Source organism: Pleurodeles waltl, chromosome 2_1 (genome assembly GCF_031143425.1).
Source record: "Pleurodeles waltl isolate 20211129_DDA chromosome 2_1, aPleWal1.hap1.20221129, whole genome shotgun sequence".
Classification (NCBI taxonomy): domain Eukaryota; kingdom Metazoa; phylum Chordata; class Amphibia; order Caudata; family Salamandridae; genus Pleurodeles; species Pleurodeles waltl.
The window spans coordinates 751,674,361-751,746,449 of record NC_090438.1 but is presented as its reverse complement, the minus strand read 5'-3'; positions in this window follow the sequence as shown (position 1 = coordinate 751,746,449).

Genomic DNA, 72,089 nt, shown 5'->3' with positions numbered 1-72,089 from the left:
TAACCACTGTGATATGTTCTGAATCCTGAGTTTATGCTTCTCCCTACCAAGTACTCTTGAAATAATACCTATCAGTATGGATGACATAAATCCTACACTTGTAGCCCCGTTGTCTTATGTAACCTTTTTTGATGTACTGATTTACACACATATTATTAATTTAATCTGTATTTGTGTGTGGCGTAAAGTGCTCTGACACCTTCACCTGTATGAGAGGCACTATAAAACAAATGAAATACATGTGGGAGAGGGGCTGTGGAGAGATTAGGGACATTACTGGATAGTGATAGTGAGGGAATCATTAAAGAGCCCCAATGAAGATTGTTGAATCCTGGTGCACTGTAAGGTCATCATTTACTATGCTTTAAAAGCTAATGCATTTAAATACATAATTAAGAATGTGTTGCAAAATCCACAATTTTTGCCCAACTTTTATTGGGGGGAGAATCCTACCAAACCCACCTTGCAGTGGTCAGGCACACTCGCTGCACTCACTATGCACCATATGGGGGCTGGTCTGACAAAATTTGCCAGGGCTGCTTTGGATTCCTAGTCCGGCCCTGGTGAGGATGGTTGGAGGGACACGTGTCTTTTTGTGAGGAAAGAATGATATTTTCATAAATTAACTTCTTTGCCTCCAGAGGTTCCTCAAGGTGCTCTGTCCTTTTGGTTGATATTTGGAACAGTTCACGGTTAGACATTCACAATTTAATTTATACAAAATACATCAATGCCAAATTTGGGACCTTTTTTCCTACATGTTGGGGGTTGTAAAGGTACAAGCGGTTGTGAATTAAAAGGTATGAAGAAAATAGACAAACTTTTTTTTACAGGAAATGTGAAAAGAGTGCCATGAAAGAAAGTGTGTTTACTTCTAAAAGTGGCATTTATAAAAGGTTTGCTGTGCTTAGATCACTTGCTTCTTTGCTTCAGAAACAGGTAAACATTTTGTTTCACAATCTTTTTTGAAATTTTTTAAGTGGTGGTAGTATTTTCTATTTTTGCTCTTTTTTTATATATTCAAATATTAAAATAATGGAGAAAAGAGGTATGAAACCCATGGTTGAACCCAGAAATGTTTACATTTCTGAAAACTAGACACAATTCTAGACTCTACACAGGATTATTTGTGTAAATCACTCAAGGTTTTCTCAAAGGAGCTAATTGTGGAGATACAAAAATAGTGAAAGTAAGTAGGAAAAAATAGTAACAGGTGACTTAGGGCCAGATGTATGATGGTCAGCTTGTGCAACTTGGAAATTGCAATTTTTAGCAACTCACAATTTGTGGGTCACAAAGCTGATGTACAACAGTGTCTCAGACACTTTTTGCACTTCACAAATGGGTCGCAATATTCATGAGGCAGGTTGCAATTTTTGTACCCTTTTAGGAATGGCCAGCACCCACAGGAATGGTGGCCTGCTGGGGTCAGCAGCCCACCATGTCTGTAACTGCTTTTTAAATAAAGCTGTTTTTTTAAAATGCACCCCATTTTCCTTAAAGGAAAAGAAGTTGCATTACAAAAAAAAAAATTCATTTGCAAATGAGTTACCACCATTTTGAAATTGGTAGTAACTGCAATTGTTTTGGGACCGCATTCCCGGTCGCAAAACAATCATACATCTCCCTGCGACTTGCTATAAGGAAGGGAAGCCCTTGGCATTCCCCTTCCTAATAGCAAGTCGCAACCCCTATTTTGCGAGTCGGTAATAGATTACCGACTCGCAAAATAGGGTTGGTACATGGTACCATTTAGAAGTCACAAATGGCAAATTTTGAATATTGTGACCCTAACCATCTTAGCTTAAAAGGCATGCTTATCTAAGATAAAAAAAAAAATTGCATGCGTAGCTGATATTTTTAACAGCTTTTGATAAGGTGGAGATAAGTTGACTTTGGCTAAATTAGCCTTGTGAGGTCTAGACCCCGGTTTGTTACACCTAATCATCAAATTATGTAGTAACACCTCGGCCACCGTAAGCTGTCAGATGGAAGGTGAATGATCCCAAAATGAGCATAAACATCTGATAGAAAGAAAGTGTTATTCCAGTACCATTACTATTTTCTCTTTACCTATCTGATCTTTCTGAAGTATTACAACAGAGTACTAGAGATGCACCTAAAGTAGCTAGTGTTCAGGTTCCTTGTCTAACCTATGCAGATGATCTTTTAATCCTGATTCCTTACCACCACCCAAACTCGCACACAACCGCAACTAACTTGATTACATGCCTTTAACACAGAAAAAATCCCCAGACTAAATATAACTAGAGCGAGGTAAGGTCGTTCAGCTGTGAGAGGTCAAAATTCAACTGCTCATCTGGGCAATGGATTCGGTTAAGTTGAGTACCTATAACACTAGACTTGTTGCGCGGTTAAAGTGGATAAAAAAGTAAATTGAAATCTGCATATTGAATATGCAGAATATCAACTTCTCATATAACAAGAGCCATAAAAAGATTTTCAGCGAAATATGATGGGGCTGGGCAATTGGGTTTACCTTAACTGTTACCAAATGAAAGTTAGTCCAGGCTCTATTGTACGATTCACTAAACTGAAATTCTAACACAACTGAAAAATTATAAGGAGTGTTTCTCAACTGCATCAGGAAACTATTAAATATAAGAAGTTCGACCTTGCAATGCCACCAAAGACTTCAGTTAGGTCTCACATCTCTGAAGGCATTGGCCTGTGCTAACTAAATTAATTAATATATTGATTGTGAATTTGCAGGGACAAATGTGTTAAAATCATAGGTCAAAGAAGATCTGGAAAAAGAATACCCAGAGGCATTACTTGTGGTACTTGGCATTACCACACTCATGTCAGATCACAATCTACTGCCCCTGAATCAACTAACAATGATGACTACAGCACATCACAAGTTGTTATTAATACAAGATATAAAACCAAACTTTTATTGTAATGGACATAGAGGAGTCGTGAAGCTAAAGCAATAACAAATACATCATAGGATCATCCGCTGCAGAGATGATCACACTACATAAATGGTCTGGTAAATAAACTCTACTTATGTTTCAGAGTTTTATACTTTCCTTTCAGCCAGTTTGACGGCTCTTGGAAATGCCATGCGAAAGAACTAACCTTTGCCAGCTCTGTAACATAGGTCAGGAATCTATCCAACATATATTTAGTTTGTGTCCAGGTTTACTCTACATACACTGAAAACAGCTGAAATGTATCTTCCGAGCAGAAGGCTTTACGACAACCTCTGAGGCAATTCTTTTCTGCTTTCAGGGGAGATCACCAAAAAAGTTGGTCATATTACAAAATATGCAGATTTGGTTATTACGACTTGTGAGGGCAAAAACACAGCATGTAGTGTTCTCTGTGATTTCCATTTATGAAAAACGTTTTTTATGAAAATAATATTTATTGTGTAATGATTTCTTGTAACAGCTAATACTTATGTGAAGTGATACATACTGTGTGGTTTTCAAAACATCTTAAGCAATAAAGAATGTCTCAGTCATTCATTCAAACAAACCACACCACTCTGAATTTCCCTGGGTCATTACTTACTTATAGGCTAGCAGCCAGGATGTTTCAGCAATCTCTGTCCTTGGCTTTTCTTTCAATATGACTCCAGGTGAAACCTATCTCCTTGCAGTAAGCCTTGAGGACTCAGTGCCAGGTATTTCTTGGCCTTCATCTTTTCCTTTGAAGGTTCTAGGTCAGGGTTTGCCTGGTGGTGTTTATTGAGGACTTGTGAAGGGTGTGGCCTATTCAGCCCAGCATATTTTCCTGATTTCTTCATGAGCAGGGAGCCCTGGGTCATTAGTTTTCAGAAATGATCAAGGTTAGTAGGGCTTCTTAGGTTCCAGGTTACATAGGGCCTGAGTACTGAAGCCATTTCCTTTGGACAGTGAGAGGAAATTGGGAGTTGTAGGCCTAGTGTTGATGTCAGTAGGGCATTATTGGTACAAACACATACTGGGATCCATGCAAGCAACATTACACTCGATTACTATGGGTCTCCAGTTGTCAGCAATGCCCAGGTTTGGTAGGGTCTCCTTGATGTCCTACGACCCTGAGCCACTATCTTCTGGCTATCACTTATGGAAAATGAGAGAAAACTGAAATTGCTTTGATCATGGTTGAGACATTCTCCCCATTAGGGCAGAATGACAGAAACCAGGGGTCAGGGTGTGGCCTGATGTCAGAATAGGCCAGACACCCACCACATAGTTTTTTATACCATTTCCTGGTGTTTAGTGGGCTTTCTATGCCAGATAATTTAGAGGTAAACCACCAATTATCCCCAAAGGGGACAGAAAGTCTGTCCAGGTAATAGGAGAAAGGGGCAGCCCAATGCTGGGACAGATCAGCCACCAATCCAATATCTTTTTCAAGCATGTTTTACCCTGGTGATTGAGCATGTTTGCTGCCCCTCGAGCCCTTGAAGCAGATGTAAATTCTCCAATATATAACTGCGGGAGAGCAGAAAGACTGTCTAGGACCCAGGGCGGAGTGGGACAACCCAATGCTAGGGCAGGCTGCCCTCCAACATATCGCTTTGTAAAACAAATCCCTATTGCCTAGTGGGCTTTCTGACCTGTGTGTTTGTCAGATAGCCAGTCTATCTTCTAACATATTCACAGGTTAGATCTATAGAATGGAGGCACAGCGGCTATAATGAGCAAGTACACACTGGTGGTTTTGAATACCAGGCATGGATAATGCAGAAGGACGGGAAGAGTCATTAGGGCATATTAGTGTTCTTCAAAAGGGAGCAATAAAGTGCTTCTCGGATCCAAGTTTAAATATAGGTACAAGGCACCTTGTGAGAATGTGCGGTGTCTATGTAATTCATTACAACAGTAAAGTCGGATGGCAGAGTTATGGTGGGGAAATTGGGACAGGAGCTGAGCCAAATTGAAAAGCAGTCCCAAGCAATACCTCAAAAACATATTCAGGATAGAAAAGAAAGAATGATTCCCTTTTACTTTGCATGCCATCCCGGCACAATGGCTACCCAAATGAGAGGGCAAGAAGAATCTTTTAAGCCCATGATCTGTGCCAGACGTGAAGGCAAGACCACAGCCCTAGATGTGACTGTTGTAATGATTTTTATTACATCTCATTAATGAAGTAGGTCAATATCGTATTTCTATAAATTAATCTGATAGTGTCTCTTTCTCATTGTAATGTGCACATTTGCAGTGCCTGATTTTAAAATGATGATAGATTCTTCTTTCTTTGATACAGTAGACACAGCTGACTTGCTCGTCCTCTCCACCAAGGACAGACATGGTGGCCGTATTACAGAAGGTGAGCACTGGGAGTTTTAAGAGCGACTGGTGTCTTAAGTAGTAGACGAGCTGGGACATTGCTATTTTACCACCTTAGACAGTGGTACACGGCTGCTTGTCACAGGAACGTTCTAGGCATGCACTGCTTTTGGCTAAAAATTAAACAACAGCCCATGACACAATATCACAAAGCAACATAACAGCTCAATTAAATATAACAAGACACATAGCAGCCAACAGTCAAAACAGGATGCAACACAACAATACAATACATCAAAATCACATTGCAATAATAAACCACAAATATGTAGCAGGACGAAAAAAACAAAAGAACACATCATTGCTACAAAACAATGCCACACAACAAATATTCCTGTCACACATTTCCACCTCCACAATTGTGTTTACATAATACAGCAGTAACAAAGGTTATTGAACCATGCACTGTCTTAACTTACCACCAAGGACATGAAAGAGCACTAGTCAAAAATGTTTTGTGATGCTGCCCTTTGATCCCCTGTGTTGTACATTTGCAAGTATAACACATTTACAAATGATGTGATCAACTAGCGCTATTGCCCTTGTCTTGAAATTGTGCATTGCTTATTTTCAGAGTTTGAAAACTATCTTCCACTTCACCCATGATTCGTGCACCCAAGCAACTTGGAACCACACAGATCTACTTGGGTGGGAGCCTCCAGTGACCAACCGTGAAGCGTTTTGAATCATTTGACCAGGTAATTAATGACCTTGGTCCCTGTGGTAGTGGCTGAGACTGTACTTGAGCCAATTACCAATGCTATCTTTTGATTGTTCATGCAGTCGTTAGGGCGCCTTGGTGTTACTCTGCATTTGATGGACTTGGGACTGACATGTCGCATGTATAGCCGTGCCTCATGGATTGTAAAAATGCTATCTTTCTTGTGCATGATGTGAGCATATGTAAATAGTAACTCGTTTTTCACCACCATTTTCCTTTTTCACTTGCTACGATAGAATTGTAATTCAGTGCAAATTAATTTTTGAAAGCATAGTCTATACTCACGTTTCCAGCCTGAAAGGCAGGTTAAGTCAAAGAAAGGAAACTGAGTGCTACTTCTTTAAAGCAATTGGATATCTTTAGCCATGATTGATTTTTCATAAAAATAAATGCTCTGGGGAATTCTCTTCTTTCTCGCTTAGTTTTATTTCGATTTCCCAGGGAATATCACGTTGCACTTTTTATGCACATTGTTATATTCAAAGAGAAGTCATAACAACAAAACAGTACCATGGGCATTGTGGGAGTTAATGGTTAGGGAAACTAACGCCACATCTCCAATAAATCATAGAAACCAACGTGACAGGGCTTGCATCGCTCGGCCCACTGCTGTGCTTTGTCTGTGAAGAACCAACACCTCTCCTTCCTTAGAGAATGCGTTGAAGATCTTGGGAAGTGTCTTGGGGTGGTGGTACTTGCTCAGTACGAAACCATGAAAATCGCTCTGGTGTGTAGCCATTTGGTGGTGTTTACTTTGTCCTACTGTGCTTTCTGTTCTTCAAGTATTACTTTAATCTGACTTCAGCAGGACATGTGGTAAAGCCTGTATGAGTCAATTGCTTAGATAAACGGGGATTTCCCCAGCTTACCCCACATAACTTGTGCAATTTACAATGCATTAAAAAGGAAAGCTATGCTGTAGGCATAAATTCAACTTAAGGTACTAATGCCACCTTCATGGTTTAATCATAAGGGCGAAACAAGAAACAGATTGCCAAAGAGTTACCCTGCCTTTTGCAGGTGTTTGTAACAAAACTGAGTTTTTGTTTTTGTGTATGCATTTGCAATTGTCATGATCTAATTGTTTTTCTAGTCTAGTAGTTTTCTATGAAATGTAATCAGATATATGGGTAGGTTTGGTGTAATAAATTGATATGAAAAATCAATGTTTGATTGGGTCAAATTCCAGATTAAAATTATTTATTTCATTGTGGCAGAAGTGCCTGAGGTTAAATTTATCCCTACAGAATAGCGTCTCAGAACAGCATATTTTTTTTTGCATGTATAACACGATTGACAAGGAAATATATAACACAATTGGCAAGGACAATTTATCACGTCATAGTCTCTTTTTGTGTCTTTTCTCGGCAGTGTTTCTTCTCTGTCATGTGAGAATCCCAGTTCTGTATTTGAATTGGTCTTAAAACAAGCATTGCCAGAGCCCCATGAATTTGGTGTATGTGAAAGAATACAAATGCATAAGAAACAATAATACTTAATATCCCTCTATATGCCTGTTGAAACCCTTCAACCCAAGTGTTAATGGAGCCAGGACATGTGAAACAGTAGTGGGAGATGTCAAGTGACGGACAAGGTAATTGTGTGGTTAGAATTTCACAGCAAGCACTGAAGCGAGCATGTTGGAAGCCATGTTCAATCATTTGTACAAACTGCATGAGACAAGCATGATGTAGTAGAGGGTTGTGTGACACAAAAATATATTTTTCAAAACATAAACAACAAAAATATCGACTTTACTCTTGGCGTCCATTTTCACAAACTGCATTTTGGAGCCTATAATGTTGTACTCCAGTAGTACTATTTATTACTTCAAAATGTAATTTACAAACTTTCAGCAGAGGTGTCTGCATTTACCTATGGTATCTTTTATTTCTGCCAGATGTGTGTGTTTTTGTAGTAAGTGTAGGAAAGGGAAGGGGAGTAGCTTGAAAATGGGGAACAATTACTACAAAATGCATTGGCCTAAGGGAAATTAAAGAAGGGATTTGAAAGGGACATGCAAAAAACACTCCCACAAAACAGTAGGACAATTACTATTCACAAAATACACTTCTAATGCTAGTACAGCATTAATAGTGACAAAACAGATTCAAATGTACTCCACCAACGCTTTGGAATAAGACAATTACCACACATGGCTAATCACTAGGCCTGCTACACACTTCCTTAAAAACCCAAATGGAGATAGCAAATAACACTAGAGGAAAATAAGACAATTAAAAAAATATTATGGCTTTGCCAATTTTTAATTTACAAATATATAGAATGTAATTTATCAATGTTTAAAAACATTTACAGCAAGGCTTCCAACACATGGAACACACCTGTTAAGGCAAGGAATGGAGGGATTGATGACTCAGGACTCCACCACCCATCTAGGGGCGAAACTCAATACAACAGCAACCAATCAAATACAAGCTGACCACATAAGAAACTAACTCCCACGCCTATGTATTTTTTATTTGGTTTCACTGTGACGTTGAATGTGTTTGTCACCTTACCTTTCATTTTGAGGGACAATTATTTGAGGGGGAGAGGTAGGGTTTATAGGCAAAGGATCAATGTCTTTGACTTGTCGAGGAAAGCAGTTGTTGCCAGATATAATTTTTCACCTGAAGTGATCCTTAACATGGTTGCTGTTTCACAGCTGCAGCTTGATTCACCCACACGCCCACTCCAAGGCTAGCCCTGCCCATGTCAAAGTACTAGCTGCACTCAATTTCACGACCAGGGTCCATATGGCCTCTTATTACAAAGGAAGCATCTCAAAGGTAATTTTGATGCATGTAGCAAGTAGGAAGTACTGAGGTGCATCTCCGTCACCATGTATCACTAGCAGAGTGCTTCTGTTTATTGCCATACTACAGTCACTGAAGGAAAGCTCAGTGTGGCAAGGGAATTCTATGCTTTCCTTCCAATCTGAGGTTCCATTTATTGCACCCACATCGCACTCTAGCCACTTCACCACAGGGAATTCCTTTTCTACAACGGACACCACTGGGTCTCCATCAAAGTGCAAGCTGTTTGTAGTTTCAAGGGGAGCTTCACAGATGAGTATGCTGTTTTTCCTGGAAGCACAAACAAAAGCCTGTATGAAGCACAATGGAGTCTATATTGAATTTCCAAATGGAGAAGATACCACATTTATTAACCTTAAAACAACAATGAGTGGGAACACAAGGCATCAAGTAAAATGTATTCTTACCGTTATCACGTGTTGCTTTCCCTGCAGGTTTGCAGATCTAAGCATGTCCCCCATGCTTGCAGTGGTTTGTAGAAATTTAAGTACATAGTCATACTGGGTCATTTGCTGTTCGCAGCTTAATTTTCATAAACAAAGGTGTCACTTGGAATCTGATTACATTGCACACCAGTCTAGTTCAAGGTATTTATCCGTACACTTGATTCTGGCTACTCGCAGTTAGTTCTGTTATGGTCTCCCAACTCTGACGTACCCGAACTTGCATGTTATCACAGGTATCTTTTCAATCACGGTCCTCTCTCATGCATGAGTGAGTCACGTCTTAATCACGTTTGTTGGCCTTCACTTACTTTCCAATTGTGTCTTTTTCACATATTGCCACCTCATTATGTTCTGATAAGGCTTTTTGAAATATGTAACTACATTATTACGAAATTACTAATGCAAACCTTTCTTTCCTCTATAATCTCTCCCTTTTCCCCTTTTTCTATATCTTTTTTTCCTTTTCTTTTTCTCCTTTTCCCTATGTCTTCTTTCTTTTGTTTCTCCTTTACGGTAGATATCTGGTTACTGTACAATTGTGTCCTGATGATGATCCCGGCATTGTGTTGAGGTATCATTTTTCTCTGTATTTTTTCAATTAAGTTCCTAGGAGTATGGGTATCGAACATAAATGCATCAACTAATGTATATAACTTTATGTCACTGTATACTTGATGAATGCCTGAGTGTATACAAAATTATCTTGTGCTGGTTTAAATGGTGTTGACAGTATTACATTTTACTTGATGCCTTGTGTTCCCACTAGTTGTTGTTTTAAGGTTAATAAATGTGGTATCTTCTCCATTTGAAAATTCAACATAGACTCCATTGTGTGCCTATACGATATTGGACCAAAATATTCTCTCCTTGTGGGACCATTGTCCTTTTTCAAAATAGTTTACCCTGGTCCCTAAGTAACCGAGGGTTCCCTTCCCTTGTTTGTATACAGTGCTCTTAGAAATTTGGCATTTTATTGTCCTAGCCATTTGGTGCCTGCAGTCTGTTTCCTAGGTCATGTGACTAGGTGCAGTTATTAGTTGGCCTTTGTATATTCCCTTTCCCCAAATGTTTTGACTTCAACCTCCTGTTTTCTGAACCCATTTTTTTTTTGCTTTTAGGGCTCTGCACTGCTAGCCAGTACTAAAGTGCTCTTTCCTTTAAACATGTTAAAATTGGCTTAGACCCAATTAGCACATTTCATTTACTTGAAAATCCCTATTAAAGTGGTACTACATGTACCTGAGGCCTGTAAATTAAATGATACTGGGGGGCCTGCATCACTTTTTGTGCCACCCATCTAAGTAGCCCTATAGAACATGTCCCAGGTCTGCCATTGCAGCCTGTGTGCAGTATTATACTGCCATTTCGACCTGAAAAAATAATCCTTTTTCCAGGCCTAAACTTTCCTTTTTAATACATATAAGCCTCCCCTGGCGTAGGCCCCAAACAAAGAGCCCATTAGCAGGTTGCATTGTATTTAAATAATTGTACATCTACTTTTCAGTTTTACATGTCCCAGTAGTGAAAAACGATCACATTTGTTTTTCACGATTGTAAAACTTACATCTCCTGTAGGATAACTTTGGCTAAACCTGTTACATTTAATAAGTGATAACGTTTGATTGGGTACAAGTAGGAAAGTCATGTTTGGTGTCTGGGGAATTGTCATTTAAACTCTCTTTAATGGTAAAGTCGGATTTTAAGTCACACTTGCGAAAATGCTTCTTTTAGAAAGTTGGTATTTTCTTGTTCTAACCATTTGGTGCCTGCAGCCTGTTACCTAGGTCACATTATAAAGTTTAGTTGGCAGTTGACTTTGTGTATTCTTTCCAAACAGTATCACAATAGGGGGACTACGTGTTGGTAGGATGGGGTATCTCTGGCAGGATGGGGTGCAGTGGTGTCACCTACCTCACTTACACTTGAAAGACACTGGCTCAGCTCACATACCAAGGATTTTACACTGGCCTGTTGAGCCCCCAGGCAGACTGGGATCAGGGCAGGGAGACAGGACATTCTGAACATCTATGTAGGGGGAAACTCCAGAAGTGTCTTCCACTTCAAAATGTGCCTTTGGAATAAAAAGAGGACCCTCAAGCCCACTCTTCAGTACACTTTGGGAACTAAGTATACTACAGAAGATGAACGCCCTGCCACCATACTGCTTGAGGCCTGGCCAGTTTGCTGAAAATGAAGAATGGACCTGCACCCTTCATCCCAGGCTGAATTGGCTCCAAGGGTCATCTGACTGACCTCCTGTTCTGAGCTACAAGGACATGATAAGCTCCAGACGTCTCCCTGAGACTGTCCAACTGGCCTGCTGCAACTGGGTCTGCCTGGATCTGCAACTGGACCTGCCTGAGCCCTGGTAGCCTCTGCTGGATTGAGATCCTGAGCCCCAAGAGATGTCTCCCAGGTCCTGAACCCTTACTGTGGCATCAGTTGAAGTCCTCCTTGAAGAAAATGGAACATTCTGAAGTTTTGGGCTCTTCGTAACCGCAAACAGGCCCGCTCCCACCAAGATCTTGCCGCCCGTGCTGCGGTTCTACTGATTGGATTTTTGTTGTTTTGGTGTCAAATTATTTTACTGTATTTTTCTAAACTGGTGTGGCATTTTTTTGTGTTGTGATTTCAGTTTAATACTGTTTATGTGCTGCATAAATACTTTACACATTGCCTCTAAGTTAAGCCTGGCGGCTTTTGTGCCAAGCTGCCAAAGGATTAAGCACAGGCTAATTTAGCGACTTTTTGTGGTTCACCCTGAAAAGGATTATGGCTGTTGCTTGAGAAGGGTTCACACCCACCCTCAACCAACAATCCAATTTCTCACACGTCTTAAAAATATCATGTGTCTTCATCGGAGGTATTGCTGTGGATGCCTCAATAAAAGTAAAACAGGGCACACAAAACCATCAATTAACTCACTTTTGATATCTGTCAGTCATGCTTCCTGTTCTACTAGGGGGGAATTTTAACATCACCTTTGAGCCCTAGACTGCATGCATTCTATAATTTGAAAAGGAGAATGAAACTCTGGGTATTCACAGTCTAGATTTTTCCCCAAACAAATCCTGACTGGCAGTTGCTATTCATCTTGCTTCGTTGACCCTTTCACATGGCTTACACGCTTGTAATGGACATTCAGTCTCTGGCAATACATATATAGGATACATAAATTCTCAAGGTGGTGTCCTAGAAGTAGAATTGATTATATTATTCTCGATATATCTCTTTGTGATAAAGTTATGGACTTTACAGTACTGTAGAGAATGGATAGTGACCACTAAGTGCTACACTTAACTGCAAGTAAAGAGATGATACAAGACCTCTCCAAAAAGATCAGATTACCCTGTACAAAATCAATAATGTTTTTGCCTATGCCCTCCAGTTGGTCATCTAACGAGAATATGTTTTCCCTTACTTTGCCACAGTGTCCTGTCACTGAGCTTTAGGTGTCCTACATATGTTGTGGTTTTATTTTGTTAAGGCATGTACACACTGATGTACCACTATAATAGGTTGCTTCTGGAAATATTTATGATGGGTGAATTACAGTGTATTAGGCACAAATTAAGCTGCTCACTTTCAATTGGATGGTGTTTGAGAAACATGCAATTTTCATGTTTGCAGTTGACTATTCTGTATGTGTAGGTGTTAGAGAATTCCATGTTACTGATGCACATATCACTAGGATTTCTATGAGTATCATCTGCACGCTCATGGCTGTGTTCTTTAACATACTAGTTTGGATTCTTGCAGGTTTGCATTTCACCTATTTCTCCAGATAGGTTTAAGATCCCAAATGGTTTGCTGTGGGGACCTGCTGTCTGTTGAGAACCTAGTTATTATCTTCATGCTGTTAGTTGCTGAGGTTAGCCTACATATCTGTTTCATTTTAATGATTTTCTGTAGTTAGTTGTATGGTGCTCTTGAGGTACCTATTTCTGTATCAGAACAGTTTGAGTTTTCTAGGCATATAGAGTAGAGTAAGATTCTTACATATTCAATTGTTAAGTCCCTACTTTTGTTTTTCATCCAGTTTCTAGAAGATTGGTGGAAAGCTACCACTTCTGACTGTTCATAATACGTAACTAGGTACAAACTTGTACATTGTTCACCTATTGAGATTTTGGTTTTCTTGGGCTTTCTTAACTAGATGCAAGAAATTTGCTGATGATTTCCAAAATGTTATCTTTTTTGAGTGTCTTTTTCTGTGTTGATAATATTGTCCATTCCATCTCCCACTATATTATTTTATGGTTCCTTGAATAGGTGTTTGGTCCAAGAGTATGTCTTCGCAGAAATTCAGTTAGTAGTGAAGGCTCTCCCTGAATCAAAGTGACAAATTGCTTGGAGGATGGCTATGTTGCTGCTCTTTCACTATTCTGAGGTTCCTGGCGTGGGTGCTGGGTGTGGGTCTGAGTTCAGGTGTTCAGCTGTTGGAGTCCCGGGTGAAATCTTTGATGAAAGCTAAGATTTACTTGCTGCTGCTTGGGCTGGTGTTGATGCGATCTGAGAAGAGCTGTGCGCTTGATGTTACGTATCTGATGGTGGTAGTGTTGTATGAAGTAGACATAGGCCCTCATTCTGACCCTGGCGGTCGGTGATAAAGCGGCGGCCAACCCGCCAACAGGCCGGCGGTCCAAAATATGCAATTCTGACCCTGGCGGGAACCGCCAACACAGCCCGCCGCAGTAACACTCCGCCCGCCACGGCGGAACAAACAAACAGCGCGGCGGTCCCCGCCAACAGCCAGGCGGCAGACAATGTACCGCCCACCCTATCACGACCCACCAATCCGCCACCTTTTCCGGGGCGGGAGCACCGCCGATAAAAACACGGTGGAAACAGACTACGAACGGGAAAACGCTCACCTCCACATACAGCACGCGAGATTCCGGCAGTATGGAACCCGAGTTGCAGGTCATCCCCGCACTCCTATACCTGCTCCTGTACCAGGAGCACGCCCGGCGGCGCGGAAGACATCGGTGAGTACTGCACCTACGACACAGGGGAGGGCAAAGATTACCGGCACACACCCACCCACCCACACCCACTACAACACACACATCAATGCATTCCCACAGATCACTGTCACAACCCACAAACCCCCCCCTTCCGAAATAATGCAAAGACCAAAAGAAGAGATCTCAAACGGGCAGATATATTGAAAAATGGACAGCAGTAATCCAAATAAATAAATAAACTATGTACAAAATATATACAGCCACTAAATGTAGTCCAACCACTGTCCGTGGACCACAGGGGTCCTGAGCAAAGGGGCAAGGCCCAGTCCCACGACAAGAACTCCACGGAGAGAACACTGCAGGGGCATCAGAAAGAAAAAAGGACAGGCACCTCAGGGGGAAGGGAAGGGGGGGCACCTCAGCCACTTGAGTACACGACGCCAGATCCACGAGGGGACTCCATGACCACTGGCCCTTCCTGGGGAGAGCAAAGCCACAGTCCAAACAGTCCATACAGTGGGTGGCCTGCCCACTGGGCCATCCTGGGGAGAGCAAAGCCACAGTCCATACAGTCCATACAGTGGGTGGCCTGCCCACTGGGCCATCCTGGGGAGAGCAAAGCCACAGTCCAAACAGTCCATACAGTGGGTGGCCTGCCCACTGGGCCATCCTGGGGAGAGCAAAGCCACAGTCCATACAGTCCATACAGTGGGTGGCCTGCCCACTGGGCCATCCTGGGGAGAGCAAAGCCACAGTCCAAACAGTCCATACAGTGGGTGGCCTGCCCACTGGGCCATCCTGGGGAGAGCAAAGCCACAGTCCATACAGTCCATACAGTGGGTGGCCTGCCCACTGGGCCATCCTGGGGAGAGCAAAGCCACAGTCCAAACAGTCCATACAGTGGGTGGCCTGCCCATTGGGCCATCCTGGGGAGAGCAAAGCCACAGTCCATACAGTGGGTGGCCTGCCCACTGGGCCATCCTGGGAGAGCAAAGCCACAGTCCATAACAGACTCCACTGCCACTGGAGGAGGCATGTTGGCCAGAGGACATCCTGCAGCCCTGCCCGAGACAGATCCTGCCCTGCCACGTCTGCCAAAGGGCCAGCGGTTCCTGCCTTGAAGGGCCCAGTTCAGCGGTTCTTGCCTTGAAGGGCCCAGTTCAGCGGTTCTTGAGACGGCGGGCCCCAGCGGAGTGGTGCTGGAGACGGCGGGGCCCTGTTCAGCGGTTCTTGCCTTGAAGGGCCCAGTTCAGCGGTTCTTGAGACGGCGGGCCCCAGCGGAGCGGTGCTGGAGACGGCGGGGCCCTGTTCAGCGGTTCTTGCCGTGAAGGGCCCAGTTCAGCGGTTCTTGAGACGGCGGGCCCCAGCGGAGCGGTGCTGGAGACGGCGGGGCCCAGTTCAGCGGTTCTTGCCTTGAAGGGCCCAGTTCAGCGGTTCTTGAGACGGCGGGCCCCAGCGGAGCGGTGCTGGAGACGGCGGGGCCCAGTTCAGCGGTTCTTGCCTTGAAGGGCCCAGTTCAGCGGTTCTTGCCGTGAAGGGCCCAGTTCAGCGGTTCTTGAGACGGCGGGCCCCAGCGGAGCGGTGCTGGAGACGGCGGGGCCCAGTTCAGCGGTTCTTGCCTTGAAGGGCCCAGTTCAGCGGTTCTTGCCTTGAAGGGCCCAGTTCAGCGGTTCTTGAGACGGCGGGGCCCTGTTCAGCGGTTCTTGCCGTGAAGGGCCCAGTTCAGCGGTTCTTGAGACGGCGGGCCCCAGTGGAGCGGTGCTGGAGACTGCGGGGCCCAGTTCAGCGGTTCTTGCCTTGAAGGGCCCAGTTCAGCGGTTCTTGCCTTGAAGGGCCCAGTTCAGCGGTTCTTGAGACGGCGGGCCCCAGCGGAGCGGTGCTGGAGACGGCGGTGCCCAGTTCAGCGGTTCCTGCCTTGAAGGGCCCAGTTCAGCGGTTCTTGCCGTGAAGGGCCCAGTTCAGCGGTTCTTGAGATGGCGGGCCCCAGCGGAGCGGTGCTGGAGACGGCGGCCATTCTATGGCCAACTGCTCATTGCCTGGTGGTGCCCTCCTGGGCAGCGGGGATGGTGCTCCTTCAATGCCCACCTGGGCTGTGGGTGGTGGGGCCCTCCTGGCCAGCTGGGCTGGGTCCTCCCTGGGCAGCGGCTATGGGGGGTGTGGGCTCTCCCGGGGCAGCTGTGCCGGTTCCTCCCGGGGCAGCGGCTATGGGGGTTGCGGGCTCCTCCTGGGCAGCTGTGACGGGTCCTCCATGGGCAGCAGGCCTGCTGCCTGACTTCTCCGCCTTGCTGCCCTTGCCCTCCTTAGTCGGGAGTCTGTGGCCCTTTCCTCCCTTTGGAGTTGTGGCTGTTGACGGTGGCTGGCTAGTGTCCTGGGGGGATATCGAATCCGGGCTCCGGCGGCGGCCCTTCCGCCTTCTGCTCCTCTTCCCAGGGGGTGGGCTGGCTGTCCCCTTGCTGCTGGGCGAAGATCCAGACCTGCGGGCTGGTGGGCTCCAATACCCCTGCACCCTTGTCAAGGGGGCTGCAGGGCTGGTGGTGGCTGAGGTGCTCTTTTTACCCCGACGAGAAGGAGGGGGGGGGCTCAGGGTCAGGAAAGAAGGTAGCAGTAGAGAGATAGATTTTCTTGGGACAATGGAGAGTGGTAGGTACAGTGGGTATGGGAATGGAGGGAGAGGATGTGGTTGTAGGCGAGACAAGTTTGCTGTCTTTGGGTGCAGGTGCAGGAGCGGGAGGCTGTCGTGAGGTGGATGGCTGTTGGGTGGGTGGGTGGCTGCGTTTGTGTGGTGTGGAAGAGGGGGTGACAGACACAGTGGGAGAGGACACAGGGGACGTGTAAGTGGCAGTGGGGGTGGTGACTGCACGTGTGCGGACTGGAGTGGAGGGTATGCTGGTGATGGAAACACTGGCTGATGGTGAGGTGAATGAAGGTGTGAGTGTAGACGTCACAGGGAGGGAGGAGGGAGACGAGGAGGTGGGGGTCACAGAGGTGGTAGTGACTGTTGGCATGTCTGCATCGGAATGTTGCTTGTGTGAATGTCTGCGTGATCTGTGGTGCTTATGTTTGGATGAGCTGCTCTTGGGTGTTGAGGTGTGTGCAGGCTGGTCTGATGGTGTGGGTGGGACAGGCAGAGGAACAGGAGACTGGGAGGAGGGAGTTAGTAGAGGGAGGCAGGAGACAGGGACAATGGCTGCCGTCAGTGCTGAGGCCAGAGCCTGGAACGATCGCTGATGGGCAGCCTGACCCGAATGAATGCCCTCCAGGTACGCATTGCTGCGATGAACCTCCCTCTCCACCCCCTGGATGGCATTCAAAAGGGTAGTCTGCCCAACAATGAGCGTTCGGAGGAGGTCAATGACCTCCTCACTGAGGGCAGCGGGGGTAACAGGGGCAGGGCCTGAGGTGCCTGGGGCGAAGGAGATGCCCGGCTTCCTGGCAGAGCGGGCACGGGGCGAACGCTGAGGGGCTGCTGGGAGGGCGGAGATGGTGCGCTGGGTGGCGGCTGTACCTGTAATGGCGGGGGGCACGGATGGTGCCACCCCCGCAAGGGAGCTCCCTTCCGAGGACGTGTCCGTGTCGCTGCAGGGTCCAGTCGTCCCCGTCGTGGAGCTCCCCTCGCCCTCCGTCTCACTGGTCCAGTCAGACTCTGTGGCATGGCCCTCCTGGGCCATGTGAGATGCAGCTCCCTCCTGCCCCGATGCCACTTCTCCTCCGCCTGATGATGCTGATGCACACAAGCACAGAAGGACAAACAAAAAGGGGGGGGGGAGAGAGAAATAAAGAGATTTTGAGTACATGGATCACCGGTACAGTTAGCGGACATGACAGACACAGATGCCCCCTGCACTAAGTTGCGCACTTGGGGTCCGCTACGCATTCCGTGGAACATGCCCTACACGCCTAGAGTTGACAACTGCACCCATGGATGACACGGCCCAGGGATGGCTGTACTGACACACTACTGAGGGTGTTGGCTGGGGACACAGGGGCTTACGGGGGTGCCCAGCCTACAGATATCGCCCTGGCCTAGGGGGACCCACAGCCCTCCTCCCCCACCCAGACACCTCCACTGCGCGACAACAGAGTAGATGATGCTTGTACTCACCCCCTTGTGTCTGCTGTGCTGCCCTCACGCGCCCATCCAAATCAGGGTAGGCCACCGCCAGGATCCGGAACATCAGGGGGGTCAGTTGACGGCAGGCACCCCGCCTACGTTGGGAGGCCATCCCCAGCAGAGACTCGGCGGTCTTCTTGGTCCCGCGGCGGATGTCCTCCCACCTCTTGCGGCAGTGGGTGCCCCGTCGATGGTGGACCCCCAGGGTCCGGACTTCCTTGGCGATGGCACGCCAAATCCCGATCTTCTCATGGGCGCGGACCTATGTGACACGTACAGGGAGGGAGAAATACCACGTTCAAGTTTGTCTGCATTATCGTTGCCAGTGGCCCAACGCCCCCCATCCCCACCAGGCCCCCCGCCAGGCCCCCCGCCAGGCCCAACATGCCCCCCATCCCCGCCAGGCCCCCCGCCAGGCCCCCCGCCAGGCCCAACATGCCCCCCATCCCCGCCAGGCCCCCCGCCAGGCCCCCCGCCAGGCCCAACATGCCCCCCATCCCTGCCAGGCCCCCCGCCAGGCCCAACATGCCCCCCATCCCCACCAGGCCCCCCGCCAGGCCCCCCGCCAGGCCCAACATGCCCCCCATCCCCGCCAGGCCCCCCGCCAGGCCCAACATGCCCCCCATCCCCGCCAGGCCCCCCGTCAGGCCCCCCGCCAGGCCCAACATGCCCCCCATCCCCGCCAGGCCCCCCGCCAGGCCCCCCGCCAGGCCCCCCGCCAGGCCCAACATGCCCCCCATCCCCGCCAGGCCCCCCACCAGGCCCTCCGCCAGGCCCAACATGCCCCCCATCCCCGCCAGGCCCCCCGCCAGGCCCCCCGCCAGGCCCCCCGCCAGGCCCAACATGCCCCCCATCCCCGCCAGGCCCCCCGCCAGGCCCAACATGCCCCCCATCCCCGCCAGGCCCCCCGCCAGGCCCCCAAGCCAGCCAGTGGCCCCAAATCCATATTGAATTAAACTCACTTGTTGGTCTGGAGGACCGTAGAGTAGCGCATACTGGGGGAGGACCCCATCCACAAGTTTCTCCAACTCCTCTCCAGTGAAGGCAGGGGCCCTTTCCCCAGTCGCAGCAGCCATTGTCCCTTCCAGACCGAGGTCACAGCAACACTTGCAGTATAGGTCCTCTCCTGTGAAAGTTCAAGTCGCAAGTGGATAAGTAGATAGGAAATGGCGGTCACGTCCGCGGCGGTGCGTACCGCGGCGGGGCGTACCGCCACCGCCGGCGCCCTTCGCCATTGGCTCCTGAAACCCATAGGCTTCAATGTTAACCAATGCGGCTTAGCGCCGCGGTCTTCGCCCGCCGACCGCCGCGGTGTGCCACGCCAGCGCATTGACCTCACATCCCATTGTCACACTTCACAGGTCAGGCAGCCGCCATTTCGAGGGTCCACATGGCTCAATTTCAACTGCGTCACACAGGCCTAGGCCTTGCATAGCCACTCAGACACGCCATTCACTGCATAGAGAATCGTTTACTGTGCAAGCTGTGAGTACGTACCTGTGGGTTGCTTGACTCTGTGCTCCATGTTGTCCTTCCTAGGCACCGTCCGCTGGGTTTGGCGAGGAGACGGCTGAATCCTCGCGTGTACCGACCGCTGGTGGACCTGTCGACAATGGAAGAACGCCACATTATCCTGACCTACCGGCTTGACCGTGCCACTATACATGAACTGTGTGCCCAGCTGGAGCCCGACCTGATGTCCCCCATCCGCCAACCCACAGGGATTCCCCCTCTGGTGCAGGTCCTGTCAGTACTCCATTTCCTGGCAAGTGGGTCATTTCAGACAACAGTGGGAATTGCTTCTGGGATGTCTCAGCCCATGTTTTCGAAGGTGTTATCCAGTGTTGTCTGCCCTGATGAAATACGTGAGGAGCTACATCATTTTCCCTGAGGTGGGCGAATTGGCTACAGTGAAGGGTGATTTCTACACCCTTGGACATATTCCCAACGTCATTGGTGCCATTGATGGGACCCATGTGGCTTTGGTTCCCCCAAGAGACAGGGAGCAGGTGTACAGGAACAGAAAAAGTTACCATTCCATGAACATCCAGGTGGTGTGTTTGGCTGACCAGTACATCTCGCATGTAAATGCCAAGTTCCCTGGGTCAGTGCATGACGCCTTCATCCTGAGGAATAGCAGCATCCCTTACGTGATGGAACAGCTAGAGAGACACCGTGTATGGCTATTGGGGGACTCTGGGTACCCCAACCTGTCGTGGCTACTGACCCCAGTAAGGAATCCCCGGACCAGGGCAGAGGAACGGTACAATGAGGCCCATGGGCGTACTAGGAGGGTGATCGAACGCACCTTTGGCCTCCTAAAGGCCAGGTTTAGGTGCCTGCATATGACAGGTGGATCCCTAATGTACTCACCTAAGAAGGTGTGTCACATCACCGTGGCCTGCTGCATGCTTCACAACCTGGCTTTGCGCCGCCAGGAGCCTTTCCTGCAGGAGGATGGTCGAGACGGTGGTGTAGTGGCAGCTGTGGAACCTGTGGAGAGTGACGAGGAGGAAGACGACGGGGCTGAAACAGACAACAGGGACAGAATCATTGAACAGTACTTCCAATAGGACACAGGTAACAATTCAAACATAATTTAGTGAATGTGAACTACTCTCCTGCATCTCTGCTGCCTGTCTATTTGCCCCAGTGTATGATGACTGAGTTGTGGCTTTTCCCTCCCTATTTCAGATCTGGGGTCCCCACTACGAGTCCTGTGCTTCGTTTCCCCATGGACTACAGCTTTGTGGCAGCTGTTTGTTGACTTCACTATGTACAAGGACATATTTGCAATGTCATGTCAATTACAATATTTTGAAATCACAGCCAGACTCCAGATAGTTTTGTGCTAAATGGGTGTTTATTTAAGTGCTCAAAATGGGATGGGTGGTTTCAAGTGGGTGGGGGCTATGGTGAAGGAATGTCCATGGCAGAGTCCAGAGTAACAGTCACACAGGTGCATTGTCCAGAGGCCTGTGGAGAGATGGAGCATGGGCAGTTCAAGGATGGACAGGGTGACAATGTGGGACAGTGGGATGACATCAGGTGGTATCCTTTGCTGGCGGGGGTCTTGACATCCTACTCTGTCTTCTTGCGAGATCTCAGGGCCCTCTTGCGGGGTGGTTCTTCTCCTGCAGGAGGTGGGGGTCTGGTGGGCTGCTGTTGTGCGGGGGCCTCCTGACCACTAGCGCCGGCGGAGGTGGTTGGCTGTTCTTGGTCCAGGCTAGTGGCAGGGGCCCTTTGTTGGTGTTGAGTGTCCGTCCTGGTGTTGATGAGGTCCTGCAGCAGCCCGACCATGGTAACCAGGGTGGAGGTGAGGGCTCTGATGTCCTCCCTGTACCCCCGATAGTGTTCCTCCTGCAGTACCTGGATCTCCTGGAACCGGGCCAGTACCGTCGCCATCGTCTCCTGGGAGCGGTTGTATGCTCCCATGATGGTGGTGAGGGCCTCGTGGAGAGTGGGTTCCCTGGGCCCGTCCCCCCCCGTTGCACAGCTGCCCTCCGAGTTGCCCTGTTTCCCTGGGCCTCTGCCCCCTGGCCGGTGTGCCCACTACCACTGCCCCCAGGTCCCTGTTGTTGTTGGGGTGGTGGGTTATCCTGGGTGCCCTGTAGTGTTAGACACACCGCAGATTGACGCGCCCTGGAGACAGAGGCATGGGCCCGCTGGGTGGGAGCTGTGCTGGTGTTCCCAGAGGGGTTTGGGTCTGTGGTGGCCTGTGGCTGTCTGAGGGGAACCGACTGTCCAGAGGTCCCCGATGGTCCGGGCTGGTCATCGGTGTCCAGGTCGACAGAGCTGCTGTCATCGCTGACGGCCTCTTGGGTGGGGGGTGTGGAGAATTCTGGGCCCTCCGTGGCGGTGTGTTGGCGGTCGGGTCCTGCAGGGGTATAGAGGTATGGTTATAGTTTCAATGTGTGGCATATGGGTGTATCTGTGGGTTCCCGTGTCCCCAAGTGCTGGCATTCGTGTGTGGGGGCTTTGGTGAGGGTGGCTTGTGGGGGGGATGTGTATATGCATTGGGCATGCTTTGGTGATGGGTGTCCATGCTTAGTGGACGCATGCAGGCCTAGGTTTTGGGATGTGTGGGTTGTGATGATGAGACATTGGCAGGGAATAGGTGTGCTGGGGTGGGGGTGAGGATGGTGGTGGGGGTGAGGATGGTGGTGGGGGTGAGGGTGAGGGTGGGGGTGAGGATGGGGGTGGGGGTGAGGGTGGGGTTCGAGGATGGGGGTGAGGGTTGGTGTATGATTTGGCATGCAGGTGGGGGGGAAGCAGTAGTGAAGCTTCAACTTACCAGTGTCCATTCCTCCGCCGACTCCTGCGAGGCCGTCAGGATGCAGGATGTTCAAGACTTCCTCCTCCCATGTTGTAAATTGTGGGGGTTGAGGTGGGGGTCCTCCGCCAGTCTTCTGCACGGCGATGTTGTGCCGGGATACCATGGAACGCACCTTCCCCCGTAGGTCGTTCCATCGCTTCCTGATGTCTTCCCGATTTCTGGGGTGCTGTCCCACAGCGTTGACCCTGTCGACAATCCTCTGCCATAGCTCCGTCCTCCGGGCAATGCTGGTGTATTGGACCTGTGTGCCGAAGAGCTGGGGCTCTACCCGAACGATTTCCTCCACCATGACCCTGAGTTCTTCGTCTGAGAAGCGGGCTGTCTTTGGGGTGCCATGGAGTGGTGTGTATGATGTGTGGGGTGGAGTATGTGTAGTTAAGTGTGTTGAGTGTGGTGGTGTGTGTTGTTTTGTGTGTGGATATTGTGTGGGTGATGGTGTAGTGTGCCTCTGTGTGATGGTATTCTGTGTTCGATGATGTGTCTCTCGGTGCTTCTTTCAGAATTTTTTGTCGTAGGGGTTTGTGGGTGATGTGGGTGTGTGTTTTATATTGTATTGTGTGTGTGGGAGTGGTGTGTGTATGTTTATCAGGTGTGTGGAATTCAAATCGGCCAATGTGGCTGAGTTTTGTTCGTTTGTGTGTATTCTGACCGCGGCGGTGTGTACCGCCAATGGAAAACCGCGTTTGAATGACCGCCGCGTGGATTCGTGGGTCGTAATGGCATTGGCGTATTTCTGTTGGCGTGACGGTGGAGGTTTGGTCACCTCCACTTTTCCGCCGACCGCTGGTCTGGCGGTCTGTTGTGGCTGTCGGATTTTCAGAGGTTTGGCTGCTGCGGGTCAGAATGACCGTGGCGGGTTACCGCGACCGCAGCGGAATTATGGAGGATTTCTGACCGGCGGTGGGCGCCTTTTACCGCCGAGGTCAGAATGACCACCATAGTCTCCCATGCTTACATCCCTTTGTAGGCATTATGAGCATCTAAATTATTGGCTGGAATCCCCTTGTGATAATAACCCAGATTCCTCTTATTCGACTTCAAGAAGCATTTTTGCTACCGTATCAGTCTCGGTTTTCATGTAAACAATCTTTCTCTACTTTTTAGAGGGCATGATAGGACGAGTTGGATAGTTCCATGGCACTGGAAGATCCAGAAATTCATACATTTTCTATTTTCTCCTTTACAGGCGCTGGACAAAATCATTCATCAGGCAGTGTCTCCAGTATTTTAAGAGATTTTTGTCCTGTACTATGATAGTTTACAGTAGTAGTGGATTCGTTTGTCTTTGGGTCTGAGTCTTTTTAGGGATTGCATGTGCATGATTTTGTCCCTTTAATGGCCATTCTTTCAATGCTTTACGTACATAGACGGTCAGTGGATGTCCTCATATGACAGAGTAACAGTTCTGTGATGCATTATTTTGTTTGAATGGTCTGTATCCAAGTTTCTATTGCCATGAATGCCCTTGTATTATGGATCATACACACAGTGGACTGTTGCATACATATGCTGTGGTTAGGAGGTGTTGGGGATTCTGCTCCAGCAAACTATAATTTCTTTTCAACTGAACAACATGGTCCCTATCTGATACTTATTTAAATGGGCAGAAGGAACAACAGAAAGTGGTGACTACTCCTTTCTGCTCTCATTGCCTCCATTTGCAACGGTTTCTATGTATTTGCAAAAACATGCTTGAGTCTCCTTAGAGAAAGTCTGAAAATAATGTTTGTACATTTTTATTGCAAATTGGTGACTCATACGGCCGCATTAAGCACATGCTATCAACCAGGATCGCATCAGCAGATAATGCATAACTATAGTGAAGGAAATTGTTGATCTTATTAAGAACATAGAGACAAATATTATCCCTCCACTTTGTGTTTGTAGTAATTGGCCTACATTTTTTACTTAATTTATTTTATTGCAGTATCAATTTCCCATGATGGTGGCCTGTTCCAGTGACAATTTGCTTTTTCCGTGCTAGCTCAAGGGGAGGTTATTATCGGGTAATTTACTCTCTATTATTTATAGGAAGTGCAGATTCTTGCTACTGTTTATTGAAATAAAAAAAGATAAATCATAACATTTGCCTCTGTGCCTTCAATTTAAAAAAAGCCTGCACCTCTATGATAGCCTTCACGGTTCCCACCAGTTCTCAGGTAATCGAGCTCTTATCATGCTGTGGCAGCTCATAGGCCTGGATCTCTAATGTCCTTACTGGATTGGGCTCCTTTTCACCACTGGAAAGGACATGAGAAGGCTGGACGTCGGCCAGGCACCTCAAGAGGGATTGTCTGTATTCTGGCACAGCGCTGGTTACCATCCACAGATGATAGGACCCAGGTACCTTCCCAGTTAGCTCCATCAGGAGGTAGGACAGCTACAGGAGGCATAGGTCTTGGAGAGACACAAATCCAAGAAAATCAATGAACACTGAAAGAAGACTAGATAGCTGGCCTGCTTGGTTTCCGCTGTTGATGGTTTCTCTGAAGTTGAACAAATAAAGCCCAGAGTGTGGTAAATAGCCTGCTGAAGTAGGGACATTATTGGTCCTCTGTACATGTGAATACAATGAAATGACACATTTTGAGAGTGCTTGCAAAGCCTGCAAACTGTTACACACACTATACTGGGAAGTCAGCCTGTTTCTGTGCAGAGTAGCACCTATCCTGAGATGCTGCTCAATGGGGTGTACAACACAGACACGGCAGACCATGGCTAAATAAACCGCAAAGTAATTTTGATAGGGAATTTTCTTAACAATTGAAAATATTATTTTGAGACAAATTATAAACTGCCATATCAGCGTGTTTATGTTCACAAATTATGCATATCAGTGTAACAGGTATACAGACTCTTGGTAAACAGATTTCTCTGGCATGCTTCTATCCTAAGTGTAGTGCAGGGCCAGGCAAGGAATTGGTTAGCCGAGCACGTTAGAGGAAAGATGTAGTGTCACCAGTGTATTTGTATGGCGGCTTCTTATCATGGTGTGGGGCGTGGCATGTGTGATGTGAGTGTGCATCAACATTAGAAAAGAAAGTCTGTTGAAAATTAAGAACAATGGTAACAGTGGGCAGGAGGTTCTATGAACAGACAACACTTGCCACAGTATATACTCTTTGGGAATAAAAATAACTAGCACTGTACATAAACCAGAGACTATGGTTTATTTCCCATAGAATGGTACTCCAGGGATTTTACACTTTGTTGAGGCATGTGGATTTTGAAATTTGAGACCTTTGGTGAGATGAGGAGTACTTCCACAAGGTGAGAGTCAAGATGATATCGCATCTGAGTTGCAGTTGATGTGGCAAAGTGTGTAGGGGCCAAGGAAACATATCTGTAACCGTACTGATGAGTTGAATAAGTAAAATTACAAAAAAGTGAGTAACTGAAGCCCCAGTGACTGACAGGTGAACCAAGTGTCTGGGCAAACTACTCTCTTCAAGACCTCTTTGGGATGTAGAGGAGTATTGCAATGGCATTGTTTGTCTCCTTGTGCAGTGGTGGCACATCGCCAAGCGGGGTTGCATGGGTGCATTGTTCAGTGGTGTACCAGAAAGTGAAGAGTCTGACGGTAACTGGATTCCAGAAATGCACCACCCTGAGCAGCCTGAACTACTGGGGTCCATCCTTGTTAAAAGTGGACTGGTACATCCGCTGCTCATAGTGAAGCTTCCTAGACATCACAACAGCTGCTACAACTAATCAGATTATTTGCTGTCTGTCCGATAGGTGGGATATGAAGAAGGCCAAGATCGTACTTGTATGAGCCTTAGGCGCCTCTGTGAGCCAGGAGGGACTAGTAACCGTCCAGCCAATCTCAGAACAATGTGCAATTTCCTCTCAATGAGGGACCCATATCAACACTTGGGTTTCCTATTTTAGAAGGTCTCCCAAAGCCCAGGATTTTCATCCCTCACCTGAAAAGTCCTTTATGACACCATGGCACCAACTGACTCCACAAGTCAATGTAGGAAAGTCATCAAGTCATCCTTTCCATGGCCATGCCAGTATCTCTCTAAGACCACCTAGAAGACAGTGCCTCTGGTAAATCTGAAATCAGGCCAGGTAATGACCCTGCTGGTGAAGGGGCCACAGGACCGACCCTGCTGGTGAAGGGGCCACAGGACCATGATCGAGAAGGGTCTAACGCACATGACTCATTCGTAAGCATTATAGGCAGACATCCAGGTTCTTCACAGTGCTGTGCTGGGCTGTGAAGTCAGGTCAACCAGTGTATTGTGTATGACAGCAGCCTTAGCACTACTGACCTACCCAAAGCAAGGTGCAGATGACAAATTTCAGAAAATGCAAGTGAGCCAGTCTTATACTGACTGACCACTACCCATATGAGGCCACCCTTATATCTGTGTTGGAAAACCACTTGTGTGATAGGGAGAAAACCACCACTATTTTGAACAAGGTAGTGGATGGTGATGTTACTGCTATTAAGTGGAAGGATTAAACAACAACATATATAACATGGATATTGCAAAGCCCTTGCTGGTCTTTGATGCACCATGTTCTATAATGAGTAAAGTGACCTACTATATGTGAAAAATGTGTTCCAAGTGGTCTCTAAGTTTTGTCACATGGCATGCATTATAAGGAATACATTACACCTTTGCAGCCCATTATGTTGTTATCAGGGTCAGACTGGTCTATAAGACAATCAGGCAGTGCCTAATGGGCTGGTCTAACTGGTCAGTGTGTAGGCCAGTTGTTCAGCAATTTGTGGGTCTGTTTTAAGGCCAGGCACGCCGGTTTTTACTGTTGGTATCTGTGATAATAAATCAATTTGTGCCTGCAGCAAACACAAATGCATTCAGTCTCCCATTCCTTGAAAAATACTCATGCAGTATGTCTTCACAAGCAGGGCCGGCTTTAGCACTCATGGCACACTGTGCAAAAATCTTTTTGGGTGCCCCCTCCCCCCAATGACCTCCTCCTCGGATTCCCACATTACTACCCGGCAAAAGTGCCCCTCATCTCTCCATAGCCCCTCTCTCACATACATTTCATTTGTTTTAAAGCTCGATCTAGAGGCTGGCTTTACTAATCCACTCAGCTATCCACATAAAGTACAGATTTGTTCTTTACAGCAGGCATATTGACCCTCTGCACTACTTTATGGTGAGTCAAAACTGCCACTGAACAAAAATCCAATCTCTCTGTCAGGAACATTAAACACCAGAGTTATCTTCACATTTTACTGTTGCCTGGCAGCTGAACACACATGGAGCTCTGCTTCAGATGCTTTTAAATTGTAAATTATTGCTAAACACAGTATCCGCCTCCATATCAGCGCCCACTGCGGCCACACCAGTTGCACCCCACTAAAGCCGGCCCTGTTCGCAAGTTCAGTACTGGCCTGGTTTGCAAATGTCGCTCACTTTTTAGGTTGAGCATAGCAGCGCGCAAGAGCTGCTTTTCTGACGTATTGGTATGTATGTAGGCTTCTAACCATGCCCACCGCACGCTCATCACTATCACTCTTTCGTGGGCTCGCCTTTCAAAAATCCTTTGTTTTCATTGGTAACTGCTTTACGTGTGTCCCCCCTAGGGCGGTTTTGTTACCACCTTGGACTTCACCCACGTTACATGGATTATTGCACTTTTGTCGATAACTTTGACTGGGAGCGAACTTCTTTTTCCTTTTGTCTCTCTTTCCGTGTTCATAGCAGTGCTTTGAATCCGCTCACTTATGTCAACTGTTTTATTTTCAGTTTGTGTGACAAGAAAGGTCCAGTTAGGAGCTTACAACCCTAATACCTCTAAAGCGAGCAAACGCAAGACCCATTGCATTGCAAATGCTTGTTTAGCTATCTGGTTTGCTAACATGGGCTACTTTTATTTCTGTGCCCAGGCCTATTTTGTTTTGTTCCAGTCGGGCCTTGGTTATTTTGCAGGAAGAAAATGTAAGATGTGGCACATAACAGCACATTCTGGAGTATTATTTTGTAATGATAGCACATCTCACTACTACCAGTGTAACTCCTGAGTAGAGCAATCAGCAACGGAAAGGTAGCCAGTGATTCCTTGTCATGGGTCTGTCACTCCTCTGCAACACACATGGCACATTTTTTAGCAACATTTGGGACGTTTAAGGTAGAAATATCATTTTTGTTATAATCTGCCAACTATGCAGTAGTTGGTGGATTATCTGAAAGTGTTGTAAATCCACAATTAAGCAAATAATAACAAGGTCGATGAAACACATAATTCCAGTGGCTCCCATGTTTTCCACTTTTGGAAGGCCGGTGGGTCACAGGTGGAATAAATTTAAATAAATTTAAAAAGCTGCAAATTGAAACCTTTGACGCCATTGATCTAGCTGGGGAAAATCACAACAACACATCTTTCGGAATAATTCCCAGCCTCCTTGCTTTAAAATAACCAGCACTTAATTCCAGCCAGTGGTTGGAAGTGGGGCCCACCAGCACTCATTTTTGGGGACCAGGGCTTATTTTTCATCATCAGACTTTGACCCAGAGGAAGAGAGAGAATGCAGGAAAGAAAGAAGGAGGAAGAGAAAGATGGCAAAACAGTGACAAAAAAGAAAAAAAAACAAGGGTATAAAAGACCCTGCAAGAGTTAGATAAAGGGGCAGGTAGTTGATGTTGGTGGATGAAAGAGGAATCAAGACTAGAGAGCTTTGGTATTCAACAACCTGGACGATCAGCAGCACCGGTGGCAGGCTTAAGACAAACTTTCCTCCCCGAAACGTACTATGGGCCATATGTACGAACACATTTTCCCTTAGACACAGAATGGGTAAAACCCTTTGCTACATCTGGCCCTATTTTACAAATTAGAAGCTGTAAATAACGCCCAGAACCGTATGCCATTGGTGCCTTATTGCATGTCAAGGCTGGCAGAAGAGTTTCATCCCAGCAAACGCTGTCCTGTAAAGCCCTGTTGAAAGGATTCTTGCTAAATCAATTTTTAGTGCCTAACAGGTTTATATTTGCTTACTTCCTGCCGCATTGTTATTGATTTATACCCTTCATGTCTAAACTCAATGGCCTTTTATCCAAGCCAGCCTCTGTCCTTGGTTCTCATCTGCAGCCTTGCTGATAGGCGCTTCTCTGATCTGCAAGAGTTGCTTCGAGAGCTTTTACAGTAAGCATGATCGGTGTTTTAAAGGGGCATCTAAACATAGAATCTTAGAGCTTGATACAAGATGGCGGCCGGCCTCGTTAATCCGGTCCATATCCCTGACTTCCTCTAAACCTGCAAATTTTCTAGGAAACCCTGCCTCCTCTTCGCTTTGGTGCTACCAAACTGTACTTGTATTTGAGTGATGCCCACAGATGTTAGGGCTTCATAGGCACATTATGAACGAATAGAGGGTAAATTAGTCAACACAGGGGACTAAATTATGTCAAATGAAAGACACATTATGTGTAAAAGCAAAAGCAAATTTTCTAGCAATTAGTTTTTCTTGAATGGAGCTACAGAAGCAGCTATTTATTACTCCAGTAATGATTAACTCTCTTCTAAGTAACCTCATAGTGTGAAAAGATGTTGTACAAAGCACGTCCAAAGTTGCACTAAGCATGAAATAAACCTACACAATTCTTGTGATAAGAGATGTGCCTCCTGGATTCCCTGCGTCCCAGTTATGTTTAAAAAGGCGCCTTCGTTTTCCGGTGTACGCTGTGCTCACACTGCAGGGCCAATGCAATCTACCCAGTATGAAACAGCCATGGAGCACAGGACTGAAGGCAAGTTATGTTTTTTGTCCACGTTTTGCTAGGATGCACTTTAAGATTCCCAAAATCAAACCTGGAAAAGAAACGCAACAGGTTTGAGATTCGTCTAGGCTCATCGTTTTAAAAATCAGGTTATGTTCACTGCAAACTGCTCTCCTAATTTATTCCTCCTCTTAACTATTCCCATATCCTGCCCCCCACCTTTGTTTCTAAACTAATTTTTAACTTTAAATATTAACTCGATGGGTCATATCTGTTATGCAGTATGACCTCCCCAATGTATTGCCATGTATGCATGTTTTTATACTTCTTAGTGCATGAAAGTTAGGAACATTTTATGGGCTTTTTCAATTATTTTTAACCCAACTGTATTTCTATTCATTTGTTATCCTACTAAATGACCTTTGGGTGAATTGGATGCGTCAGAAATGAGTTTCTTTGGTGTTCTCTTTTCTATGAATTTGCAATTTCCCTAACCACAAGTCAAAGTTTCGGAGGATGGTTATTTCCTTCAGCTAATTGGTAAATTAGGGGCCATCCTGTTCTCACTTATGGAAATGCTAAGGCACTGCTGCTCATCCCACTAGGGAGCCGCACGGAAGGCTGTGCCAGATTAAACTTAGAAGTCGCACATATGGCCTCAGTTCACTGACTGGGGGTGAAGAAAGTCACTCTGTACACAAAGATCTTTGTATCTACCTGGAGCATATTTATATTTCTTAAAATAAGACTCGGCGTCTCAGTATCTTTTTATGCATAGCATACTCCATTACTATATCACTAACCCCCTCACAGTATATTGGAGGCACATTTCCATTAATTCTTATTGTAACTTGTGTTCCCATAGGCAGATATGATACTCTCATCTTCCATTCTAGGCTGGCAGCTTTCTGGCCCCAAGAGCTGTCGCTTTGCCGCCTTCCACTCAAGAGAGTCTCCACTTCTACATGACTCTCAAGCGTCCCACATCCATGCATGAGCACCTAATCAGGTATAGTTTTTTCTTTAAATTACATTCAGGGATTTGTTGTACTTTTTTGTTCCATTATAAAAGAAGGGCTGCAAGTACCAGAATGCACAGAACAATACCTGTTCTGTATGCGGTATTCACGCCATAACTGGTGAAACTTGTTTGTGTTTTTTGAACTCTCTGTAAAAGTAGATAACTATTTTGCTGTAGTGAATGTTCAAAGTGAATACATGGTCAGTAATCTGATTCTGCTTGTAAAGAAATAGCGCAGAGAGAATGGATCAAAGAAAGATTAAAGGGAGACGATTTGTACAAAAGTAGCAGATGAGATTACCAGAAAGGGGGGAGGGGTCGATCAAGGTTAGCTGTAATGACTAGAGTTAAAACTCAAACTCATGGATGTGAATTTACACAAATGGCCTGGGTAGCAGGTATCAGGTGATGTCACACACACTTTGAAATTGATGACATCACAGGAAGGAATATCAAATGGCATTTGACTCTTTCCTGGAAATGATATCACATGATTGTAACCTTAATGGCATCTCAATAATTGACCTAGCTGAAATTAACTGCATGATTAATATAACAGCACAACATAAAAAATTGTGTAGATTCCACCTACCTTAGACTGCTGACATGATATGCCAGAGGAGCAATTCCTGTTTCTTTGTATTACTTGAAAAATTGTGTGTTTGTCTGTAGAGGATATAGTCCTAGAAAACAGCAGTTGGACCCTCAAATGTTTATGCAACACACATTTGTGATGTAATGGTTCCCCTACCCTATACCACAGCTAGAAATATATTGATAAAACCTAGGAAGAGGAAATAAGAGATTTATAAAAAAAAAACAATAGCAGTTATGTCCACATGTATTAATTGTCATAAAGCAATTTCCTGAATATGAATTATGTTATTAGCTTAAATTATTCCCTATTGTTTATATATTTTGAATTATGATAATTTGCAAGGCACTCTCACTCATGCCAAGCAAAGAGGTGAAGTTTTTTCAAGCACATTTTTCATGTATTCACAATCATGAAACATAGCAACACCTTATTTAAAAATGAGTTTGTTTTTCAGTTCAGTTTTTATTTAATCAAGAACCTAAACATTGCACTGCTGAATATATTTTACAAAACGTGGTGCTCCATTTTTTATTAGCCAGATAGTGAATGATATACTATTTTTCATTATTACTATAATACAAATGGGCAGAACACAAAAGAGAGTGGAGCCCCAATGCCAATGAGGACTAGCGGCCCCTCTGCTCTTGGCACCGGTTCTGCCACAGGGATCGCAAGGGGCAAGCCAGGGGTCACAGCTGCGACCCCTAAATTACTTCTGTGCACAAACTGCAATACTTATTCTTCAGCTCGTTGGAGTATGTGTAAACATAGTGCGAAGAACGTGAACATCACATCTCCGACTAGAGAGATTGAAAGTGGAAATGACAAAAGGCAAGTCTGCATTTTAGCAATAAAAATGGTCCAAAGGGGTTGTCAGTCTCTCCTGTCTACTAGGATGCGTCAGGAAAGAGGATGTGTCAGTCAGGTGGGAGAAATAGGGAGATGAGAGAGTGATAAAGCGTTGAAGTAGACAGGGAGTGGGAATGACTGACATATTTCCACAGGAGAGGCCACGATTCATAAGAGTCAAAGCCTAGAGTGGCTCACGGTGCCTCTGCCTTCCATTAACAATGGTAATAAATAGCATGTTAAGATCTATGCATCTGCATAAATGATGTATGTCATGCTGCTTTTGGGCGCATTCGTTTTTCTTCAAAAAAGAAAAAAAATGAAAAGTCGCTTAAGTCTCTTTCCCACTTCAGTTTTCGTCTCAACATTTCACCTGCCGCTTCACAGTATCTTTGAATGACCGGGCATTCTATAGGGATATGGAGCGCTTGTGCCTCTGCATGGCCGCCCTTCCTTCATATTGTCTCATGCTTAGAAAACATATTCACTTTCATTGCCTTATAATATGGTGTATGTGGCAAGGAGATAGTGATTATTTTTCAGTCTTGCCTCTTGTAACATTTTTATGTTGTCATTGTAGTCAATTTCTTCTACTGCTATTTATAATTGATTTCTTAGCTGTGCATAGTTCTCACAGAGCCCCACTTGATTCTAAATCTGGTAATTCAGTGATATGACATAGCAACAGTGGTTGACAAAAGCTCTCAACTAGTGTTGCTACATCATAAAGAAAATCCAGGCTACACTGGCAGCACTCTCACTGAGTCTGTTACCCCAACATCAGGAGGGGACAGGAGGAGGAAGGAATGCACAGAGGGTGGGGCAATTTTTTGCTGCAGAGAGGAGAGGCCACATTATGTATGACTCACTGATACTCCACTGTCCTTGCATAATACTGGAAAGCAGGAGCAGATGATTAAGGTGGGCAATACATAACATACATTTATAGATGAATAACAGATACTTTTCACCTCAGGGTTCTGACTGATGTCATAACCAACCTGAGTTTCACTCTTGTTGTCTCGTTGTCAGAACCTATTGGTTAAAAACATCCCCATTATTCACTGTTACCCATCTATAATTCATTATATTGACTTTTGATACCATAGTCCATCTTCGCATAAGCAATCCATTTGTTTTTCGAAAGTATGGAAAAATATTTCGTTTCAATAATTAACTTTTGCAACAAGTAGTTTCTTATTTGCCTTTCTTATGTTGAATTATTTCTATAAACAAATGCAATTCAAAGGGCATCAATTTGCATAATTTATTTCCAGTCTTAGTTAGTTACCAGCAGCATTCCACAAATTCGTTGTTTTCATAAAAAAGACACCAAAGTTTTTTACATTGATGCTTTTCATAGAGAAGGCAAAAGTTTATCTTAAAATAACTCCACCTACCCACCCTCGCCCTGATCTTCAATGCCTCTCTTACCCCATCCACCATCTCTGACACGTAGAAACACACAAGCATCCTGCTGCTTTGAAAAAACTCACAGCAGATCTGAACACACCAGTGAACTATAGACCAATCTCCCTGTTGCCCTACCCAGTGAAAATCATGGAAGAACTCATCAACAGGAGACTGCCTTTTACCACCATGCCAACCACCTGTAGGACCTTTCCTAAGCAGGTCTCAGACCAAGCCACAGTACTGAAACTCTCCTTATCACTGCCACTAACAACATCTGTCTCATCATGGACCAGGGCGGTTAACAGCCCTCTCCCTCCTCAACGGCCCCATAGCTTTTGATGTTGTCTCCCACCGGATCCTCACATAATTCCTTCACACATCAAGAATACATGGACTGGCTCTCAAATGGCACAGCTAGCTCCTTCTTCACAAGTTGCAAGCAGACTGTCAGCTTGACCCCCTAATGCCTACTAACCCTCCAACCTGGTCTGCAGCATCCCCAAGGCACATCTTTCAGCTCTATGCTTTCCAATACCTACATGACCCCACTCTCTAACATTGGCCACATGCACGATCTCAACATCATCACATACCCTGATGACACACGGCTCATTCTCTTCCTCCTCAATGACACTCCAAACACTGAAGCAAAGGTCACCGAATGCATGCTGGAAAACACCCTCTGGGTGAAGCCTAACTGCCTAGAGCTCAGCTTGGACAAAATGACGGCACTACACTTTGGATAAGACACCTTGGTCTGGTCCTCAGGCTGGTGGCAGTTAGAACAAGAACCCCCCCCACCCAAGTCTAACTAAGCCTGGAATCTAGGGATCATGACCAACAGCAACATCTCAATGTCTAGCCAGGTTAATTTGATCACCACTGCCCCACTTCAACACCCTCCAGCTACTCAGGAAAAACTTCAAACTTCCCCTTAGCACATGCCATACAATCACTCAAGCTTTAATCTCCAGCAAGTTAGACTATGACAGTACATGCAAATCTACACTCAACTCACTACAAAGCTCCACTCAGCAGCCAGGTTTAAACACAACACATATCTCAGCACAAGGGTGATATCATTTCCAATGCTTTACCCAATTTATGTCATCTCTTCTGCCTCAGCTGTCTCCTTCACCATGTCTTCTGTGATGTGTTTAATTTGTTGTACAGCCCTTTGTTGTATCACTTTTTACTGTTAGTTGAGTCTCCTTTTCTCTGTTGCATATGAGCTTTCTGTACTATTGATCTGTTTTCTGGAATCCCAATCTTGTGTTCCCATTCATTGCACTGATTCTCTGTGTTCAATGTACCCTAAGATACAGCATAGAGACTTAGGCCCTCATTACAACGCTGGCGGTAAATCCCGCTGATGCCATGCTGACGGCCGCCAATATACCGTGTCCACGGCAGAAATCCGGTACGGGTATTATGACCCACAATTAGAAATCCTCCACTGTACAGACACCCACACAAGTCCGCCACCCAAAAGGTCAGTGATAAACTGGCGATAGCAAAACCCACACTGTTACGCCAACAGGAATACGCCCACACTATCACGACCCACGAATCAACGCAGCGGTCTTTCAACCGCAGTAAACCATTGGCGGTACACACCGCCGCGCTCAAAATACAAACACACTTACAAGACACCACCACATTGGACAATTCAAAATACACACACCTGACACACATACACACACCACACCCACACACTCACACCACTATAAAACAAACACCCACATTACCCACAACCCCTTACAATGACATTTTTGGAAGAAGCAGAGAGCCAGAAAAGCTACGACAACACCAGCATCCAGAGGCACACAACACCATCACTCATACACCATCCACGCACATCATACCACACACCCCAACACATCACCCCACACATCACATCAACCATCACCTCACACATCATCCACATCATGGCACCTCAAAGACACCCCAGGTTTTCTGAGGAGGAGCTCAGGGTCATGGTGGAGGAAATCATCCGGGTAGAGCCACAGCTATTCGGATCACAGGTGCAGCAGACCTCCATTGCAAGGAAGATGGAGCTATGGCGGAGAATTGTCGACAGGGTCAACGCAGTGGGACAGCATCCAAGAACACGGGGTGACATCAGGAAGTGGTGGAACGACCTACGGGGGAAGGCACGTTCCGTGGTATCCAGACACCAGGTAGCCGTACAGAGGACTGGCGGTGGACACCCATCTCCTCCCCCACAACTAACAACATGGGAGGAGCAAGTCTTGGCGATCATGCATCCTGAGGGCCTTGCAGGAGTAGCAGGAGGACTGGACTCTGGTAAGTCATATCTTAACTACTATCCCCCACCCTACCTGCATGCCATCAAAAACTCCTACCCCTTCCCTCACCCCCATCACTCCACCACCTCACATATACCCCACTATCACAACCCACACATCCCAATACCAAGCCGTGCATGCAACACCAATGCATGGACACCCGTCACAGACCTGCATTGTCACCCATCACCACTGCATGTCCAAGGGAGAGACTCACCCAGGGCACACAATCACCACTCACACAAGGGCCAAGGTGATAATGCTAGCACAGTAGTAGAGGGAAACAAACCCATTGCACAAGATGGCACACACAGATACAATAACAATGCATTTACACCCCAACAGGACCCCTACCCAACGTCACCGGACAGGAGGTGCCAGCCATATCCAGTCCCCCCACAGAAGAAGCCCACAGTGACGACAGCAGCTCTGCACGCCTGGATCAAGATGACCAGCCTGGCCCATCAGGGACCTCTGGACCGTCGGGTCCCCTGACACAGTCACAAACCACCACTGAACCTCCCCCCTCAGGAAACACCACCACAGCACCCACCCAGCGGGCCCATGCCACTGTCTCCAGGACACGTCAATCAGCAGTGTGTCCACCACTACAGGGACCCCAGGCAACCCCACAAACCCACGATGATCAGGGACCTGGGGTCAGTGGCAGTGGGCACACGGTTCAGGGGACAGAGGCACAGGATAACAGGGAAACTGGGAGGACTTCTGTGCGACAGGGGGAGGACAGGCTCAGGAACCCACTATCCACGAGGCACTCTCCAAAATCATGGGAGCATACCACAATTCCCAGGAGACCATGGGCACGGTACTGGTCAAATTTCAGGAGACCCAGCGGCTGCAGGAGGAATAGTACCTGGGGATCAGGGAGGACTTGAAGTCCATTAACACCACCCTGGTCACCATTGCAGGGGTGCTGGCAGACATGGCCAACACCATGAGGCAGACAGTGCCATACCACCGGGCCCCTGACACCAGCCCGAACAATGAACAGCCTTCCACGCCCGCCAGCACTAGTGGACAGGAGGTCCCGCCACAGGACCAACAGGCCACCAGAACCCCACCCCCTGCAGAAGGAGAACCACCCCGCAAACGGTCCCTGCAATCCGGGCACAAGACAGAGAAGATTGCCAAGACCCCCGCCAGGAAATAAGACTCTCCTGATTGTCACCCTTCTGTCCCACTATGTCACCCTGTCCACCATGAACTGACATTGCTACCCTTCCTATGCCCCATTGGACAATGCACCTGTGATACAAAGAGAATGGACTCTACCCTGGATTTTCCTCCACCATCAACCCAGCCCATTGCACATCCCCCACTACTTATTACCACTTAAATAAACACCCTTAAACCACAAAACAATCTGGAGTCAGTCTGTACTTTCACCAATGTATTATTAAAACCTCTTAGACAAATTACAATGTAAATGTTCATTTGCACATACCAAAGTATGACAGTTGTTGGGCAGCAGTAAACATAGCAGAAGGCAGAATGTGGTACCCACATCTGTGAAAAGGAAAGCCAAAGTGAACTGTCAGGGTCCATACACAGAGGCTAAAAAGGCTGACTTATACAATGTCCTACAGTAGTCAGATATGAGAGGAGCTGTGCCAGTCTCCTACCTGTGTCTCACTGGAAGTACTGCATGATGATGTTGTTTCGGTTGTCATTATCTTGTTCCTCTGCCTCCTCTTCCTCACTGTCCACAGGCTCAACAGCTGCCACAAGACCAACATCAGGGCCATCCTCCTGCAGAAAAGGCACCTGGCGTCGCAATGCCAGGTTGTGCAACATGCAGCATGCCACGATTATCTGTCACACCTTCTTCGGTGAGTAGTATAGGGAGTCACCTGTTAGATGGAGGCACCGGAATCTGGCCTTCAGGAGGCTGAAAGTCCGCTTAATAATCCTCCTAGTTCACCCATGTGCCTGATTGTAGTGTTCCTCTGCCCTTGTCATGGCATTCCTCACTGGGGTCAGTAGCCATGAGAGGTTGGGGTAACCAGAGTCACCTGTAAATGTCGAGGGATATCTATTAGACATACACCAACCCTTAGGGACTACCCCATACCCAGACACCTATTCATACTGTGTGGGGACCTTGCGTTCACCTATTACCCACACCCGGTGCCTCTAGAGTTGGCCCATCACATAAGGGATGCTGCTATTCCTCAATATGTAAGCGTCATGCACAGAGCCAGGATACTTGGCATTCACATGAGAGATGTACTGGTCTGCCAAACACACCATCTGCACATTGATTGAATGGTAGCTTTTTTTATTTCTGTACACCTGTTCATTCCTGCGGGAGGGGACAAATGGCACATGTTTACCATCAATATCACCAATGGTGTTGGGGATATGTCCCAGGGCATAGAAGTCAGCTTTCACTGTGGGCAAATCCTCCACCTGGGGGAAAACGATGTAGCTGCACATGTGTTTCAGCAGGGCAGATAGCACTCTGGCCAACACATTAGAGAACATTGGCTGAGACATCCCTGATGCCATGGCCACTGTTGTTTGAAAGGAGCCACTGACCAGGAAATGGAGCACTGACAGGACCTGCACTAGAGGGGGGATACCTGTGAGATGGCGGATAGCTGACATCAGGTCTGGCTCTAATTGGGCACACAGTTCTTGGATTGTGGTCCGATCAAGTCTGTAGGTGATAATGATGTGTCTGTCTTCCATTGTCGACAGGTCCACCAGGGGTCTGTACACCGGAGGATGACACCATCACATCAGCAGCCCCAGTAGATGGGCCCTATGGAGGAGAATGGTGAGCAGAGGGTCATTTACCACATAGGTTGCACAGGTGATTTTGCACTATTGTGAGGAACTCCGTGTGTGGCGTTGTCTGTCCGTATTGCTGCCCAAATGTGCTGTGACGCAGATAGGTGCCATGCCATGTGCCCCCCTGAAATGGCGGCTGACTGACCTGTAAGGAGGGACAGGGGGAAATGAGGTAACTGCACTGGCGCTGTGCAGTGTCGCGGTAGGCAGTCGAAGACCGGCGCGCAATTCAGCATTGGTTATCATTGGGCCCTATGGGTTCCAGGAACCAATGACGATGTACACCGGCAGTGACGGTACGCACCGCCGCGGACGTGACCGCCATTTTATATCTGTTCACTCAATTGATACCTGACCTTCAACAGGAGAGGACCTACACTGCAAGTGCTGCTGTGACCTGAGTCTGGAAGCTACAATGGCTACTGTGTCTGGGGAGAGGGCCCCTGCCTTCACTTCAGAGGAGTTGGAGACACTAGTGGATGGGGTCCTCCCCCAGTACACGCTACCCTACGGTCCTCCAGACAAACAGGTGAGTACACTGTGAGCATGATGCGTGGGCCATGAATTTACGGAGTGGTGTGGATGAAAGAGACATGTTGGGGGGCTGAGGCCTGCATGTGAGGATGGTGAGTGTATGTGCGTCAGGGCATGGGTGGGAACTGGTGGGCAATGAGTATGACGGGCCGGACGGGAGAGTAAATTACTTTCCTCCTTTAACTTTCCTCTAGGTCAGCGCCCACCAGAAGAAGGGTATTTGGCGTGCCATCGCCAAGGAAGTGTGGACCCTGGGGGTTTATCATAGACGGAGCACCCACTGCCACAAGAGATGGGAGAACCTGCGCCGCTGGAGCAAGAAGACGGCGGAAGCCTACTGGGGATGGCCTCCCAACGTGGAAGGGGTGCCCGTCGCCCCATGACCCTCCTGATGTTCCGGATCCTGACGGTTGCATATCCGGAGTTGGATGGGCGCTTGAGGGCATCACAGCAGTCACAAGGGGGTGAGTACACTCTCATTCAGCTGACTCTGCGCGCTTTATGAGGTGTCTGGGTGGGGGATGTGGGCTATGGGTTCCCCTAGGCCAGGGCGAACTTGCTAGGGTATGTCCCTTGTTAGGCTGGCTCTGTGGCACTCCAACCCCAAAAGTGGTAGTGGCCATCAACAACAAGTCAGGCTCCTGTGGGTTCCAGGTGTGCAGCTAATGGGGTTAGGCATATTCCCCCATGGGCAGGTGATTTTCCTAAGAACTGTTAGTGCATGCCCTAGTGCATGAGGCTACTCCCTTTGTGTTGTGTCCGCCAACGGTAGTGGTGTTGCTGGCATTGACCATGTGTTTCCTCTGTCTTTCCCCCCTTCTTGTTTTGTCACCCTGTCCTTGTGTGCATTAGCATCATCTGGTGGAGGAGCAGTGGCACCGGAGCAGGAGGGATCTGCAACCCACTTGGCCCAGGAGGGTGAATGTACGGAGTCTGAAGGCACCAGTGGGACGGAGGGTGAGGGGAGCTCCACGACGGGGACAGGAGGGGACAACAGCGACAGCGTATCCTCCTCTGATGGGAGCTCCCTTGCGGAGGTGGGCACCTCTGTGCCCACTGCAACAACAGGTACAGCTGCCACCCCCCCTACCAGCACCACCCTCCCAGCAGCCCCTCAGCATGTTTTTTTCCCGTGCCCGCTCACCCAGGAGGGTGGGCATCTCCTTTGCCCCAGACACCTCAAGCCCTGCCCCAGTCAGCCCTGTTGCCCTCAGTGAGGAGGCTATTGACCTCCTGAGATCCCTCACTGTTGAGCAGTCACCATTTTGAGTGCCATCCAGGGTGTCAAGAGGCATTTGCAGCAAACAAATGCATACCTGGAGGGCATTCCTTCTGGCGTGGCAGCCCAACAGCGAGCATTTTAGGCTCTGGCCTCAGCGCTGATGGCAGCCATTGTCCCTGTGTCCAGCCTCCCCCCTCCAACTTCCACTACCCAGACCCAATCCCCTGTACCGCAGCCTATTCCAAGCACACCTACAGACCAGCATGCACACACATCAACACACAAAAGTGGCTCAGGCAAACATAAGCACCACACATCCCACAGGCACTCACACAAGCACCATACCAATGCAGATACACCAACATCCACTGCCTCCACTGTGTCCCCCTCCTCCACGTTCTCCACTCCTCTCCCAGTCTCATCTCCACTCACACCTGCATGCACTACATCCTCAGCCACTACCTCCATCACCAGCACGCCCATCACTACACACCGCTCACGTGCAATCAGCACCCCCACTACCATTCACACGTCCCCTGTGTCCTCTCCCAGTGTGTCTGTGAGCCCTCCTCCCAATTACACAAACGCCAGCACACACCCACTCAACAGCCATCCACCTCACAACAGCCTACAACCCATGCACCTTCACCCAAACTCAGCAGACAGACACCTCCTACAACCATTACCTCTTCCTCCACTCCCAAACCCCCTCCATCTTCCCGTCCCAGTGTGTCCCCCAAAAAATTCCTGGCCCCATTGACCTCTTCCCTAAACCTCCCCCCCGTCCTTCCCCTAGGGCCAGGTTGTCTAGAGCCCAGGCCAGCACCTGAGCCACCAAATTGTCGTCCCTGTGGACCCTGCAAGTCCGGGAGGATCGAAGGGGCACCCATCAGGGCTGCCAGTATGCCCTCTACTGAAGCCAAGGACCACCCTATTCCACCACCTGCCAAGGTAAAGAAGGGGCCAGCATGCAGGAGAGAAAAGCCACACCACCCACCCAGCAATGCCTCATCCAGAACCACAGAGGACAGTGCCAAGGTACCAGCAGCGACTGCCAAGGTGGGGGAGGGACACAAGTGCAAAGGAAAGTCACCTCAGGGAACGGAGCCTTCGGGTAGGGACTGTTGACCCACATTTTTCCAGACAGGCCAGCAACCTCTACCATTGTGGGCACCGCCGCAACAACTGCCACCTGCCCGCCTCCTGCACCGCGGCCTGCACTGCCACCTGCACTGCCACCTGCGCCGCCACATGCACCGCCACCTGCACGACAGCTGTCACAACTGGAGTCACCAGCATCATCCCCAGTGGGCAGCCTTCCGAGGCTGCAGGAGATGGCCTGGTGTCTCCCTCCACTACTACAGACACTTGCACCACGGGCACAACCGGCAGCATCTCCGCCGCAGACACCGCCGCAGCCACCGCCACCTGCCCCGCGACGTGCCCAGCCAGTGTCACTACAGCGGACATCAGCATCATCCCCAGTGGGCAGCTGCCCAAAGCTGCAGGAGACGTCCTGGACCCTGCACACACTACATGAGGCACCACCACCAGCACTGGCACTACCTGCAGTTTGCACCCTAAGTGGTTGCAAGGTGGAGTGTGGTTCTGCCTCCATGGAGTATCATGCTACCTGTTACCGGAAAATCTTGTGGCTCAGACACCCAGGTGAGGGAATGGGAACTGCCACACCCCTGGTGCTGCAACACTGGGCACAAAGCCCCCTCCAGAACCAGTGGAGAAAAGCATCCACTAACACAGTCCTTGGCAGGATGTAGCACTCTGGGCACCAAGCCCCCTCCAGACCCAGTGGAGAAAAGCATCCACTAACACAGTCCTTGGCAGGATGAAGCACTCTGGGCACCAAGCCCCCTCCAGAACCAGTGAAGAAAAGCATCCACTAACACAGTCCTTGGTAGGATGAAGCGCTCTTAGCACAAAGCCCCCTCGAGAACCAGTGGAAAAAAGCATCCACTAACACAGTCCTTGGCAGGATGAAGCACTCTGGGCATGGAGAAAAGCATCCACTAACACAGTCCTTGGTAGGATGAAGCATTCTGGACACAAAGCCCCCTCCAGAGCCAGTGGAGAAAGGCATCCACTTGAGAGACTGTGGCTTTGCACTCCCCAGGACCAAGCAGTGGCAACCCACCCACTTGAGAGACTTGAGAGACTGTGGCTTTGCACTCCCCAGGACCAAACAGTGGGCAACCCACCCACTTGAGAGATTTCAGAGATTGTGGCTTTGCACTTCCCAGGACCAAGCAGTGGGCAACCCACCCACTTGAGAGACTTGAGAGACTGTGGCTTTGCACTCCCCAGGACCAAGCAGTGGGCATGGAGCTCCCTCGAGGAGGAGTGGCGTTGTCCCATCATCCGGCTGAGGTGCCACCCCCTTTCCCCCTGAGGTGCCTGTTTTTTCCAACCTGATGCCCCTGCAGTGTTCTCTCCGTTTTGAGGCAGGTGTCATGTGTGGGCTTCGCCCATGCTTTTTGGGACCAATGGTCCACGGACATTTAATGGGACAGTGTACGGACTTGTGTACTTGCTGTTAATATTTGTGTATACTGATGATTTACATTTATCTTGACCTGTCTGTTTGTTAGAATATTACACTTGTTAAATTCATTTCATTTGGTCCTTGCCTTCTTCCAGGGGGTGACGGGGTGTATCTGTGATGTGATTGCATATGTGTGTGTGTTGTTGTGGGTTGGGGGTGGGGGATGCGTGTGTTGCGTGCGTGTGTCACTCTCTTTTCCCTCCTCCCCTCCCCTGTGTGCTAGGTGCAGTACTCACTGTGGTCGTCGCCGCCGTCTTTGATGTTCCTGGTAGATGAGTAGGTAGACCAGCATCAGCAGGCCCTATAACTCGGGCTCCATGGCGTCCTGGTTCCTTGTTGAGTGTCGAAAGGTGAGTGGTTTTCTCTTCCAGAGACTATTTCCACCATGCTTTTGTTGGAGTTGGTACCACCCCGGAAAAGCTGGCGGATTGGTGCCTTGTAATAGTGTGGGCAGTACATTGTCTTCCGCCTGTCTGTTGGCGGTTACCGCCGCAGTGTTTGTTTCTACTGCGGTAGCGGTCGGAGTGTTAAAGTGGCTGTCTGTGTTGGCGGTTTCCGCCATGGACGTAATTCCATTTTTCTTACCGCCGGCCTGTTGGCGGTATTACCGCTGCTTTATCACTGACCGCCAGGGTTGTAATGAGGGCCTTAATATTGTATTGTGCCCCCTTCCAACTGAAAATTATCCTGAAGGGGTAACCTCAGGATTCTACATATATCACTACTTTTGAGAAAGTCTGTAACCTTCTGAACAGATTTGCGCATTAAGAGAGTGATCATTGGGAGGTCTTGGTAGATGCAAGTTGCTCAGGAAATGTTGGACTGTTAAAGGGATTGATTCACAAAATTGAATTAAAAGATTCTGCTACTTAATGCGTACACAAAGTAAGACACATACCTTTCTCTATGAGAGACTACGTGGTTGTAGAATTGAAAAATTTGGAGGAGGAATGCATTATTGATCAAACTGAATCTTCTGAGTGGGTTTCGCCCTTGGTGGTAGTTACAAGATCAAATGGTAAGGTAAGATTATGTGTTGATCTCAGAGAAGTTAACAAAAATATACTGATTGATCAATATCCGTTACCGAGAATTAACAAAATTTTGGCAAACACTAAAGGTGCTAAATGGTTGTCAGCACTAGATTTAAAGTCTGCATACCACCAGGTGCAATTACACCCAGGATGTAGAAAGTCCACAACTTTTATCATACCTGTAGGTTGTTTACAGTTTTTAAGGGTACTACTTGATTTAGCATATGCCGCTGCCAGCGTTTGATGAGTGAATTGTTTTAGGATTTAGATAAAGTAATGTTTTTTCAGGACGATATTCTAGTCAAGGGGGAATCCAAGCAAGAACATGATTACAAGTTGAGACAAGTTTTGAAAATCCTAGAGCAAAAGGGACTGATGGAGGAATTTTATAAATGCAACTTTGCTAAAGAAGAAGTGACATATTTAGGTCACAATGTTAGTAGCGAAGGAATCATACCAAAGCAGAAGTTAACGGATGCCATTGTAACGCACCAGCACCAACAAAGAAAGATGAGGTCAGAGCGTTCTTAGGTCTAGTCGAATTTTATTCAAAATTTGTTTGTAATTTTGCAGAAAAACTTATGCGATCAGGAATCTGCCAAAAATAGAGTCAAATTTGTATGGTGTGAATAGTGCCTAAGGAAGTTTACTAATTTAAAGAGTGATATGTGTAAAGTGCCGTATTTGAAGAGTTTTGATCCAGGTACCGTATTTGTAAACTAGTGATGCCAGCAAAAAAGGATTGGGGAGAGTATTATCGCAAATGGATGAAAAGGGCAATGAATGGTTTGTTGCTTTTGCATCATGTACTCTTTCTTTGGCTAAATAAAGATATGCTGTCATTGAAAGAGAGAGAGCATGTGTGTGGAGTCTGTGCCATTTTAGACATAAATCTTTAATAAAAGTATTACCATGACTGGTTTGTAGACAGCTTCTTCGAGTTTGGCACGCATGTCTGTTAAATTGCTGGACTTCAATTATAAAATCCAATACATTCCTGGTGTGAATAATAGGATACCAGACTTTCTAAGTCGCATGTCGCTACCAGCTTATAACAACATTAAACATCTGATTGATGGATGTGTGGCTGGGGTCTTTGATGACTGAATGGAAGGAATTAACAAGGAAGAATGAAAGGAAACCTGGTTATGGACCATAACATGCAAGATATGCTGAAATTTATCAATGAAGGTTGGCCAGAAAAGAAGGAAATTGACAAAGAATGTAGAACATTTTGGGAAGTACGCAATGAACTTGTGAAGAAAATGGAATACTACTTAGGAGTGGAAAACTGTGTACCAACATGTGGGATACGGACGAGAATATTGTTAGTATGTCACAAAGGACATTTAGGTATATGTAAAATAAAACAGAGAGTCAAACAAAATTATTGGTGGCCTGGTTCGGAAAATGATATTGAAAGGATGGTCCGAGAATGCATTAAATGCAACAACTCAGATAAAGCTTTGAAAACGCATTGCCCACCATTGATTCCAGTATGCCCTGGGAGAAAATAGGAATAGATGTAATGGGCCCAATAGAGAGTGGGAAAGCACAAAAGAAGTATATAATTGTAGTCGTTTACCATTTTTTAAAGTGCCCAGAAATAGATATAGTCAAAAAGGGGGATAGTGAACATATAATAAAATTCTTAAATAAGATATTTTTGAAAGAAGAATCGCCCTGACAAGTAATTTCAGACAATGGTCTACAATTTATATCGGATTTGTAAAGACTTCATGAAAAGGAATGGAATATCTCATAAAACCACATCTTTTTACCACCCTTCTGGAAACGGCCTAGTGGAACGCTTGAATAGAGTAATTAAAGGGTCATTACAAATTGCAGTGAGTAATAATTTGAAATGGAAATCAGAAGTGTTTAAAATGTTATGGGCATAGCAACTTACTCCATGTTCCTCTACAGACAAAAGTCCTTTCGTCCTTATGAGAGGACGCTAACCATTAAGCAAATATGTTGCATGGATGCAAACAACTAAATTGGCAATTTGGTCTCCTGAGAATGTTAAAAAAAAAAGATGTGTGGTGCCAAACAAATTTACAAAGATTACCATGGCAAAAAAAAGAATGTCAAATTGTTACCAGTTGACGTAGGTGAATGGGTAAAGGTATAGAAGGATAAAAAGTGCAGAAAGGGGAAAGTAGATTTTCTACACCTCTCAAAGTCAAAAGATTATTTAGTAATTCAGCTTCACTTAGTGATGGAAAGGTGTGGCTTTTAAGCAGATTGGCAAAAGTTTGGTATTCTGCACAAGAAGGTAACTATAACCAAGAAGATAGAAGAAGTGGATGGAAATGTGACTGGATGGATGATATAGAGGATAAGGATGTAATAAATGGAAATGTTAATAGTGATGATGTAAGAATTCACATTTCAATAGGCGTTATAACAGTGTATCACTTGACAGTTTGGGAATGGGAATTCACAACCAAAAAAATTATTTAAAAGAATAGTTCATAAACCCAGAAAACGTGATGATTATATTTGTACTTGATTGTGACGTGGGGTGTATTAAAATAAAAACATCTGTATGTACTATGAAAGAAATTCTTATCTGTAAGTGTGAAACACCCTTTTGTACAAATATTTAGGGTTAAATATCTATTTTTTTTATTTATGTAAGAGGAATGGTGTGTGGTAATGGAATATAAAATATCTTATTATATGTTCTACGTGGGAATGTTTGAGGGTGGAATACTAGGTAGAAGAATGTTATAGGATAAGTACGATGGCCGGTTAGAGAGGATAAAAAAGGAAGAGTGGAGCGGGAATCCCGCGTCCGACCTTTGTTTTTGTACCTGCTGGGGTTGAATAAAAGATGATCTTTATACCTGAGATTCTGGATTATCAGTGCAACACCCACGTTCTCGGTTCACAAGTAAATGGTGGCTCGTTGGATCCCCCAGGAGCATCATGAGAATGCACAGTAACATGAGATCAATCCTTTCATGACTGTATCAGGGCAGGCGTTCCAGCATTTTAACTACAGCCACTCATCCTGTCTCCACATCTGGCCCAACCAAGAGGCTACTCATCTGCTGTAATCTTCAGCCTCCCTCCACTCCATGTGGCACCTACAGGCCCCCCAGCTTCCTCACCAACCAGTGTGGCTTGTGCACAGCCCCAGCTTCCACTCTCTGCCACCACTCACTGGCTTCTGCCCAAGGCAGCACAATCGCAGACATCCTTGCATCCCCACCCTCTCTTCGGAGACCCAAGGAACCTGGTTATCCAAGTTGGGATCTCCCTCCTTCTCTCCTACCTTATGTCTCTACTGCGTTAAATCAAACCTTGGTTCCGGTGTCCCCACCAGGTCTTACTATCTCCGATGCATCCCTAGTTCTCCATCTTTGGTCATTCCACCTCACAGGTCACATATTCTTTCCGCTGACTTCTCAGTTAGCAGCCACATCTTGTTGAAAGACCCAACTCCTCATGGGGAGCGCTTTGTCCCCGTTCTAGGTCTTATGTGTCTCCTTCTTGGCACCAGGAGCATGCAGCTAACCCCAGACCGTTGCGGCTTCCCACACTGGAGTGCTTTTTGCTATGGGTGCAGTTAAGTGGCGGCAGGATATAAAGCCTGTGCTGAGCTCTGGAATTAAGCGACAGGTGGCATCTTGGCCCTGACCCTCAATTCTTTATCTCCTTTGTGCATTCTATAGAGAAAACAGTCCTTTTTTGCTACTTTTTCCCAGCACTGGCAATGCTATTAGGGTTGGCTTCAATAAAACAGCATTTGTGCATTTGTGCATTTGTGCATGCAATGTGTGTAAACAGCATTTGTGTATACATGTGGATAGGTGTTGCCAGTTTAAAGCCAAACCACCTGGTTTTGCTAGTGCATGGTATTTTCTCACCTTTATTCACCATGTAATGCATGGCGGAGATCATCTCTCTTTTGTCCTGTACTGCTACACTGTGCTTCAGACTCAGCTTGACAAGCTCACATTTGTGTTTCCCTTTCCTGTTCGTGCCGCACAGCTGGACACACGTTTTATTTCCTGTATCATGGCTCCCTCTGGCTTCAATCTTTGCCCCTCTCCCGTGACTTTATCCCTGACTTGTGGGGCAAGCAGTGCTTCATTTGAGCCGGTGGTGTCCGGTGCAGGGCACTAGCACTTATTTTTAAGGCTCAGCACTTATTTTTCTGCCTCAAGCATTTACTGCGAGCAAAAGACACATATGAGAAAGACAGAGGAAGAGAAAACCGAAAACGCGTCACAAAGGAAGGAAGCAGAAAGCTGCAAGAGTGAGCTGAAGGGGCAAGGAGTGCCTGTGAATGGATTAAAGAGGCCCAAAATGGCTTCAGGATTACGCTGCCTTAGTATTCCATACTCAAACATTTAACTGCAGCAGCTGTGAGTTTCAGAGGAGAGCTCTGGGCACCGGCACATTTTTATTGACAAATTAAGCACTACTTATAGATATTTAATAACCCTAAAAGGATCATAAGCCAGGATTTAAACTTGTACCATGTTGGTTGAAACGGGTGTCAGCAGCAAGCATTCCACTCACTAGGCTATTTTCTTAGAATTGATTCTGACTATGTTATTAGTGGAATAGGTTGCCACGAGCTTAAAACTGCCCTACTTCCCATTACTAAGCTTATAATGTGAACAACGTACTCGTTTTTTTTGTCACTTTATCTTCTCCCTATGCAGCTAACTATTCAGTTCTCATTTTTAAAGGATGTTATTTAATAGGTCTTATCCGAACTGTAAACCCATTCCTTTGATACATTATATCGTTCTTCTAATGGGGCCTTGAGTTTGGTTTAAAAAGTTGATATTATCTGCGTCGAGTTTTTATTTTTATCCACCAATTCTTCTGCATAAACGAACGTATTTGGTCTTGTTCTTGAGCCAAAGTTCAACAATAGACTGAAAAGGAAGGCAGGTAACGGGTATTTATGCCTTGTGTCACTTGAAATTTGAAAATCCTCTGACAAGAGGTAGGATTTTCGAGGATGGCCTGATCAATTCCCAGAAAACCAAATCTGAATCTTTTTTAGGTTTCACACCTTTCTTAGAAAAAATACAACGGTCGTTTGTATATGATTTGGAACATTCAAGAACTGCTAGCTTAAAAATAATTTATGCAAAATTGTCGGAATGCTTTTGATTTTCAGTTTCCGCTGCAACTTTAGTATACAAGTGTTGGTGTGTAATTGTCAAGGACAGTACACAGATAAAAAATGCACCATTTTACCTCTGTATGAAAGAATCACACATTGTGATTAATACATCTCTTTACTAGAGCTTTGGTATGAATGTGGATATTGCCTAATTAGATGTTTATCGAGGGTAGATCCAAGAGAGTCAGATGAGTATCACATTTTGTGGGTGCATTTTGGAGATAGTTCTATTTAAATTATTTGTATATAAATTCATCAAGTGTGGATATTCTGAAAATCTGGCAAGATCTGAGTTCCCTGGACCTAGCTTGGAGACAGCAGGTTCATAAAACATGTATTACATCGTCACTTTTGTCATCTTTAAGTATCGGTGTCGTTATTAATACATTAATTAACTGACCTGCTGAGAAATACAATGCAAACTAAACTTCACAGTCTAGTAACGATTCCTTTTCTTTCTTAGAGGAGAAATATTACTCAGTTTATGAAATACTATAAGTAGTTCAACCTACCAGACTCGACACTGATTGACAATAAACAGCAAAGCAAAGTATCCACTGAACACGATTGTTTAACATCACCCAGCTCAGCCATTACCTTCGCAGAACCGGCTATACATTGAAATTCTGCACGATAAAATATTAAACACACACAAGCCATACAATAATGAGAAGACCAGGGCACTGGATTGATAAAATAAGCGTTCCCACAGTAGCTCCCATGAGGTGTCTCCTCCAGCACCAGTAAAGCTTTCCAGATACACCTGTCCACAATGTGTCAAGGGAGGAACTAATATTGCATACACCTGCTAGGGATATGACATATTGAGCTACTGGCTCTATTGCCCACATTGAGGCCTATGAGGGTTGCTAATCACCACTTAATATACAGAAATAGTGTACGCCTGGATGGGGCTTTTGTATGAGGATATATGACTCTAGATGTCCCCAGGGTAGCTCAAAGGTAAGTCAACTGCTTTGAAAGCTATATTGACTTAGGTGTCTTCAGTTCATAACTTTCTGAAGTAGAACATATTTTTTTGATGGGCAGATGCACCGGTCACGGTAGAATTCATGCTCTTAGGGACCACAGACACTGAGGTACTGCAATATTTGGTTAATGTAAGGTCTGTGGAATCTAGCTTCCTTTCTTCTTCCGTTCGTCTTCCCTTCTAGTGCCATCTGCTGGACAGAGAGAACAACTTTGCGCACATACACTGTCAAATGTATTTTTGTCCATATTTTTACAAAGAATTCCCAACAAATCTCGAAACAATTATGCTTGTTATTCAATGTAATATGGGTGTGACATAGCGTAATAGCTGCTGTTACAGGCTCCAGATGAGGGACTCTGTCTAGGGAATTATAGACTGGAGCTGTAGGTGAGATGCTCTAAAAAGGGACAAGGCTTTTATGAATCAAATCTGTTTATTGTTATTTCAAAGTATAAACATCACAAATGCAGCGCATCTAAATAATACATTTGCTGTAATATGCAGCATGCTCCATGTGTAGTGACACAAAACATGAACAAAATTTTAACTTTGTTTCCCTGCGTCTGGCACGTCATACAGCATTCACTCAATCCCAGGCCTTGTTCGAATGTGATCTTGGTCCTTCGTATAAGTCTCCACTGCTCACTCACTCCCATTCGCTCAGTTCAACTCCAGCACCCTCAAGTAGGCCGGACATGTCAATTCTGTGAACTCCGTGGATAGTATTTGTAAGAATGGTTGCCAGAGTTCCTTAAAGTCACCACTGCGCTGCTGTGAAGTCAAAGTGAGCTTTTCCATTGCGAGGATGAACCACAGCTTATGAAGCCGGGACAAGGCTTTTCATGACCTGTATAGTTCAAAGCGAATGAGTGATGATAGGGTAAAGTGCACCCTGCTGTACATTATAATTATACTGCAAGTCACAGATATGTTTTATGGCCATAAAAAAGAATGCGGCTAAAAGCTGAGTTAATAATCATGTCACAGAACTCCGAGCTGTCTTGCAATATCCTTATAACATAGGGCAGAGGCTATTTTGCTCCTTATAATGCCTTGTCACAGCATTACCTGAGGGTGAGGAAGACCCTGAACATTTTACACCCCAAAATATTACTTCAACAGAGCCCACGGGCTGATGAATCGTGGACGGTGTCAAACCTCAGTCCCATGAGGTAATGTGAACCGAGGTAAAACACCTCCTAACACATTAGAATTACAGTTGCTTTGTAAGGGCCACTCACTAAATGAGCTCCTGATCAGTGAAATAAATGTAAAGATTTTATTACAAAAATTCAAAAGATGCAGTACAGAGTTGTCATGAGTTATTGCCAATGAAGGCTCCCAAGAAATAGAGTATTACAAAGAATTGCAAAATCAGAAATATCCTAAGTCCCAAGTGATCAGCAAAATATATAGAGAAACGTACTGTCAACAGCTGGGCTTCTGGGCTACTCTTGGAGACCCTTCTTTGTGCAAAGATAAGGCTGCTTACTTCCGGAGGCAAAAGCAGGCACCAGATGGAAACAGAATGTCTAAGACTGTTCCAGAAAATAACTACGCAAGAAGGAGAATAAAATAGAGACCAGAAAAATCTTCCTACTGACTACGTCCAGCAGCAGAGAGAAAACAAAAAATAAGCTGGAACTGGAGAGATGAGAAGTTCAAAGAGTCCAGTGAGTGAGCAATGATACAGGAAACACTTGCAACGCACTGGACTACCACTTAGAAATTCTTATATAGTGGAAAAATCAGAAAGTGGCCAACTAGAAAAAATGGGTTTGGCCGTCTTGGTTTGAGAAAAGGAATAAAATCAAATAAAGTCATAAATATCAAAATAAATGTTATCTAAGAACTTAGTAAAGCATTGCTCAATATATGTAAAAAAAAATACTACCCAATTCTCTTTTACAGATTTATTTTCTGCATGCTGCGTATACCAGGAGCCAGCGTGTAGGAAGTCACTCCAGAATGTAATTTGCATGCTGGGACAGTTACTCGAGGACTGCCGGGTCAGCAGACCTTCACTTTATTTCATAACTCGGGCCAAAGCCCGCCCCAGCGACTTCGCGGGGCAGCAAAGTATTATAAAGCCTGCATGGCTCTCTACATGCCTCCAGGACTTTATTCCAAAACCCAACAAACAGAACTGGACAAGTCATTAAACACAGACTGTCGTAAGGAACAAAGAAGTGAGATGTGAGGATGGAAAACAAGTACAGAGGAGAAAATAGAGAGGTGAATAGAAATGGAAAGAGCGAGGAAGAGAGAGGGAAAGAGAGAGATATATTCAAAGGGATATATGTCCTGCACTCATCTTATGCATGGGCCGGTCGTGGCAGCCGACAGGCTTCCTCCCAGGTCACTCCATTATATTCAGCCCTAGCCTTCTGTTTCAACGTCAGCCTTTTCCTGTGCACTCTCCACCTATTCATTTTGATGTCTTTAAGCATGCAAAGTCTCGGAGCCGCTGGCTGGGAGCCAGGTTGGGCCAAAGATGATACATCTCACTCCGACTACTCAACCTCGTCTCCCGATCATCCACTTCGGGCTGATATAGAGTGTGACTGGATGCCTCTTGGCCTCCAGATCCATCACTGATCTCCCCACCAGCCTCTCCGACAACATCTTCTTCTTCTTCTCCTTGGCGGTCGTCCACGGGCACTCCCGCTCATTTGAAGTGCGAAAGGTTCCTTGCCATCTGCCTCTCACCACAGCAGGCTGTTACCATGGACCCCTGGGTTCGCACCACTCTCCACACCTCAGGCTCAAAAGGGGTGAGAAACTTTCCTCCCGGCTGTCTGTTTCTCACAACTACCCTGTCACCTATTTGAATGTCCTGGCATCGCTTTCGTCTTCGGGCCGTGGCTTGGTTGTTGATTTGCCTCCTCTGTTGTTGTGTGGCAGCCATATCTAGTTCAGGCGGTTCCCACAAAGAGACCGAAATGATGGAATCAAGCACAGCTACTTTAAACAGCACAGCGGCTGGTGCATACACTGTAGTGCTGCAAGGTGTTTGACGATAGGCGCCCAGAAATTGTTGCAAGCTACTTTCCAGGTCTTCGCCCCTTTCCACCGCTATGCTCAGCACTCGATTCAGAATGCACATGAACCTTTCCACGTCGCCATTGGCCTGCGGCCAGTATGGAAGATTTTGCGATGTTGTATAGCCAGTTCATCCAGGAAAGTCCTGAAGTCCTGCCCCTGGAATAGGGGACCATTGTACGTTCGGATCTCACCCGGAAGGCCAAATGTTGCAAACGCTCTCTCCAGTACTGGTCTCAGGCTCCCAAACGAGGTGGAAACCATGGTCTCCACTACTGGGAATTTCGTGAATGAGTCAATCAGAACCACTGTTAGTTTGCCATCTGGGAAGCTCCCAAAGTCCATGCTTAACTTAGACCATGGCTGGCAGCAGGGCTAGTGGGTGGTTCAACAGATGTTATGATACGAGTGGCAGTTTCCCACATATGAGTCTACCCTCAAGTCCATGGCCGGGAACCACACCTTAGCGAGCAGACTCACCTTTGTTTTTACCGCTCCTTGATTGCCTTGATGAGCCAACTTCACCACTGTATCCCACAGGCTGTGGGGGATCACTATTTTTTTACTTTTCAGGAGAAGACCATCACCTCAGACAGACAACTCCTCTTTGACTTTCCACATTCCTTGCATGGCTACTCTCTCTCCTCAGAATCATAGGCTTTTACCCCTTCCAGGAAATGCTTCCACTGGTTCTAACTCAGGGCCTCTTTCACTCGGGTGATGACACAGTCTTTTTTTGACTCCTCTGCTAGTTCCGCCACTGTTAAGGCCACAGGACACGCCGCCTGTATTACAAGGTTAACAAAACTCTCAATTTTTTCCTCTTCATTGCCCTCCGGCACCCCAATGGTGTTGTCTGTGGATGCCTCGACAGGTAGTCCGCGGGGTTACTTGCCCCCGGGCGGTAGGCGACTGTGAAGAGTTACGGCTGTAGTAGGACCGCCCACCTCTCGATTCCCGGGGGAGCTAGCCTCATAGATCCAGCAAATAAGGACACCAACGGCTTGTGATCTGTGACAACTTGAAATTCCTGGTCATACAGGTACAGATGAAAATGTTTGCACGCCCACCTGATTGCTAGCGCCATACGTTCTACCTGAGCGTACCGAGTTTCTACTGCCCACAGAGCTCTGCTGGCATCCGCAACCGGGCCCACTCTTGGTGACCCTGCTCCTGCATGAGTACCGCTCCCAGCCCCATAGGGCTTGCATCCACCACCACTTCCGTCCTCTTTCCGGGTGAAAGTACTCCATGGTCACTTTGTCCAACAGCGCCCCTTTTATTTCCTGAAAAGCCTTGTCTGCTTCAGAAGTCCATTACCACTTGCGGTTGACCTTCGTCAGCTGTCTTAGTGCTTCTACCATTTTGGCTAGTTGGGGAATGAAATGGCCACAGTAAGTTGCCATTTCCAGGAAACTTCTGACTTCCCTGGCATTTTGGGAAGTCGGTGCTTGTCGAATAGCTCCCACTTTCTTGAGATCCACCTGCAACCCATCCTTCGAAAAGATGTACCCAAAGAAATCAATTGAGGTGCGGTAGAAAGCACATTTGTTCTTGTGAAGTGTTAGGTCTGCATCTGAAAGTTTCTGTAGAGTGGCCTTAAGATGGAGATGATGTTCTTCCCTCGTCTCTGAGAAGATCGAGAGGTCGTCTCTCAGGTTTATCACCCCGCCAACCCGGACAGTGTTTCTCTGATGGCGTTTTAGAACACTTCCGCTGCTGACGACACCCCGAAACTCAGCCTTTTTAATCGTCGGAGTCCCACATGGGTGGAGAATGTGGTGATATTCTGACTGTCGGGGTCCAATTCTAGTTGGTGGTAGCCAGAATTCAAGTCCAGCTTGGAGAACCATTGTGCACCATTCTGGAATGATATCGTCCATTGTGGACTTAATATGTTGCTCTTGCTTAATTGCTCGATTGGGTAGGCGCATATCCACACAGAGGCGGATGGCCCCCGGTTGTTTCGGCTTTCGTGCGATTACCAACGGCAAGACCCAGGGATTGGGCCCGTCCACTTTTTTGATTAACCCTTGGCTCTCCAACATCTGTAATTCCTTCTTGACAGCTGGCCACAGATGGAAAGGGACTCTTCGGTGTCACAGCGCTACAGGCGTCACTGCCCTGTCGATGTGTAGCTTCACTTGTTTGCCTATGAGCTTTCCCAGCCCTGTGAACAGCTGGGGAAAATCTTTGTGGAGGGATTCTGCATGTGACTCGTACACTTGGCGTGCAAAGAAAACAAGTTCCAGGTCTTCTGCTGTATGGCATCCCAGCAGAGTGCCATGGTCTCCCTTCACTACATAGAACTTTGCTTGGGTGCTATGCCCTTCGTTGGTGACGGATACCTCTATCGTACCCTGCAGCGGAAGTGGGTCTCGTCCTCTGTACGTATATGTTTTTGTGTTGATAGGTGACAACGGTGGTTTGGGAGACAATTGCTGGTATAGCGTATTGTCCATCACGTTGACTGAGGCGCCCATGTCAATGAGCACGGTAGCCGGGGTGTTGTTGATCCTGACCATACTCATAGGGGGTGGTCATCGTTTATGTTGTCTCCCTCTGTGAACGAGATGACAAACATGTACTCTTCTTCTTCCTCCTCGTATGCTGGCAACTTAGTGTCCCCTTGTGTTTGGAGTGTGCATTCCTTTCTCTATGTTCTTGACTGTGGCAGTCTTCCCTCTGGAATCTTGTGGTCTGCCTCTCCCCATCCTGCACACTTTGGCAAAATGGTTCCCCTTCCCTCATTTGTTGCACACTTTGCCCCTCGTGGGACAGCCGCCCGGGGTCTTATGTTCGTACCCGCTGCTGCCACAGACCCCCTCTCCTTGTCTGGAGGTGCTCGGTTGCCGCCCCGGGCCTTGGCGAGTGTGAATGGTGTCCACCTGTTCTTCTTTGATGGCAACCTGCAGCGGGGTTGGCGCCGCTGACATAGTTTGTCCCCTTACCACTGCCATAGCATCCCCCCGTACAGCGGTAAGCTAGTAAGAGCACGCTAGGATGAGGATCTCGTCGAGGGTTAGCCAAGGTGCCGCATCCTTGAATTATTTGCGCCCTTATTTCCTCATGCTGGTTCAGTCCTACGCACATTCTGGTCAGTTTCCGCAGTCCGTCTGCTGGGCCTGGCGCAGTTTGAATCTTTCATAATCTGGATTGAGTAGAGGATCGAAATGCTTGTTCAGCGTGTCACCGCAGCATCAAAATCCACTGGGTCTCCCCTGGCAGCTAAGGAGTCAAACAACTCGTGGAGCTCATCGCCTCCCATGTGCAGCATTAGAGATCTGCGCATTGGCGCCGTCCCTTTTCCTTGTGGCACAAAAATAGTTCTCTAGGCGGCCAAGCCAGAGGCGCCACCATGGCGCGGCTGTGACTGGGCCAGCTAACTGGCTGAAAGGGGGCAGTGCCGCCACCGACGAGTGAGCTCCAGCTGGAGCAGGTGTGGGCTGTTGCTCTGCAGCACTCATAGTCTATGGTGTCTCTTGTCCTTTGTTTCTTTTGTACTTTTTATTTTCTTGTAGGGTATGTAGTGGATGCGTCCCCTTCCGGGTGTCTCTCCCCCTTCAGGATATATGGGGGATGTGCTACCCCAGTTGTGCCCTCGAACAGGACAACTATGTTGCACCTGTTGAAGAACACGGTCTTCACTGCCACACAGCCTGCCCAGTCTCAGCCCAACATAGCATGGGAGACGCAGGGTTCGAGGAAACAAGGGTCACAGAGGCAGGGGATGGAACAGGTGACAGCGACTGTGGGCAATAAACGGTGTATTCCCACCAAGGGCACACACAGAGGAGTTGAAAACCTCCTTGTTGCCAAAAAAACGTCTTTTGGGGACCGATGACCACGTGCGTCTTGTTTTAACACTGGCATGGAGCTGGCCACCTTACCGGGACCTTGTAGGCAGGGCCTCTGGAGGATAGGGGTGTTTCTCTTGCCTCTCAGTCTGTCGCCTCCTGCCCTCGACAGCTGTCCGTCGTGCGAAGTGCTAGTGGGGAAGGGCACCGCTCCTTCAGTGCTATCCGACCACCAGCAGCGGGCCGAGGCAGCCGCTCATCCGTGTCCTCGGGTGCACCTCGCATGCACGTTGCTGCAATCAGGTAAGCCGCCGCCTGTCTCTGTCTCCACACAGCGCTCAGTGGGGAAAGAGGTGTGCACGTTGCAGCGCACCGCTGCTAACGCCGTGTAAAATTGTGTTTCTTCGGAATCTCGGCAGTGTCCGTATCCCGCTTTGTCGCCACTGTAATGTGCGTGCTCAGAGACACCACGACACAACACTGGGATAGTTACTCGAGGACTGCCGGGTCAGCAGACCTTCACTTTATTTCATAACTCAGGCCAAAGCCCGCCCCTGCGACCTCACAGAGCAACAAAGTATTGTAGAGTCTGCATGGCTCTCTACACAGAATTCTGTGTGTGATCTGGAAGCACAACGTGAACAGTAGAAACACAAGAGGGTGCTGGGCAATGATGCTATCCCATCCTCAACAAGAAGACTTGTGGAGTCCAGCCAACTCGATAACTTACAGCGCCATGGCCCACATGCGGGATCAAGGTAAGGAGAAAGTCCTGAGACTCTGCCTCCTCTTAGGAGCTCCAATTTTATGAAGGTTATTTTAATAGAATTGTCTGACCATTTAGGGAGCATGAACCTCATCTGCAGTTCCCACTTGATCGATCACATGGATTATAACCCTTCCACTCAATCAAGTATTGGAATTTCCCTTTGAAATATCAAGAGTTATCAATCTTTTGAACTTCATAGGCATGTGGCCCATCTAAAATAATAGGAGGAAGTCTCCTTCTAACAGATGGACCTCTACTACTCAAATAAGGTTTTAAGTGGGATGAAAGGAAGGATGACTCCTCCAAGAAAGAGGAAACTTTAAATGTACTGTGACCTGGTTTTATTATCTTAGAGAGTTCAAAAGGACTACAATGTCTTGGAGAAATGCTTGACCAACAAATAGATTGTGGTAAGGTGAAAGAAGACAACCAGACATTGTCGCCTACTTTTTAAATTGGGGCTTATCATCACTGTGGATTGGCCTGAGCTCTTTTTCTTAGCAATTTGTAGGTTTTGATGTACTTTTCTTGAACATTCTTCAATTCTTGTAAGGAATCTTGAACTGCAGGAACAGAATCTTCTGTTTCCATTAAAACTGGGAAGGTTTGGGGATGAAATCCAGTTGAGGTTGAAAAAAGGGCAAATCGGGTAGAGCTTTAAGATGAATTCATATATGCAAATTCAGCTGTAGGTAAGTGAAATTTCCAAATATCTTGAATTGCAGAGATGTAACATCCTAAAAATGCTTCAAGAGTATTGTTTAGTTTCTCCGTTTAACAATTGGACTGAGGATGGAAGCCAGAAGTTAAAGGTCTGTAGATGCCTAGTTAAGTACACAGACATCTGCAAAACTTTGAGACGTAGGACCTCATTACGAAGCTGGCAGTCATCAGACCACCAGCCTCGCTGTGGCGGTCTTACCGCCACGGACCTGGCGGTAAAGACCGGCACATCACAAGTTGTGGGATTTGGAAGGAGCCAAACCTCCACATATCGCGCCGCGGCAGACCGCGGCGTGAGCCATGCTTTCGGTTCAGGGCGCTGCCGCGATTACGGACGGCCAGGCGTGCCACGCCCCTTCAGTTCTTTATTTCCTCCCATGAGGCCCCAGAGTGGGCATGGGGCCTCAGCGAGTCTTGGGCACGGCGTGCCCTCAATAATAACTATGGGCACCTTCCACCCCTCACTTACCTGGTGCACCCTGTTCCTTTCTTCTTTTTCTTCTTTTTTTCTCTTCTTTCTCCTTTTCTTCTTGTTCTTATTTTCACAATTAGCAGTCATGTTCTTCTTTCTCGCAGCATGCCTTTATTTTTCCCTGCATGCCTTAGGACCCTTTTTCAAAATGGCGTCTTTTCTCTAAATGTTCCTATGATTCTTTCCAAATCCAATATGGCGACTTTCTTCTTCCTGTTGATTATTTCCTGTTTTAGGGTATATATAAGGTGTGGTTCTCTTGCAACACTTCCTTTGGTGGTGATCTTCGCTCCTGTTATTTTTCTCCAGTTTTTTCCCTCGTTTGTTCCAGCTTTCTTCCAGCATTGTTTTTTTCTTCTTGGAAAACTTAACTTTTTGCTTCTTTTTTGTTCCAGAGAGTTCCTGCTATAAAGGTTTTTCCCTTTGGGTTTTTTTCCTCTCGGATTCCTTCTGGAGGGCGTGGACTGCCTTTGTCAGCAGCACCGTGGCTACCAGAAAGAGCCGCCCTTAGCTTGGTCAAGGCAGAACCTACAAGAATCAAGACCACTCTGCAGTTCCAGTGGGCCAAAGACATAAATGACGAGTAGCCTGTGACACCACAATGCTGCCTCACTGCCGGTGGGGTCGCACAACGTGATTGGTGGTGTGCACCTCCAACCCAGTGGCAGGCCTCAGCCTGATGGCTGGATTACAAGGCAGCAGACCGCCAGGCTTTCTCTGGCAGTCACCCCGCCACGAAAACCCTGGCGGTCACGCACCTGTAAACAGGAATCCCCATTCCTGTCGCCCGCACATGCATGCCCACACATCCACACAGATGCACACACCACCGACCCGTCCACACACTTACAAACACTCCCTCACCCCTTCACACACGTATGCATTCACATGCACATCCCTCGGCATACTGATACATCCACAAAGACACACACCCCCACTCACTCGCAAACATGAAGACACACACCCTCACTCGCTTGCACACTGGCACTCAGACACCCCCATACATGTGCACATACACGCACACAAACATTCACATTCAATCGCATACACGCACACATTCACCACCCCTTTTCCCCCTCTGCATACATGCACACACACACCCACACACACAGACACTCTCCCCTCTCCCTTTCGGACAACCACTAACCTTCTCCGTCGAGGAGGTCATCTAGGAGGGGATGGGTCATGGTGGTCTTGCACTCCCAGCACCCCCACGCTAGCAGGACTCTGCCAAGCCGTATTACAGCTTGTAATATGGCAGGTGGAGTCTTGCTTCTGTGGTGGTGCTGGAGTTGCAACCGCATGCGGAAGTACTTCAATGACTCCTAATATGGCGGGCAACAGGCTGTCGGTCTGTTGCCTGCAGCGGCTTCGGCGGTCTTACAAAAAGACTGCCGAAGTCGTAATGAGGCCCATAGTGAGGAGCCTAATTCAAAATTATTTTCAAAGATAGCCTATAAAGTTGAAAAGTGTCAGAATAAAATGTATTGTTTTAACCACTTCAAAAGCATTTGGCAATTTAGGCAAAGCATTGAAATATGCCATTTTAGTAAAGGAGTCTATGGGAACTCTGATGGTGGAGCATTTACTGGACTGGGGTAAATCGACAATAAAATCAACAGAATTTATTTCACAGGTTTGGAAGGTATTTCAGGGAATAATAATGATCCTGCTTTTCTTTGTGCTTCAGATTTCTTTTGGGCATGGATCTAACAAGTCTTAATAAAATTTGAAATATTCTGATAAAGGGATGGTCACAAAACTTTCTTTTAACTAGATCTTCAGTTACTAGTTGACCACTCTGTCTAGAAATGAGTGCTTCGTGTTGTAAGTTAAAATACATATTTTTGGGATTGTTGAGTGTAAATAAAATGCTTCCCTTGAAAAGAAACAAATCTGTTGATTTTTTTATATGAAAGTGAAGATTCAGTATTCTCAGTTTCTGTAGATCAATGTGACTTGTCTCTGAACAAATGACTTCAAGAAAAGTGGAAGTCATAGTAGTGACAAAGGCACTAGGAGTAATAATCTTTTCCATTGTTTTTAGGTTATTCGATCCTGGATGACCTCTAGACAAAGAGCTGGCAACTAGATTTTCTGATCCAGGAATGCAAGTGAGAAAAAAATCGAACTGTTGGAAGTAATACACTCAGAGGGCTTGTCTACTATTTCAACACTCAGCTTGTTGAGGTAATTGGAGATTTCTGTGGTCAGGAGGAACCACCACTCGTTGTTGTGCCCTTGAGTAAGAAAATGCCTCCAATCTATAAAGACTGTCTTGATAGCTTAGATTTCTTTGTTCCGAAACAGAATAATTTCTTTCAGTGGGAGAAGATTTATTTTATAGGAAGGCAGAGGGTTGTTGCTAGAAATTGGGTTTCTGGTTGGGTAGATTATGCACCTAAGCCAGGCAGAACCCACTACTCTAGTCAAGGCAAGTACGTTACATACCAAAGATAACCTGTGCTGACCCCCGGGTAACTCGGCGCAGAGCAGTCAGGCTTATCCCCAGAGGCAATGTGTAAAGCATTTGCACAACACACTCAAACCAATGACACCATAAATACACCACAAAAGAGACTCCATGCAGGGTTATATAAAAATATATACGTTATATTGTAAATACAATTTGAACCAAAATGACAGAAATCATCAATACTGTGCGTACCATGTGACTGTGCAGTTAGTACTCATTGCCTTGAACAAGGTAAGTCCAAAACACCATACGTCATCACATAATTACAGGCAATGTTAGCTAGATCAGAGAAACACATTAATTAACACATATCCTCATAGGCACATAGGGCTTAGTGCACCTAATACACACACTACAATATTTCTGAAATAAATACACAGGAATTATCATGGACCCATAGGGCGTGGCACACCTGTACTCCTATTAGACGTCATATGGTAGTCCAGCACCAAGCCGTAGGTTTGTGAAATCTTATGTAAAGTACAGGAAAGCTATACCACTGTGATAACGCTATACCATTGAAAGTTAGCGCTATGAATGTCTAAAATCTATGGCCACAGTGTTGAAACTGTATTAGCTTCTCTGGGATTCACTACTGTACACTCAGGGTGGGCACATAAACTATTTTACGTGAGTAGGCAACTGCAGGTTCCCTGTCTCGGGAGGCAGCCTTATGTTCCACTTGGGGTCCTTTCTGGAGGTTTCTGAAAAAGACCCTGCCCACAAACTTGTTAACAAAATTCAGAGCGACCCGCGTAGCATGGCGGTACGGTGGCACAATTCCCCCGGTCTTATGAATGTGAGTGCTCCTTTTAGGGACATTGTGGGAAAGCTTCTTAGATGAGTGCTTGAAGGGCACTCGACGTTTTGACTCCGGCGCGGTCTTTCAACCGATCAGTATGTATTCACTACTTGTAAACTACCCTGGGCAGTCCAGAGTGGGCCTTGCCATGCATGATTCTACACAACTGAGAGCAACACAAGTGGTGGTGGGGCTGCGGCTTGGGCTTAGTGTTTACGGCAGTCTTGCAGGCCCCAAAGTAGAAACACAATACCTTGTGATCCCAGAGTGGTCTGCTCAGCATTGGTGGCTGCAGCAACCCACGTCATGACAAGGTGACTCTTTGTTTCCTCTGCAAGGCTTCCCACAGTGGAGGCAATCCACTGAGCTGGATTGCCTCCTTCCGCTCCAGCCGAACCCAGAGGATCCTCCTCCCTCCCTACATCTCTGCACCCAACAACGTCATCTGCGACCTCCCGCAGGGCTCCTCTCTCAGCTCCACCCTCTTCAATATCTACATGACTCCACTGGCAGAAATCATAGACTCAGCATCGTCTTCTACACCTACAACACCCAGCTCATACTCTCAGACAGCCCTGCATAATCCAACTTCCTTCTCCCACCTCGCCACCAGATCCTGGAATGACCTCCCCCTCGACCTGCGCATCCCCCCTTCCCTGAAGGACTTCAGAAAGCAGCTGAAAAGTTGGCTCTTTGACCATCAGTGGCAGCCTGATGAGGCCAGCAGCACCCCCCTCCAGCACCTGCAGACCCCTTGGGGTGAAAAGGTCACACTTTACAAGTGCCACTGATTGATTGATTGACAGAAGACTCATCGACTCACGCCGCCCTGGCTGTGGGATGTGGGTTGCTTCAAGGACACACCAGTCCTGGTGCAGCCCTTTTCCCTTCAGGGCAGAGTAAAAACACACTCCCTCACATGGCTCTTGGAGTCTCCCTTGGTTGAGGGGCCACGCTATGGGGGATTCCTTTGTGCAACAGCGAGGCACGGTGCTCTCAAAGTGAAGAGTGGGTGCAACAGTAGTGAGTGCGCTGGCTCAGAAGTTGCACTCTGATCCCTGGAGATCAAGATGTGCTAGCATAATATGAGGTACCCGCACACACTGGTCACCTTAGGATAAACATAAAGCGCTCCGCATGCCCTGATGTGGAAGAAGCACTCACCACGCACTAGAGAGAGGAAAGAGGTGAATCGCTCCCCATATACTGGTATTAAAAGTGACTGCAGGCCGGACTCAGAGTCCATGGGCAATTCTGGGGCAGTCAGTCCTAGGAGAACACTTGGGGGCACCAAGGGGCAGGCAGGCTGGCACATAAAGGCAACAATGGAAGTTCCTCCTGGCAGTCCAGCAGTGTCTGGTGAGCCCAGAGTCAAGGAGCAGCAGGAAGAAGGGCAACAAGCAGAAAAGCAATCTAGTGAGTCCTTTAGGCCACCAAGCTAGTAGCAGACAGCAGGGCAACAGCAGAATAACAGTCCAGATGAGTCCTTTTTGCAGCACAACAGTCCTTCTGACAGAGGTTCACTCCCAGTTCCAAAAGTGCTCTAAACAACTTGTGGTCAGAGCCCATGTACTTATACCCAAAAATGTCTTTATTCAAGGGGTGACTTCAAAGGAGCCCTTTCAAGTGTAACACAAACCTCTTTTAACCAAGCTCTGGCTCCAGACATCACTAGGGGGTAAATCGGCCCTTTGTGTGAGGGCAGGGCACAGCCTATTGACATGTAAGGTGTTAACGACCTCCACCTCTTCCAGCCCAGGATGACTAGCAGTATGGAGATGGATGCCAATGTCTCTCCTGTCACATCAAGCCCCTCCTGTGTTGTGGCTGTCTGGAAAGTATGCACAAAGTGTAGCTGTCACTCTGCCCTAGACACAGATTGGAGTCAGCTACAAAACACCAGAGTTTTAAGCACAGAGAAATGTCCACATTCTAAAAGTGGATTTCCAAAATAGTAATGTAAAATCCAACTACACCACTAAGCAAGATTTCTCACTACACATCTAACCATACCAAACATGTCCACGCTGCTCCTTTCAAATCAGAAATTACCTCTTGAAATATATACAAGATAATTTACAATGCTAACATATGAGAGGAGCATCTCTCACAGTAGTGAAAAATGAAATAGACGGGTTGTCACTACTAGGACATGCAGGCTGCAGGCACCAAATGATTAGGGCAAGAAAATGCCAACTTTCTAAAAATAGCATTTTCAAAATTGTGACTTTAAATCCAACTTTACCATTAAAGAGGATTTTTATTTACAATTCTTTAAACATCACATCTCTACCTGTTCCCAAACAAACATTACCACTTATTAAAAGTAATAAGGCAACCCAATATGATCCTATGGGAGAGGTAGGCCTCACAGTAGAGAAAAAACAAATGTATTAGTTTTTCACTACCAGGACATTAATAACTTAAAGGTACACACCCAACTTTTTGAATACAATGCACCCAGTCCTATGGCCTATTGAGGTCATACCCCGGGGTGACTTATATGTTTTAAAAAGGGAGTTTTGGGCTAGGCAAAAGTTTTGCTTTGGCAATTTAAAACTGCACACAGACCTTAATGGCAGGTCTGAGATGTGTTTTAAATATCTACTTGAGTGAGTGGCCCACTATTGGCATTTAATTTACCAACCATGGGTACATGTTCTGCCACAACAGATTGGTAAGTAATTTAAATAGCCAATCAAGTGTAAGCCAGTTTTACCATGTTTCAAGGAGTGAACACAAGCACTTCAGCACTTCAACACTAATTAGCAGTGGTAAAGTGCACAGAGTCCTAAGAGCAATACAAATGAATTCAGCAAAACAGGGGGAGAGAAGGAAAATGTTTTGGGGGAAGATTGACAGATCAAACAGGATTTGTAGCCTATGTTCAGGTCATCTGTTCTGGAGATGTAGCACCAATGGGGTCTTCATTGATTCTACATTAGCAGCACCACTTGGTCTTCAATTCAGCAGTTGCAATTCTGCTCAGGTTTTGAGCAATTTCACATTCGCTGGCAATCACATGACTGAACTATAGTGGTTCTTACCAGGAAATGGAATAAAAGTTTGAGAGGGTCCAAAGGGACCAGAGTCACCCTGGATTGCTCGCATGAAGCCAGCTTCTAACTAGGTGTCCCTAGTGCCCGGGGACATGTTGTTCCTTGATCTTTCCCCCTGCAGGACTAGGAAGGCTCCTTTTATCTCTCAGAAGGCTTACAGGCAGGCTTCTAGGCACTTCAGGACAAGCACACAGCAAGTCCAGGAGGAAATCTAGAAATCTATACTTCAAGTGATGTTCCATCACCTCTCGGAATCTGGCTGTCAGGCAGACATGAACTCTTGGTGCAAGCAATCCTACAGGAACTCTGTGTAGCATTCCCTTCATAAGTCATAGAGAACTTGGAACTGTAACAAAGTGTGGGGGTTTCGCTCTCACTTTTATACACAGCTTCCACACAGGTAACCAGTTTGAGGTGGTCCTTGTTTTTTTGGGTCCTTGCCAAATTGTTCTCCAAACACAGCCTTTGTATAGTGTCAGATTTCAAACGACAGGTAGCACTTGGACTCTATCCTGCAGCACCTACAAAAGAGATACAAAGAAGTGTGTTTCTGAAGGCGTAATCAGGGAAAGACAAACGGACAGGCCTCGCATAAAGCATTCATAAAGCATTCCCCACCCTTCACAAAAGAGTCTGTAGTCCCACCCTTAACCAGTGGTGCTGGTACAGTTTTCCAAGTGGGGGTACTGTCATCAATATTACATCATTGAAGTCATAGGGACTGTGAAAAAATCCTAACCACACCAATAACAAGTGTAGCAAATGAGTCACACCAATTCCACAGGGGAGTGGTAAAGGTGTGGAATGTAGCTATTGGAGTAGTTTGGAGCACATTGTCACAAATATATTACCAAAGAATGGTGTGGTAGCGCACCGCCATTTACAGACAGCACATCTTCCATTGGAATAGTCACTAAATACGCACATGCATATAGTTTGACTGATACAACTATATAGTACACAAACGGTAATGTGTGAAAATTAGTTTTCAGCAGTTACCATTTGCACATCAGCAAGTAGTGTCTTGATTTGTTTTGATCCTATCTTTGTTTCCTTCACACTTTAGAATTATTGAAATGTGTTTCAGCTGAGATATTTTGAAATATGAGCAGTGCATTTACGTGTGTTTAAAAGTTGTGTGGAAAAACTGCCATTGTAGAGTCTTTCTTACTCCCTAGTCCTCAGTAAAAATGTCAGGTATTTCACTTTGCAAAATCCTATAACATTGTAGTTGGAGAAAGAAAAGCAATCACCAATCTTCATGTTAAAAGAATAGAAAACCGGATATTTGTCAGAAGACATAGCCTATCTTTAAACAGACATCAAATGTTACAAGTTAAAGCAAAATTTTAAACAGCATTTTTTATTCCTCATTCTCCATCTAAATTCCATCATGTTTATTGGGGTGCTGCGGCACCCACACACCCATGCCCCTAACATCCATCCAATTGGCAGTGCTCTGTGAGACTAATCAGCAGCTCCTTGTTAACCAAAAGGCCTTCTAGAATGTCTAAACGAGTTGTGTCCACTCCCCTCACATCAGTGTCTGGATCTCCTCTCGCCATCTACAGAAATGTCAGCAATGCACTTTCATTGTTTTGGAGCACAGTCCTTAACCTCCAGCTTGTTCTTTCCCAGGCCAGAGGCATCCAAAATGGATTACACTAGTCTCTATACTCTTGCTTATTCACACACCATGAATGTGCTACACTGGCTACCCACACAACCATATTAAATTAGGACTCAGGATCAGTCGCGGCTTGCGCGACGGGGAAGGGGTGTGGCGACGCGCAGGGGGATTGACAGGGGAGGGAGGGGGGAAATTAAAATTTTTAAAACGTACCTGTGCCGCCGATGCCACCTTCCAAACCGCGCGGCTCCCAGCCTGCCCTGCGCCAATCCTGTCGATGCTCAGAGCCAGGGCGCTCCCAGGCAGACTAGGAGCCTGTGCAGGCTCTCTCAGTTGCCGGGCTTGAGAGAGGCCACTGCACATGTATGTTTGGCCGGCTCGAGACGGCTGGCTAAACATACATGCACAGTGAGGGGGAGTGCTCATTGCTCGTCACCCCTGTGGCCTGCCCCTTTTCCACAAAAATGATAATAAACGTTTATTATTGTTTCGGTGACAAAGGTTTACAGCTGTTGCTGCTGGCGGGTGCTACACTCCTCTGCCCTTAGGGTAAGCCGCCCCTGCTCAGGATGTTGGCACAGGGGTCTGGACAGGCTCATGGAAGGAGGGCTTTAGTCAGGTGGACCAGTAGGCCTCAACCGGAGTGACAACCCAGATAAAAATGTCTGGTCACAATATAGATTTCTGTAACTATGGTATGCTATCTCCACTGCTTTACATTCTAACCCCACAAAAGGGACAGTAGCCCACTGTCAACAATGAGAGCATGTTCAGTGCTTCCCATACAGGTTGATAGCGCGTCCAGTCCTTATAATTTACTTATGCTTGGACACGCCGGAGGTCGGTGAACCTTTTGACCGGGTTGAGTTCTCCTCATCCAAAGAATTGTCGGATCCCTCAAATCAATAATCATTTATAATCAATAACCAATACTCGATTAGTAATCAATCAACAAATTAGATATACAGAAAATCAGTAATTAGACACGCCATGACCTTTCAGTCATGAATAACCACACCTGTTTATTAAAAGTTAATGAGTTTATTTCCCTATATTAACAAAGCTAAAACAATATAAGCAAGTCTCAAAATCAAATGATATACGTATACGAACATTACTAGCTGTCCATAACGACGGAAGAAACGCAATCTATGCAAAATTTCGATTATAATGCACTCGGTTATAGCAATGCAAATCACTAATAAAAGTAATTGAATTTGACTAATTGCATAAATTGGTCAGCATAACAAGATTTCAGTTCAGCATGGTGCATCAAATGAATACCTCAACTAACCTCTGATTAGCATTGGCATGTGGGGTTTCATGCGAAAATGAATTTAATCAACATAAATTTAGAAAACTTCTAGCTTAGACTCTGTCAAAATAAGCGGTTGGTACCTAAGAAGGAAAATACAATGAATAATACATTTGTCCTTTCATAATTACCAAATACAATCAGCATTCAAGGAAAGTCTTCGTCCTTCAGGTACCGGTTCGATCAGCATGGGGCAAACTTCAAGGGGGCAAAGTTTAAGGCAAATTTTCCTTGCAGCAGCAAGGAAAATGGGACAAAAGTTATCGTATGGGCAAAAACGGGGTAAAGTTCGAATTAAAGTCTCTAGGGTGAGAATTCTTTAGAGTCTGTCTCTCTCTCTGGGATAGAGAAAAATGCATCAAAGTGTCATTAAGGTAAAAGTGGCAAATTGCATCAAAATGGCGTCTCAAAAAGTGGCGTGAATAAAATGTCTGTCTTCTCTTTGTCCGGTGGGTTTAAGTAAGAAAACGTTCCAAATTCTTCAGGGTCTTCTATTGGGGGGTCCATGGGGTGATTTCTCTTTGACCAATGAATAGTGTCTTTTCTCTTAACACTCCTCTACCCATAAGGTGTCCTTGGAGTTGTGGAACACAAGTAGCAACAAAGTTGCCAATTAATTCTGCATCAGTGTCTTTATTGTCTGCACCTGCAGAAGCTGACCTTGCTTCAAAGGGGATGAAACTTGCCTAGCACGCAACTTTGAGATAAGGGTATTAGTCATTCTACTGGAAAAATACAGCTTTTAAAGGTTTAAAACACGTCTTTGTTATACAAGTGAAAACTACGCAGTTAAAATTGAGACCAGGCAACTAGGCCAAAGCCTCTGCTAAATTTAAGGGAAGCATACAACAGTTTTAACAAGAAAATCATAGAATATAGCTGCAATTATGACATATTCATGCATTTGTAGATTTTCATGATTAATTAAGCTTGTTTATACTAAATGGCGACCTACTTCGTGGGCACATTTTCTACATACATTATTTTTCTTTGCTAAAACACACATTGCATATACAATTTTGTTACATGATATATAAATGTTTGTTAGTCTTTCTTTTTCTGCTTCATCAAGGCCACAGGACAAGTCCAAGACCTCTGGCAGTCAGGAACAGTCACAGGGGCTCTGTGTGGATTGTTAAATGTTTGTGATGCCAGGGATCAAATAAACTAGTCAGGGTGCCAGATATAAATGCAGTAGTAGGGCATTAACCATAGTATACATACCATTTCAGTCAAGCCAAAACGTCTTGGTTATGGTTACACCTAAAAATAAACCAGCATCAGGATACTGCTCTGCGCTCTTCCACTTGCATTTCCACTTTGACAAGTAAGGGGAGGGACCTGCAGGGAGGGGCAGGGAGAGCGGGTTCCAGCGAGAGAGCTGCTGTTGTGGCAGTAAAAGCCTTGATCTGCTGCTACTCGAGGAGCTCTGGCACTCTAGCCTTGGGTGTGGGAGCTGGAGTGCTGCCCACTGGGGCAAGGTACACTGAAGAAGCAGGAAGCTCCCTTTTTGGGCCCTCTAACGGTAGCTAAGTACAGCAAAGGGCGTATTGTGATTGTTTGTCCAGCTCCAAACTGCACGTCAAGGGTGCTAAGAAAACACTTTTCTCGGCTGCTATAGCTCCCAGGCAGCTGAGTCCTCATATGGGGCGCTTTATGCACGGCATGCTCAGCTCTCGCGCACATCGCAGCAGGGATGCCAATTGCGTTCTTGTGATGGAACCCCAAACTCCCCTGGCATGCACATTTTGTCACCTATTGCAAGGCATCTCTGCATGCCGGAAACCCGCCAGCAATCAGCGGCCTCGCAGGTGCGCGAGCCACAAAGCGGATGTGTTTCTGCTCAGAAGAGTTCACTGCTGTATGCGCCTCGCGCGACCCAATTACCAGGGAGCTTTCACAGCCGCTGTCACTTTCCTCCAGACTCGTTAAGAGGATGTTTTTCGCGAGGTATTTTAATAGTGACAACAGGTAAACAACTTCTCCCTGAGGCATAAATCAACTTTATCCTGAAATATGTGAAGTTTCTGCATGGAAATGAGAAGTCAACTTCGCTGTTCTAAAGTTAAAATCTGGAGCTGCAGCTTCGACATCGTTTATTTTTTATCTCAAAAGAAGAAAGGGACTGGGCTGCGAAAGTGGAGGAAATAACCAGGGGAGATTGTAAGGCAGAAAGGAAGGGTGAAAGGAAAGGTAGACTGAGAGCAGGACGAGGAAAAGGAAGGGAAGAGGAAATGTTGAAGAGGGGAAAGAAACACGCATGTTTTTCCTCGATTTTCCAAGGAAGCTCACGCGAAACGATGGGTCTGGGTTCAATGCGCCACCATTGAATGCAGATGGGAAGGAGCCAACGGAGAGGGCTACCACACGTGCCGACATTTTAGAACGGAAAAGTGGGAGATTTTGAAAAAAGGGCGAATGTATTTTCCCCTTTGACGTCTATTGAAGCAAAGACATCTGAAGGCGGGAGACAGCTTAAATAAAGCTATTTCTGACTTTAGAAATCGGGAGTCTCCGGCCTGAATGGGTCCTGTTGGCATGTATAGGCTGCAGTTGTAATGGAGTCGCATGTAGTTCAGTACCTCACACCCAAACATCCAATAGTATTAGGTGTGAAATGAATAATCCACTGGGCGAAGTCCAGACCTGATTGACAACGTTTTGGTGACGCGTGTGTTTTAACAAAAAATAATAATGCAATTGCTTACATATTGTGTGCCGGAACTGCTTAGAAAATTTGTCTAATGTAGATAAAATAATGCACGCATCTGAAATGTGCCCATGGGGAGTGGTCACCACTGTATACGAAGACTAATGAAAATGCTTACTAATGTTGAAAAGTTAAGCAATATGCGTTTAATTTTGTTTTAGTATGTCATAATTAAGGTTTCTTGTTAAGAGTTTGCTTTATATTAACATAGGCCTAACTTTAGTGAGGGCTGTGGCCTAGTTACTTGGCCTAAATTTTGAATTGTATTTCTATCTGGTTTAATGCTGTTTTCCTGAAGGACATGAAGTTGTACTTTCTAGAAGCTATGTGTGTGTATCTGTAGTAGAATTCTTTCTCATGAGAACCAGCTTGCATG